We start from the raw sequence: 72,089 nt of genomic DNA, 5'->3' as shown, positions 1-72,089 counted from the left end.
ATAAAAATCTAACTTTCATTAAATCACACATGTAAGATGCCAAATTAAAGCTACACTCATTGTGCATCCCGCCAACATGTCAGATTTCAAAAAGGCTTTTCGACGAAAGCATAAGAAGCTATTATCTGATAATAGCACAACAGTAAACAAAGAGAGAATAGCATATTTCAACCCTGCAGGCACCACATAAAACGCAGAAATAAAATATAAATCATGCCTTACCTTTGACGAGCTTCTTTTGTTGGCACTCCAATATGTCCCAGAAACATCACAAATGGTCCTTTTGTTTCGATTAATTCCGTCGATATATATCCAAAATGTCCATTTATTTGGCGCATTTGATCCAGAAAAAAAAGCTTCCAATTTGCGCAACGTCACTACCAAATATCTCAAAAGTTACCCAGAAATTTTGCCAAAACATTTCAAAATACTTTTATAATACAACTTTAGGTATTTTTAAACGTTAATAATCGATCAAATTGAAGACGGGTCTATCTGTTTACAATACAGGAGGGTCACAAACTAAAGCTAGTTTTCTAGTCTTGCGCAACTCTCAAACAGTACACATAATGTTACCCTGATCCAAGATGGCCGTACTTCTTCATTACACAAAGGAATAACCTCAACCAATTTCCAAAGACTGGTGACATCCAGTGGAAGCGGTAGGAACTGCAAACAAGTGCAATAGACTCCTCATTTCCCAATGAAAACTCATTGAAACTCATTGACCTCAACAACAACAACAACTTTCTGAATGGTTAGTCCTCTGGGTTTTGCCTGGTACATAAGTTCTGTTATACTCACAGACAGTTTTAGAAACGTCAGAGTGTTTTCTATCCAAATCTACTAATACTATGCATATCTTATATTCTTGTTATGAGTAGCAGGAAGTTGAAATTGGGCATGCTATTTATCCAAAAGTGAAAATGCTGCCCCCTATCCCAAAGAGGTTTTAACACAGTGCCCAAGGAAGGGCCAGATGTATACAGAATGGTGTCATCTGCATAAAGGTGGATCAGCGAATCACCAGCAGTAAGAGCGACATCATTGATATATACAGAGAAAAGACTTGGCCCGAGAATTGAACCCTGTGGCACCCCCATAGAGACTGTCAGAGGTCTGGACAACAGGCCCTCCGATTTGACACACTGAACTCATTTGAGAAACCCATTTGAGAAACCAAGGTTATTGAGTCTTTCGATAAGAACGCGGTGATTGACAGAGTTGAAAGCCTTTGCCAGGTCGATGAAAATGGCTGCACAGTACTGTCTTTTATCTATGGCGGTTATGATATCGTTTAGGACCTTGATCGTGGCTGAGGTGCACCCATGACGAGCTCGGAACCCAGATTGCATAGTGGAGAAGGTACGGTAGGATTCAAAATGGTCGGTGATCTGTTTGTCAACTTGGCTTTTGAAGACTTTAGAAAGGCAGGACAGGATGGATATAGATCTGTAACAGTTAGGGTCTAGAGTGTCTCCCCCTTTTGAAGCGGGGGATGACCGCAGCAGCTTTCCAATCTTTAGGGATCTCAGACGATATGAAGGGGTAGCCAGGTGGAAAGCATGTCCGGCCGTAGAAAAATGTTTCTTGAAATTCTCGATTATCGTAGATTTGTCGGTGGTGACAGTATTTCCTAGCCTCAGTGCAGTGGGCAGGTGGGAGGAGGTGCTCCTATTCTCCATGGACTTTACAGTGTCCAAAAACTTTTTGGAATTAGTGCTACAGGATGGAAATTTCTGTTTGAAAAAACTATCCTTAGCTTTCCTAATTGACTGTGTATATTGGTTCCTGACTTCCCTGAAAAGTTGCGTATCGCGGGGGCTTTTCGATGCTAATGCAGTATGTCACAAGATGTTTTTGTGCTGGTCAAGGGCAGTCAAGTCTGGAGTGAATCAAGGGCTATATCTTTTCTCAGTTCTACATTTTTTGAATGGGGCATGCTTATTTAAGAACAACCAGGCATCCTTTACTGAGGGGATGAGGTCAATATCCTTCCAGGATACCCGGGCCAGGTCGATTAGAAAGGCGCTGCGTTCCAATGACTCCCTATTCAGCTATGAATGTACCATCAACAAGCTTACGCTTTCTACGTATTCCCCATGGTGTCTACAGCATTGTGACGTAGTTTTACGCATTTCTGTTGAAGAATAGCCGTAGGCGGCCACATTGCGTAAGTGGTCACATGGTGGCTCCGAGAGAGATTCTCGCGTAAAATACAGAGGTAGCCATTATTCCAATCGGTCCTAGTGAAAAACTAAAATTGTCCCGACGGATATATTATCGAATAGATATTAGAAAAACACATTGAGGATGGATTCTAAACTACGTTTGCCATGTTTCTGTCGATATTATGGAACTAATTTGGAATATTTTTCGGCGTTGTGGTGACCACAATTTCCGGACGATTTCTCAGCCAAACGTGAAGAACAAATGGAGCTATTTCGCCTAAAAAATAATCTTTTGGGAAAAAATGAACTTCGGCTGTCTACCTGGGAGTCTCGTGAGTGAAAACATCCGAAGTTCATCAACGGTAAACGATTTAATTTGATTACTTTTCTGATTTCCGTGACACGGTTGCATTATGCAAGGCATAATGCTATGCTAGGCTATGATAAACTTACACAAATGCTTGTCTAGCATTGGCTGTAAAACATATTTTGAAAATCTGAGATGACAGGGTGATTAACAAAAGGCTAAGCTGTGTTCCAATATATTTCACTTGTGATTTTCATGAATAGGAATATTTTCTAGGAAGATTTATGTCCGTTGCGTTATGCTAATTAGTGTCAGATGTTGAAAACGGTCCCGTTCACGGGATGGGGTGTCACTACAGGTTAAGAACTGGTCGTCTAGTGCGTTGGGAACACAGAATAAAATGGGCAGATCTCTGGGCGTGGTTGAATAGACTCAGGGCATAATGTACAGACAAGGGTATTGTAGGATGTGAGTACAGTGGGGGTAAACCTAGTCATTGAGTGACGATGAGAGAGCTTGCATCTCTGGAGACACCAGCTAAGCCAGGTGAGGTCTCTCCATGTGTGGGATGTGTGACAAAAGAGCTATCTAAAGCATTTTGAGCTAGGCTAGGGTCTCTATAGTGAAATAAAACAACAAATACTAACCGAAACATCAGGAGACAAGGCATGTTGACATTAGAGAGAGGCATGTGTAGCCAAGTGATCATAGGGTCCAATGAGCAGCAATAGGTGATACCGGGAGCCATTCGGATTTATGGATCTTAAACTTGTATGTACATATATCTTATATTGGCTGAAAGCTTAAATTCTTGTTAATCTAAATGCACTGTCCGATTTACAGTTGCTATTACACCAAAAAAGTCCATGCGATTGTTTGAGGACGGCACCCCACATCAAAATATTTTTCCACCCGCACAGGTTTCATACATTCACAAATAACGATTAAATATTCACTTACTTTTTGAAAATCTTCCTCTGATTTGTCATCCAAAGGATCACAGCTATAACATGCAGCGTTGTTTCGTTAGATAAAATCCTTCTTTATATCCCCAAAAATTATATTTATTTGGTGCCATCGATTTGAGTAATCCACTCGTTCAAGATGCAGAGAAAGGAATCTGAAAATCTACACCTAAACTTTGTTCCATCCTGTCAAAATACGTTTCTATTTAGTCCTTACATACCCTAAAATTGTATCAAACTATATATATTTCTTACAGAAAGAAGTATGTTCAATAGGAAACTGATTTTAGCAGGTGCGCTATGTCTTCATAGCGCGCGCAAACACGAATTTCCAAGAATGTGTCCTTATGCTAAAACTGATTTCTTATTTGTTTTTGAGGTTACAAGCCTGAAACCTTGAACATAGTGCTGACAGCCTTTGGAAGCCATAGGAATTGCATTCTGTGACTGAATTTACAAATTATATTAGTACTGTCCAAAGTTAGAGGTGCGCTATTTGACAGATTCCCCCACGCCCCCTACATCGGGTTTCCAGTCTGGAGACCTGAGGTCAACCTACCCCTGCCCCTCTCCCCATCTCGTACTTCTGAGTGGGAGACCTTCCCAGGCAGTTGCATGCCTAGCTCACATACTACAATCAGAGCGCCCACTCTGACAAGTTTAATTGACCCACAGTCCCACACGGTGACATGATATCATTGACGTGACTTGAAAATGAGCGATGGAAAACCGATCACGCAAATGTCACCATTCCAAATTTGTGTGTGCAGTTGCCCTGTGCCGCCCACGGAAAGATCCTGCCCTGGGCGGCTGCCTATGTTGCCTATACCTAAATCTGCTACTGCTTGTGGGTGTTCATTCCGAGCTTTTGTGACAGTGTAAGCCAGCGAGCTGTCGTGTTTGTGAGTCACAGAACCATTGAATTATATTTTCAAAGCCGTGGCAAGTTTTGCATAGTCGTTTGGCACATGTTGCTGTTGAGGACAGATGAACCTTGTCACGTGTGTATTCGACATTCCCTTCGACCGGTAAAGCCTGTCAGTACCCATAGCATTCCTTGCATTCAGGAAGCCATCCAAAGCGTCCTCTATGTCTGCTAAGAACATCTCAGTTTTGTTTGGCTTCACTGGAACGGGGTCAAAGGGTATTGTAAAGGCGTTCCGCGCTAAGAGTGCAGAGAGGGTTTGCTTCATCCTGTGTTGAATTGTGGGCCGAAAGGCAAGAAGGCCAAGAGGAGAAGCCAAGCTTTGTTGGTGAGGAGGCACCATATTACTCTGTGCCGAACGGCCAAGAGGAAAAGACTGAGGGACTTTAGTCTGAAACCTTCTGTTGTATTCACTCCTTTGTGTACCGAGCTCCGGTTGCGAGCTTGGTTGCTTTGTTGGGTAGTCACACTGTAGTGCTTGACTGTTCTGGAGTTCCTCCAGGTGGTACTTAAGGGTGGTATTCTGTTCCATAGCAGATTCCATTTGGGCGCTAAGAGACTTATTTTAGATACGTGAGTGTCGCACTTCCTACTTGTCGCACTACTGCAGCATAAATACTGGAGGCTGAGACAGGAGGGGTCAGGAGACACTGTGGCCCCATCTGAGGACACCCCCGGACAGGGCCAAACAGGAAGGATATAACCCCACCCACTTTGCCAAAGCACAGCCCCCACACCACTAGAGGGATATCTTCAACCACCAACTTACCATCCTGAGACAAGGCCGAGTATAGCCCACAAAGATCTCCGCCACGGTACAACCCAAGGGGGGGGGGGGGCGCCAACCCAGACAGGCCGACCACAACAGTGAATCAACCCACCCAGGTGACGCACCCCCCCAGGGACGGCACGAGAGAGCCCCAGCAAGCCAGTGACTCAGCCCCAGTAACAGGGTTAGAGGCAGAGAATCCCAGTGGAAAGAGGGGAACCGGCCAGGCAGAGACAGCAAGGGCGGTTCGTTGCTCCAGAGCCTTTCCGTTCACCTTCCCACTCCTGGGCCAGACTACACTCAATCATATGACCCACTGAAGAGATGAGTCTTCAGTAAAGACTTAAAGGTTGAGACCGAGTTTGCGTCTCTGACATGGGTAGGCAGACCGTTCCATAAAAATGGAGCTCTATAGGAGAAAGCCCTGCCTCCAGCTGTTTGCTTAGAAATTCTAGGGACAATTAGGAGGCCTGCGTCTTGTGACCGTAGCGTACGTGTAGGTATGTACGGCAGGACCAAATCAGAGAGGTAGGTAGGAGCAAGCCAATGTAATGCTTTGTAGGTTAGCAGTAAAACCTTGAAATCAGCCCTTGCTTTGACAGGAAGCCAGTGTAGAGAGGCTATCACTGGAGTAATATGATCAAATTTTTTGGTTCTAGTCAGGATTCTAGCAGCCGTATTTAGCACTAACTGAAGTTTATTTAGTGCTTTATCCGGGTAGCCGGAAAATAGAGCATTGCAGTAGTCTAACCTAGAAGTGACAAAAGCATGGATTAATTTTTCTGCATCATTTTTGGACAGAAAGTTTCTGATTTTTGCAATGTTACGTAGATGGAAAAAAGCTGTCCTCGAAATGGTCTTGATATGTTCTTCAAAAGAGAGATCAGGGTCCAGAGTAACGCCGAGGTCCTTCACAGTTTTATTTGAGACGACTGTACAACCATTAAGATTAATTGTCAGATTCAACAGAAGATCTCTTTGTTTCTTGGGACCTAGAACAAGCATCTCTGTTTTGTCCGAGTTTAATAGTAGAAAGTTTGCAGCCATCCACTTCCTTATGTCTGAAACACATGCTTCTAGCGAGGGCAATTTTGGGGCTTCACCATGTTTCATTGAAATGTACAGCTGTGTGTCATCCGCATAGCAGTGAAAGTTTACATTATGTTTTCGAATAACATCCCCAAGAGGTAAAATATATAGTGAAAACAATAGTGGTCCTAAAACAGAACCTTGAGGAACACCGAAATTTACAGTTGATTTGTCAGAGGGCAAACCATTCACAGAGACAAACTGATATCTTTCCGACAGATAAGACCTAAACCAGGCCAGAACATGTCCGTGTAGACCAATTTGGGTTTCCAATCTCTCCAAAAGAATGTGGTGATCGATGGTATCAAAAGCAGCACTAAGGTCTAGGAGCACGAGGACAGATGCAGAGCCTCGGTCCGATGCCATTAAAATGTCATTTACCACCTTCACAAGTGCCGTCTCAGTGCTATGATGGGGTCTAAAACCAGACTGAAGCATTTCGTATACATTGTTTGTCTTCAGGAAGGCAGTGAGTTGCTGCGCAACAGCCTTCTCTAAAATCTTTGAGAGGAATGGAAGATTCGATATAGGCCGAATAGTTTTTTATATTTTCTGGGTCAAGGTTTGGCTTTTTCAAGAGGGGCTTTATTACTGCCACTTTTAGTGAGTTTGGTACACATCCGGTGGATAGAGAGTCGTTTATTATGTTCAACATAGGAGGGCCAAGCACAGGAAGCAGCTCTTTCTATAGTTTAGTTGGAATAGGGTCCAGTATGCAGCTTAATGGTTTCTAATGATCATGATCTGCCCCCTGGTTAACAGTGTATGATCGCTGGATGATTCATTTTAAGTCTAATAATGTGGTTAATGGAGTCGCCAATGACTAGGGTTTTAAATTTGTCAGAGCTAATGGTGGGAAGCTTCGGCGTCTCAGACCACGTTACGCGAGGAGTAGAGGCAAGAGAAGGCTCAGCCACAGACTCCGACTCGCCGGGAAAACCGGTTGAAAGTTTCTGTCGGCTGAATGAGCGACACCGGTTGAGCATTCCTACAGCATTTCCCTCCAGAAGCCATTTCCCTCCAGAAGCCATGAGAAAGTTGTCCGCAGCCGGAATTAGTGGAATTTAGCATGTTTGGGATCCTCTGGATCGACCTGTACAACAGCATGTTCCACTTCCCGCCAATATCCAGCAACCTCGCACAGCCATTGTAGAGGAGCGGAACAACATTCCACAGCCCACAATCAACAGCCTGTTCAAGAAGGAGATGTGTCGCGTTGCATGAAGTAAATGGTGGTCACACCAGCTACTGACTGGTTTTCTGATCCACGCCACTACCTTTAAAAGAAAAGGTATCTGTGACCAACAGATGCATAACTGCATTCCCAGTCATTTGAAAACCATAGATTAGGGCCTAAAACATTTATTTCAATCTCTCATTCAACCTCCATTAATCAACCGCAACATGACATGCCTGACATTACATTGCAATTGCATGTAACAACACAACCTGGCTCAGTTCAACAACTGGCTTTGATCAATTCAGGCATTCATGCGACAGTTGTCATGCTGTGTCTATAATAGCTGTTGTGATACCATAGACATGTCATACGTCATAATTACTGTATGTCAAGTACAATGGCAAATGTTACATTGCATAGGCCTTGTGCTCATTTTCCAAATTCAACAATTATTTAACTCCGCAAGACGTGTGTGTTTGTGTGTGCGTGCATGCATGCGTTTGTGTGTGCGCTCATATGTTGGTGTGTCTTCTCCTTAAACTGAAGGACTCACTCTGTAGAGACGTCTCCTCTGTTCCTGAAGTAATCTAGGAGCCACAGATGGGCTGGTCAAAGATGTCAGAGTAGGCTGAGGACAACGAGAGAGCCAGAGAGAATCTTGGGACAAAACAACAAGATACCCTTCACTTCCGCCTTCATGACAATAAGTCACATATTTTCCTACCATGACACCTGTGACATGTATATATGGAGGCTGTCCCAGACGAACACCTAATGTAATGAATGCAAAGCTAACATGATAACGTTCCGTCACCACAAGAAGACAGCCGCCCCACCCTCCTCATCACGAGGACACCGTCCCACATCCCTCCCCCTTCCATTCACTAATGGTTTCACCGACCTCTGTCATGCCCATTTCCGCATGCTTCGCACAACATCACCCAACATCAGCCGTCAGACAAAATCACTCATCAACACGCATTTCGAGCAACATGGACGTCCCCTGCCTCCCGCCACCCCCACTGGTGTGACAAACTCCAGTTGCCATGATGATAAGGCTGATAACGTCTGCAGTTGGTGTGGTGACAACCCTGTTGATAGTCTAATGAAAGGGGGTGTTTGATAAACAGCCTTCAGAGAGATCAGAGAACACTTTGAAGGCCTAAGGGCTGTTTGAAATGACACCCTGAATTCCGTCACAGGTAGGGGTGGGGGGGCAAATAACAAACAAACCATAACTTCTGTAATAAGAACTCAGCACTAATAGACAACGATGGTTGCGGTGGTAGACCATGAGAATATGCTCAAGGCTTTTGGTTGAATCTCAGACTATACCTCGTACCTCTGCAACCACTCTTCTCTTTGAGTTTCCTTTCTTTTTAGCCCTATTCCTGTGCTCAATTAATTGTTTAAGAAGCTAAGCCGATGTCATTGGGACTGAATGTATTCTAGAATTTTGTGCCAGTATCATATTTTGTGTGAACTTAAAACCTGGTTTCCATTGATATTGATTTGATATTGCTTGATACTGGCAGTAAATGTTAGGGACGAAAGCCATGAAATGCAGTCTGATTGTATTTTTCATACGTAACTTTGATGTAACTTTCATCTCATTTGATGTTGGCAGTAGAGCCATCATTGATTTTATGTCCCAACTGGAGCCAGTGCCATGTTCCACTTAGCCTGTTTGGGTACACAGTATATTTCAAGCCACTTTCTCAGCCTTATCAACGACTATAGACAGATAGCCAGCATATTTTGAAAAATTATAGTTGATACATACTGTACTGTATACTAGAATATCAACTTAATTTGAGCCTTTCCTTCTTTTGCAGCTCCATGAATGTGGAGAGCAAACACCATTACCTCTTGTGCTCATTGGATTCTGCAATATATAAAAAAAGACAAAACACAGTATGCAGACATTTTGCTTCTCACTCCATACCAATGCATTCTATACAATCAGCAGCGGTGGCACAAGTAAAGATCACCTCCCTTGCATAGGCCTACTATTTCACCACTTCAACCTATTGTGGCCAATGGCTTGTTGGAGCTGAGCTTTCTTTCATTTTCTCCGCAGATCCCCTTCTTACCCGTTCAACCTCGAATGGCTCCTTTCACATATTTCCTTCCTCTCTCTCCCTCCATGTCATACCATGAATTCCAGGCCGCTCTCCTGTTTCCCCGAGACCTTTATCTGGGTTGCACAAAAGTACACGGCTCGTGGGTGCCTTTTGTTACCTCTCTCCGAGGCAGCTGAATGGCTCTCTGATTGTTCCTCGCCATTTTTCTTTCACACAAGATAGCTTTTCAGCTCAGAAAGAAAAAGGTGCAGTTGGAATTGGCCAGGCGAGCAGCACTTGGACACTTAGATGGGAATAGGCTACACCTTGTGCTCTGTCTTTATCAATGTCAATGGTGTTGATATCAAATAATAAGTCAGGACAGATATCCATCAAGACTGATTGCAACTGATACCACTATTTGTAGTGATATTGGAACTACTTCTACTACTACTACAACTACTAGTAGTATTAGAAGAAGTAGTAGTAGTAGTAGTAAAAACAGCAGTCACAGTGTTAAATTTAACACTGGTCCAGCGTCTATACGAGTCCACACTTTTTAGTGTTAAATTAATAACTTCTTATGGCTGGGGGCATTATTGAGTAGCTTGGATGACTAAGGTTCCCAGAGTAAACTGCCTGCTACTCAGGCCCAGTTGCTAATATATGCATATTATTAGATTTGGATAGAAAACACTTATTTTATTTTTTATTTATTTTACCTTTATTTAACCAGGTAAGCAAGTGTAAGAATGTGCAAAGTAGAAATAAAAATAATGGGGTGCAAAGGAGCAAAATAAATCAAATAAATACAGTAGGAAAAGAGGTAGTTGTTTGGGCTAAATTATAGGTGGGCTATGTACAGGTGCATTAATCTGTGAGCTGCTCTGACAGTTGGTGCTTAAAGCTAGTGAGGGAGATAAGTGTTTCCAGTTTCAGAGATTTTTGTAGTTCGTTCCAGTCATTGGCAGCAGAGAACTGGAAGGAGAGGCGGCCAAAGAAAGAATTGGTTTTGGGGGTGACCAGAGAGATATACCTGCTGGAGCGCATACTACAGGTGGGTGATGCTATGGTGACCAGCGAGCTGAGATAAGGGGGGACTTTACCTAGCAGATACCTAGATGACATGGAGCCAGTGGGTTTGGCGACGAGTATGAAGCGAGGGCTAGCTAACGAGAGCGTACAGGTCGCAATGGTGGGTAGTATATGGGGCTTTGGTGACAAAACGGATTGCACTGTGATAGACTGCATCCAATTTGTTGAGTAGGGTATTGGAGGCTATTTTGTAAATGACATCGCCGAAGTCGAGGATTGGTAGGATGGTCAGTTTTACAAGGGTATGTTTGGCAGCATGAGTGAAGGATGCTTTGTTGCGAAATAGGAAGCCAATTATAGTTTTAACTTTGGATTGGAGATGTTTGATGTGGGTCTGGAAGGAGAGTTTACGGTCTAACCAGACACCTAGGTATTTGTAGTTGTCCACGTATTCTAAGTCAGAGCCGTCCAGAGTAGTGATGTTGGACAGGCGGGCAGGTGCAGGCAGCGATTTGTTGAAGAGCATGCATTTAGTTTTACTTATATTTAAGAGCAATTGGAGGCCACGGAAGGAGAGTTGTATGGCATTGAAGCTTGCCTGGAGGGTTGTTAACACAGTGTCCAAAGAAGGGCCAGAAGTATACAGAATGGTGTCGTCTGCGTAGAGGTGGATCAGAGACTCACCAGCAGCAAGAGCGACATCATTGATGTGTACAGAGAAGAGAGTCAGTCCAAGAATTGAACCCTGTGGCACCCCCATAGAGACTGCCAGAGCTCCAGACAGCAGACCCTCCGATTTGACACACTGAACTCTATCAGAGAAGTAGTTGGTCAACCAGGCGAGGCAATCATTTGAGAAACCAAGGTTGTCGAGTCTGCCGATGAGGATGTGGTGATTGACAGAGTCGAAAGCCTTGGCCAGATCAATGAATACGGCTGCACATTTTCTTATCGATGGCGGTTAAGATATCGTTTAGGACCTTGAGCGTGGCTGAGGTGCACCCATGACCAGCTCTGAAACCTGATTGCATGGCAGAGAAGGTATGGTGAGATTCGAAATGGTCGGTAATTTGTTTGTTGACTTGGCTTTCGAAGACCTTAGAAAGGCAGGGTAGGATAGATATAGGTCTGTAGCAGTTTGGGTCAAGAATGTCCCCCTCTTTGAAAAGGGGGATGACCGCAGCTGCTTTCCAATCTTTGGGAATCTCAGACGACACGAAAGAGAGGTTGAACAGGCTAGTAATAGGGGTGGCAACAATTTTGGCAGATAATTGTTTAGAAAGAAAGGGTCCAGATTTTCTAGCCTGGCTGATTTGTAGGGGTCCAGATTTTGCAGCACTTTCAGGACATCAGCTGACTGGATTTGGGAGAAGGAGAAATGGGGAAGGCTTGGGCGAGTTGCTGTGGGGGGTTCAGTGCTGTTGACTGGGGTAGGAGTAGCCAGGTGGAAAGCATGGCCAGCCATAGAAAAATGTTTATTGAAATTCTCAATTATGGTGGATTTATCAGTGGTGACAGTGTTTCCTATCTCCAGTGCAGTGGGCAGCTGGGAGGAGGTGTTCTTATTCTCCATGGACTTTACAGTGTCCCAGAACTTTTTTGAGTTAGTGTTGCAGGAAGCAAATTTCTGCTTGAAAAAGCTAGCCTTGGCTTTTCTAACTGCCTGTGTATAATAGTTTCTAGCTTCCCTGAACAGCTACATATCACGGGGGCTGTTCGGTGCTAATGCAGGATGTGTTTGTGTTGGTTAAGGGCAGTCAGGTCTGGGGAGAACCAAGGGCTATATCTGTTTCTGGTTCTAAATTTCTTGAATGGGGCATGCTTATTTAAGATGGTTGGGAAGGCATTTTTTTTTAAATACCCAGGCATCCTCTACTGACGGGATGAGATCAATATCCTTCCAGGATACCCCGGCCAGGTCGATTAGAAAGGCCTGCTCGCTGAAGTGTTTTAGGGAGCGTTTGACAGTGATGAGTGGAGGTTGTTTGACCGCTGAACCATTACGGATGCAGGCAATGAGGCAGTGATCGCTGAGATCTTGGTTGAAGACAGCAGAGGTGTAATTAGAGGGCAAGTTGGTTAGGATGATATCTATGAGAGTGCCCGTGTTTAAGGCTTTGGGGAGGTACCTGGTAGGTTCATTGATAATTTGTGTGAGATTGAGGGCATCAAGCTTAGATTGTAGGATGGCTGGGGTGTTAAGCATGTTCCAGTTTAGGTCGCCTAGCAGCACGAGCTCTGAAGATATATGGGGGGCAATCAGTTCACATATGGTATGCAGAGCACAGCTGGGGGCAGAGGGTGGTCTATAGCAGGCGGCAACAGTGAGAGACTTGTTTTTAGAGAGTTGGATTTTTAAAAGTAGAAGTTCAAATTGTTTGGGTACAGACCTGGATAGAAGGACACATCTTTGCAGTAGATTACAACACAGCCCCCTTTGGCAGTTCTATCTTGTCTGAAAATGTTGTAGTTTGGGATGAAAATGTCAGAATTTTTGGTGTTCTTCCTAAGCCAGGATTCAGACACAGCTAGAAGTTTCTAAAGCTGTTTGAATGATGTCTGTGAGTATAACAGAACTAATATGGCAGGCAAAAACCTGAGAAAAAAATCCAGCCAGGAAGTGGGAAATCTGAGGTTTGTAGTTTTTCAACTATTTGCCTATCGAATATACAGTGTCCATGGGGTCAAGTTGCACTTCCTAAGGCTTCCACTCAATGTCAACAGTCTCTGGAACCTTGTTTGATGCTTCTACTGTGAAGGAGGGCGGAATGGGAGCTGAATGAGTCAGTGGTCTGGCAGAGTGGCATGAGCTGACCACGCGCGTTCACGTAAGAGTTAGCTTGAGTTCCATTGCATTTCTGAAGACAAAGGAATTCTCCGGTTGGAACACTGTTGAAGATTTATGATAACTTCCTAAACATTGATGCTATACTTCGTTTGACATGTTTCTATAGACTGTAATGGAACTTTTTGACGTTTCGTCTGCTCGCGCGTCATGAATTTGGATTACTGGGCTAAACGCGCAAACAAAAAGGAAGTATTTGGACATAAATTATGGACTTTATCGAACAAATCAAACATTTATTGTGGAACTGTGATTCCTGGGAGTGCATTCTGATGAATATCTTCAAAGGTAAGTGAATATTTCCACAACATGGCAGATATCTGTATGGCTTGATTTGTTGTCTGAGCGCTGTACTCAGATTATTGCATGGTGTGCTTTTTTGGTAAAGCTTTTTGAAATCTGACACAGCGGTTGCATTAACCTCTCTAGGGTATGTGGGACGCGAGCGTCCCATCTAGCCAACATCCAGTGAGGTTGCAGAGCGCCAAATTCAATTATAGAAATGCTCATTATAAAAATTCAGAAAACAAAACATATTTTACATAGGTTTAAAGATTGACTTCTTGTTAAACCAACCACAGTGTCATATTTATAAAATGCTTTTCGGTGAAAGCATACCTAGTCCAGAACATACCTAGCCCAGTACATAGCCCAGTTGACAAATTATTACAAACAGTAACCAGCCAAGCAGAAGCGTTACAAAACTCAGAAATAGAGATAAAATTAATCCCTTACATTTATTTGATGATCTTCATATGGTGGCAATCAGAAGACATTAATTTACTCGATAAATGTTCCTTTTGTTCGATGAAGTCTCTTTATATCCAAAAACCTCTGTTTTGTTAGCAGATTTTCTTCAGTAATCCACAGGCTCAAACTCAGTCAAAACAATCAGACAAAGAAATCCAAATTGTATCCGTAAAGTTCATAGAAACATGTCAAACGATGTTTATATTCAATCCTCAGGTTGTTTTTTGCCTAAATGATCTATAATATTTAAACCGGACAATAACATTGTCAATATAAAAGGTAAACAAGAAATGCACATGCGCCTGAAAACACTCTGCGTCACGTTAGGGTCCACTCGTTCAGACTGGTCTTACTCCCTCATTTATAAGAATACAAGCCTGAAACGATTTCTAAAGACTGTTGACATCTAGTGGAAGGCATAGGAACTGCAAATGGAGTCCTAAGTCAATGGATACTGTAATGGCATTGAATAGAAAACTACATAACCAACCAAAAAAAACTTCCTGAATGGATATTTCTCATGTTTTCGCCTGCTAAATCAGTTCTGTTATACGCAGACACCATTTTAACAGTTTTGGAAACTTTAGAGTGTTTACTATTCAAATCTACCAGTTACAGTGGGGCAAAAAAGGATTTCGCCAGCCATCAATTGTGCAAGTTCTCCCACTTAAAAAGATGAGAGAGGCCTGTAATTTTCATCACAGGTACACTTCAACTATGACAGACAAAATGAGGGAAAACAATCCAGAAAATCACATTGTAGGATTTTTTATGAATGTATTTGCAAATTATGGTGGAAAATAAGTATTTAGTCACCTACAAACAAGCAAGATTTCTGGCTCTCACAGACTTGTAACTTCTTCTTTAAGAGGCTCCTCTGTCCTCCACTCGTTACCTGTATTAATGGCACCTGTTTGAACTTGTTAGCAGTATAAAAGACACCTGTCCACAACCTCAAACAGTCACACTCCAAACTCCACTATGGCCAAGACCAAAGAGATGTCAAAGGACACCAGAAACAAAATTGTAGACCTGCACCAGGCTGGGAAGCTTGGTTTGAAGAAATCAACTGTGGGAGCAATTATTAGGAAATGGAAGACCACTGATAATCTCCCTCGATCTGGGGCTCCACGCAAGATCTCACCCCGTGGGGTCAAAATGATCACAAGAACAGTGAGCAAAAATCCCAGAACCACACAGGGGGACTAGTGAATGACCTGCAGAGAGCTAGGACCAAACTAACAAAGCCTACCGTCAGTAACACACTACGCCACCAGGGACTCAGATCCTGCAGTGCTAGACGTGTCCCCTTGCTTAAGCCAGTACATGTCCAGGCCCGTCTGAAGTTTGTTAGAGAGCATTTGGATGATCCAGAAGAAGATTGGGAGAATGTCATATGGTCAGATGAAACCAAAATATAACTTTTTGGTAAAAACTCAACTCGTCGTGTTTGGAGGACAAAGAATGCTGAGTTGCATCCAAAGAACACCATACCTACTGTGAAGTATGGGGGTGGAAACATCATGCTTTGGGGCTGTTTTTCTGCAAAGGGACCAGGACGACTGATCCGTGTAAAGGAAAGGATGAATGGGGCCATGTATCGTGAGATTTTGAGTGAAAACCTCCTTACATCAGCAAGGGCATTGAAGATGAAATGTGGCTGGGTCTTTCAGCATGACAATGATCCCAAACACATCGCTCGGGCAACGAAGGAGTGGCTTCGTAAGAAGCATTTCAAGGTCCTGGAGTGGCCTAGCCAGTCTCCAGATCTCAACCCCATAGAAAATCTTTGGAGGGAGTTGAAAGTCCGTGTTGCCCAACAAAAGCCTCAAAACATCACTGCTCTAGAGGAGATCTGCATGGAGGAATGGGCCAAAATACCAGCAACAGTGTGTGAAAACCTTGTGAAGATTTACAGAAAACGTTTGACCTCTGTCATTGCCAACAAAGGGTATATAACAAAGTATTGAGAAACTTTTGTTATTGAGCAAATACTTATTTTCCACCATAATTTGCAAATAAATTAATTAAAAATCCTACAATGTGATTTTCTGGATTTTTTTGTCTATCACAGTTGAAGTGTACCTATTATGAAAATTACAGGCCTCTCTCATCCTTTTAAGTGGGAGAACTTGCACAATTGGTGGCTGACTAAATACTTTTTTGCCCCACTGTATATGCATATCATATCTTCTGGGCCCGAGTAGCAGGCCGTTTAATTTGGGCATGCTTTTCATCCAAAATTCTGAATGCTGCCCACTACCCTAGAGAGGTTAAGGAGAAGTGTATCTATAATTCCATGCATAATAGTTGTATCTTTTATCTATGTTTATTATGAGTATTTCTGTAAATTGGTGTGGCTCTCTGCAAAATCACTGGATGTTTTGGAACTACTAAACATAACGTGCCAATGTAAACTCAGATTTTTGTATATAAATATGAAATTTATCGAACAAAACAGACATGTATTTTGTAACATGAAGTCCTATGAGTATTTCTGCTTGTTGTGACTCCTCTCTTTGGCTGGAAAAATGTCTGTGTTTTTCTGTGACTAAGTGCAGACCTAACAATCGTTAAAGCCGTTTTTGAAATCGGACACTGTGGTGGGATTAACAACAAGTTTATCTTTAAAATGGTATAAAATATTTGTATGTTTGAGGAATTTTTATTATGAGATTTCTGTTGTTTTGAATTTGGCACCCTGCACTTTCACTGGCTGTTGTCATATCGATCCCGTTAGCGGGATTCAAGCCATAAGTTTTAACACACTGCTTAGTGTAAAGAAATATTTGCATATTCCAGAGTTACCACCCATAACGGTATTTGTTAGTGACAGAGACATGGTTGCTGCATTCATCCATTTGCTGTCCTGTGCCCTTCACCAAGTAAAAGCCTAAGTGAATATGTTATCATTAAAATGTTTTTATTTGATATTATTTTGAGGGCCTAGTTTAACCTTAATACGGTGGCCTGAAACTCATGGTTTATAGGAAACATCAGGCCTGTACGTCACATTATGCCAGCTTGCAAAGTGATGTGTAATTCCTATTGGAATTCAGCCAGAGTGGGGATATTCAACATTTGGAATTTTTATTCACCAACAACCTGCATTCAGAATGACTGTCAGGGTTGGGAAGACTAGGATATGAGACTACCTAAACCATCTAAACTGGAGCAACCATTTCAGCAACGGTGTAGTAAGTCCATGTAACAGATTTGATTAGTTTAGAAAAATGTATGTTATTTCTATTTAATGAATCAATCAATGTACATACAAAAACATATATATTGAACCAAACAATTCTAAAAATCTACCTGCAATAGAGCATGCTGGGAAACATGATAATGATGGGTGTGGTTTTGGTTTAACACTGGTTATTATTAACGCCAACACTCGGGTTATCTTACACCAATGAGCGTTAATTTAACACTTACAGAGTTCGATTAACACCTAAAACAACACTATAAATGTTACAGTGAAAAATCAACACTAGGTAACACTGGCCAATGTGCTGTGTAGTGATGGTAGTAGTTGCAGCAGCAACAAGAGTAGCACTTCACAATGGCAGTGACATTGGCACTTCTGCACTCTTCATCCCCCCAAAAAAGGTTTTCCTTTTTCTTATTTTTTTTCTAAAGGTACCAGACAACAATCTTCTCCCTCCCAAGTGAGTGGTGGTGGACAGGATCAGACTTTATATAGCTTGTAATTGTTTCTCCCTGCCCATGTGTCTCTCTTCATCCATCTCTTTTCTCTTTTTGGGCAGGTTTCAGCAGCACAAGGTCATTTCTCTTAGGCAGCTACAAAGCTGCTTTATTGTTCAAGCAGGTCAGCAGGGCTGACACATATCACAGCTATTATTCTGCTGGAACAAATGGCTGCCCACTGCTTTGATCTATAGGCTTCCTTTTGAGACGCTTCTATAATAGCCTTGACAGATTTGTTTTTGTTTTCTTGTGATGATCCATCTTTTTTTCCTTCCCCTTAAAATGGTATATGATTTGATAGCATGATTTATAATTGCAGGGTTTGATAAAGAGTGGGTGTTCAGAAAGAGATGATGTGAATGTTCTCTGGTTTGTCTTCTGCGTGGTTTGTTTTTGTGCCTTTGTAGGAAACTTTTTTTATTCCTAGTAAAGGTTGTTTCTTTTATTTTCTTGAAATGTCTTCTTGGACATATCCTGGCTGTTTTCTAGTCATTTGCAGTTGATTGCTGATAGTGAGTGTTTGGGTGTGCGTGTGTGTGCGCCTGTGTGCGTACATATGCAAGCATGTGTATATACGTGCATGTGTACGTGCTTTGGAAATTTTAAGGAATTGCAAACATCCTCTCTTGTTAACAAGAGTAAATCTTACATTCATGGGGAGAAACATTTCAATCATTAAAGGCATATCTTACCCTTTTGCTGATTTGAGATGCATTCCAGTAGTCACCAAAGGGAACATTAGCTGCTTACTGATTAACAAGTTTCATGCAGTGTTTTGGAATCATTCTAGTTAAAAAATCCAACTAGGACCATTTGTGTTTCCCCTCTCAAACTATATTTTACGCATGAGTTTATCATCCGTAAAGTCGTGTGGAATGGCAGAGTGTGGCGGGCTGTGCATGGCATGCACACTCGGCAGAGCAAAAATGTTTTGAATCCTCTGACCCCCGTGCCAAGGTTGATGCCCACTTAGGAGGCAAGCCGGACAGTTTGTTTAGCTCCCTGCAGCTAGCTTTGAGCTCATTACGAAAAGACCCAAAACATACCTACTCTCATGCATTATTCATGACGGTGGGTGGTCTCGTGCCATACTGTGAGTGTGTTCTGTTTAATTACCAGGAACGAGTCACTCTAAGACATGGCCACAAAGACAGGTGGGCTTAGTGGCTAGAGCTGCTCTAAATGCAGACCTGTTTTTAAATACTCTTGGACAGACAGCTGATGGAAATGAGATATGGAGCCAACTATGGTGCAACACCTAACTATGCATGGTCTTTGATAAATGAGTGAGCTATGTAGCCCTTTCCTGCAGTCAAATTACATGTACCTAGTGGCCTCATGGATGGAATGTTATTTATATTTTTCATCATTTAATAATTAATCAACTTATTGTTATGTTTCTAAAAGCTGCTGAAAATCCAGTGTTTCTATGTCAAATGGTTTTGTTATATTTCAGTGTTCTTTTTTACTCTATATCTGACATGGTACAGGTGTCTTCTTTTTTGAAAAATCATAACCATCTATGTGAGGTGTATACTTTTGTTTCAAAGTAGATTTGTTTAAGACTACCAAGAAACACTATGTGTAACCCTGGTTTAGCCCCCTGCAGTAAAAGTTTCAAAGAAAGGGAATGATACATTTGCATTTCAGGGGTACTATCACTAGATAATTGCCCAACTCCAATACCCAGTGTACTCAATTGTTAATGAGTATTCAAATACTTTCAAATACACTGTCTGTTAACCTGTTGAACCCACCTACTCTATGCATGCCTGTGTAATGTATGATGTATATAATATAAATCAGGGCTGTTCAAATCTGGTCCTGGAGGGCCGAAACACTTCTTGTTACTGTTTCTACCTGGTAGTTAATTGCACTCCCCTGGTGTCCCTGTTGAAAATTAGATTTTGAAAACCAGAAGTGTTTCAGCCCACCAGGACTGACATTGAACAGCATTGATATATACAGTGCCTTTGGAAAGTATTCAGACCCCTTGACTTTTTCCACATTTTGTTACATTACAGCCGTACTCTAAAATGTATTAAATAAAGAACAATTCTCATCAATCTACACACAATACCCCATAACAAAACAGAAATACCTTATTTAAATAAGTGTTCAGACCCTTCGCTATGAGACTCGAAAATTGAGCTCAGGTGCATCCTGTTTCCATTAATCATCCTTGCGATGTTTCTACAACTTGATTGGAGTCCACCTGTGGTAAATTTAATTGATTGGACATGATTTGGAAAGGCACACACCTGTCTATGTAAGGTCCCACATTTGAGAGTGCATGTCAGAGTAAAAACAAAGCAATGAGGTCTGGGGAATTGTCCGTAGAGCTCCGAGACAGGATTGTGTCGATACACAGATCTGGGGAAGGGTACCAAAACATTTCTGAAGCATTTAAGTCCCCAAGAACACAGTGGACTCCATAATTCTTAATTGGATGAAGTTTCGAACCACCAAGACTCTTCCTAGAGCTGGCCGCCCGGCCAAACTGAGCAATCGGGGGAGATGGGCCTTGGTCAGAGAGGTGGCCAAGAACCTGATGGTCACTCTGACAGAGCTCTAGAGTTCCTCTGTGGAGATGGGGGAAAGTTCCAGAAGGACAACCATCTCTGCAGCCCTCCACACGTAAGGCTGTTTCTGGTAGATTGGCCAAACCGAAGAAAAAGGTACATGACACTCCTCAGTAAAAGATACATGACAGTCCGCTTGGAGTTTGCCAAAAGGCACCTTAAGACTCACAGAACATGAGAGACAAGATTCTCTGGTATGATAAAACTAAGATTTAACTTTTTGGCCTGAATGCCAAGCGTCACATCTGGAGGAAACCTGGCACCATGCCTACGGTGAAGTATGGTGGTGGAAGCATCATGCTGTGGGGATGTTTTTCAGCCGCAGGGAAGGAGAGACTAGTCACGATCGAGGCAAAGAATAAGTACAGAGAGATCCTTGATGAAAACCTGCTACAGAGCACTCAGGTCCTCAGACTGTGGCGAAGATTCACCTTCCAACAGGGCAATGACCTTAAGCACACAGCCAAGACGACACAGGAGTGGCTTCGGGGCAAGTCTCTAAATGTCTCTAAGTAGCTCAGCAAGAGTCCGGACTTAATTCTGATCTAACATCTCTGGAGAGACCTGAAAATGTAGCATCGCTCCCCATCCAACCTGACAGAGCTTGAGAGGATCTGAAGAGAAGAATGGGAAAAACTCCCAAAATACAGGTGTGCCAAGCTTGTAGCGTCATACCCTAGAAGACTCAATGCTGTAATCGCTGCCAAAGGTGCTTCAATAAAGTACTGAGTAGAGGGTCTGAATACTTATGTAAATGTGATATTAAAGGTTTTTGTAAATACATTTACAAAATAAATAAAAACCTGATTTTGCTTTGTCATTATGGGGTATTGTGTGTAGATTGATGAGGACAAAAATCTATTTAATCAATTTTAGAATAAGGCTGTAACGTAACAAAATGTCAATAAAGTGTTCTGAATACTTTCCAATGGCACTGTACATTCCTTTGTTTTACTTTTATGAAAACTGAATAACACACTGAATAACACTCCAGACAGCCATCTGAGCATTCATGTTTTTATTAGACACACAAATATAATTCACAAGTAGGGCATCGTAGAGTATAATCCTATCATGTAGAGACACCTGCCTTCCCTGATGCACATCCACATGCATAATGGACATAGGAAATGTCAGCAGACAGGCCTTTGGGACCGCTATGCCATTTGTTTAGCTCTTACTAGCAATACGTCCCTGTGCCATTGATGTTTGAATAGCAGTAAATGAAAAGAGGAAGTGTAGCGCTTGCGTGTCAATCAGGGCTTCTTCAACACCTCAACACTACACTGTACTGTAGGTCTTACAGTGGTTGATAACATGGTACTGTAGGTTCAACAACAATGCACCATAATATGTTACACCTCTCTGTAATTACAATGTACTGCAACATTTAACCCGTAACATAATTCCTTATCATCACATATTTCCTATGTCCAGTCTTGTTGGGCTTTAGGCTGCTTTAGAATTAGCTCTGACTGTGACTTTGTCCCAAATGACACACTATTACTGATAGTTGAAGTCAGACATTTACATACACCTTAGCCAAATACATTTAAACTCAGTTTTTCACAATTCCTGACATTTAATCCTAGTAAAAAATCCCTATCTAAGGTCAGTTAGGATCACCACTTTATTTTAAGAATGTGAAATGTCAGAATAATAGTAGAGAGAATATTTCAGCTTTTTTTCACATTCCCAGTGAGTCAGAAGTTTACATACACTCAATTAGTATTTGGTAGCATTGCCTTTAAATTGTTTAACTTGGGTCCAACGTTTCGGGTAGCCTTCCACAAGCTTTCCACAATAAGTTGGGTGAATGTTGTCCATTCCTCCTGACAGAGCTGGCGTAACCGAGTCAGTTTTGTAGGACTCCTTTCTCGCACACACTTTTTCAGTTCAGCCCACCAATATTCTATATGATTAAGGTCAGGGCTTTGTGATGGCCACTACAAAATACCTTGACTTTGTTGTCCTTAAGCAATTTTGGAAGTATGCTTGGGGTCATTGTCCATTTGGAAGACCCATTTGTGAGCAAGCTTTAACTTTGTGACTGATATCTTGAGATGTTGCGTCAATATATCCACATAATTTTCCTGCCTCATGATGCCATCTATTTTGTGAAGTGCACCAGTCCCTCCTGCAGCAAAGCACGCCCACAACATTATGCTGCCACCTCCATGCTTCATGGTTGGGATGGTGTTCTTCGGCTTGCAAGCATCCCCCTTTGTCCTCCAAACATAACGATGGTCATTATGACCATTTGTTCTATTTTTGTTTAATCAAACATTTCTCAAAAAAAGTACGATCTTTGTCCCCATGTGCAGTTGCAAACCATAGTCTGGCTTTTTCATGGCGGTTTTGGAGCAGTGGCTTCTTCCTTGCTGAGCGGCCTTTCAGGTTATGTCGATATAGTACTCATTTTACTGTGGATATAAATACTTTTGAACCTGTTTCCTCCAGCATCTTCACAAGGTCCTTTGCTGTTGTTCTGGGATTGATTTGCACTTTCGCACCAAAGAACGTTCATCTCTAGGAGACAGAACATGTCTCCTTCCTGAGCGGTATGAGGCTGCTTGGTGTTTATATGTGCATACTATTGTTTGTACAGATGAACGTGGTACCTTCAAGCATTGGGAAATTGCTCCCAAGGATGAACCAGTCTTGTGGAGGTCTCAAAGTTATTTTTCTGGGGTCTTGGCTGATTTTCCCATGATGTCAAGCAAAGAGGCACTGAGTTTGAAGGAAGGCCTTGAAATTAGCCCTTCTTAAGCCATGACATAATTTTCTGGAATTTTCCAAGCTGTTTAAAGGCACAGTCAACTTAGTGTATGTAAACTTCTGACCCACTGGAATTGTGATACTTTTTTATTTTATTTCACCTTTATTTAACCAGGTAGGCTAGTTGAGAACAAGTTCTCATTTGCAACTGCGACCTGGCCAAGATAAAGCATAGCAGTGTGAACAGACAACAGAGTTACACATGGAGTAAACAATTAGCAAGTCAATAACACAGTAGAAAAAAATGGGCAATCTATATACAATGTGTGCAAAAGGCATGAGGAGGTAGGCGAATAATACAATTTTGCAGATTAACACTGGAGTGATAAATGATCAGATGGGCATGTACAGGTAGAGATATTGGTGATATTGGTGTGCAAAAGAGCAGAAAAGTAAATAAATAAAAACAGTATAAAAACAGTATGGGAATGAGGCAGGTGAAAAAGGGTGAGCTATTTACCTATAGACTATGTACAGCTGCAGCGATCGGTTAGCTGCTCGGATAGCTGATGTTTGAAGTTGGTGAGGGAGATAAAAGTCTCCAACTTCAGCGATTTTTGCAATTCGTTCCAGTCACAGGCAGCAGAGTACTGGAACGAAAGGCGGCCAAATGAGGTGTTGGCTTTAGGGATGATCAGTGAGATACACCTGCTGGAGCGCGTGCTACGGATGGGTGTTGCCATCGTGACCAGTGAACTGAGATAAGGCGGAGCTTTACCTAGCATGGACTTGTAAATGACCTGGAGCCAGTGGGTCTGGCGACGAATATGTAGTGAGGGCCAGCCGACTAGAGCATACAAGTCGCAGTGGTGGGTGGTATAAGGTGCTTTAGTGACAAAACGGATGGCACTGTGATAGACTGCATCCAGTTTGCTGAGTAGAGTGTTGGAAGCCATTTTGTAGATGACATCGCCGAAGTCGAGGATCGGTAGGATAGTCAGTTTTACTAGGGTAAGCTTGGCAGCGTGAGTGAAGGAGGCTTTGTTGCGGAATAGAAAGCCGACTCTGGATTTGATTTTTGATTGGAGATGTTTGATGTGAGTCTGGAAGGAGAGTTTGCAGTCTAGCCAGACACCTAGGTACTTATAGATGTCCACATATTCAAGGTTGGAACCATCCAGGGTGGTGATGCTAGTCGGGCATGCGGGTGCAGGCAGCGATCGGTTGAAAAGCATGCATTTGGTTTTACTCGCGTTTAAGAGCAGTTGGAGGCCACGGAAGGAGTGCTGTATGGCATTGAAGCTCGTTTGGAGGTTTGATAGCACAGTGTCCAATGACGGGCCGAAAGTATATAGAATGGTGTCGTCTGCGTAGAGGTGGATCAGGGAATCGCCCGCAGCAAGAGCAACATCATTGATATATACAGAGAAAAGAGTCGGCCCGAGAATTGAACCCTGTGGCACCCCATAGAGACTGCCAGAGGACCGGACAGCATGCCCTCTGATTTGACACACTGAACTCTGTCTGCAAAGTAATTGGTGAACCAGGCAAGGCAGTCATCCGAAAAACCGAGGCTGTTGAGTCTGCCGATAAGAATTTGGTGATTGACAGAGTCGAAAGCCTTGGCGAGGTCGATGAAGACGGCTGCACAGTACTGTCTTTTATCGATGGCGGTTATGATATCATTTAGTACCTTGAGTGTGGCTGAGGTGCACCCGTGACCGGCTCGGAAACCAGATTGCACAGCGGAGAAGGTACGGTGGGATTCGAGATGGTCAGTGACCTGTTTGTTGACTTGGCTTTCGAAGACCTTAGATAGGCAGGGCAGGATGGATATAGGTCTATAGCAGTTTGGGTCCAGGGTGTCTCCTCCTTTGAAGAGGGGGATGACTGCGGCAGCTTTCCAATCCTTGGGGATCTCAGACGATATGAAAGAGAGGTTGAACAGGCTGGTGATAGGGGTTGCGACAATGGCGGCAGATAGTTTCAGAAATAGCGGGTCCAGATTGTCAAGCCCAGCTGATTTGTACGGGTCCAGGTTTTGCAGCTCTTTCAGAACATCTGCTATCTGGATTTGGGTAAAGGAGAACCTGGAGAGGCTTGGGTGAGGAACTACGGGGGGGCGGAGCTGTTGGCCGAGGTTGGAGTAGCCAGGCGGAAGGCATGGCCAGCCGTTGAGAAGTGCTTATTGAAGTTTTCGATAATCATGGATTTATCGGTGGAGACCGTGTTTCCTAGCCTCAGTGCAGTGGGCAGCTGGGAGGAGGTGCTCTTGTTCTCCATGGACTTCACAGTGTCCCAGAACTTTTTGGAGTTGGAGCTACAGGATGCAAACTTTTGCCTGAAGAAGCTGGCCTTAGCTTTCCTGACTGACTGCGTGTATTGGTTCCTGACTTCCCTGAACAGTTGCATATCACGGGGCTATTCGATGCTATTGCAGTCCGCCACAGGATGTTTTTGTGCTGGTCGAGGGCAGTCAGGTCTGGGGTGAACCAAGGGCTGTATCTGTTCTTGGTTCTGCATTTTTGAACGGAGCATGCTTATCCAAAATGGTGAGGAAGTTACTTTTAAAGAATGACCAGGCATCCTCAACTGACGGGATGAGGTCAATGTCCTTCCAGGATACACGGGCCAGGTCGATTAGAAAGGCCTGCTCACAGAAGTGTTTTAGGGAGCGTTTGACAGTGATGAGGGGTGGTCGTTTGACTGCGGCTCCGTGGCGGATACAGGCGATGAGGCAGTGATCGCTGAGATCCTGGTTGAAGACAGCGGAGGTATATTTGGAGGGCCAGTTGGTCAGGATGACGTCTATGAGGGTGCCCTTGTTTACAGAGTTAGGGTTGTACCTGGTGGGTTCCTTGATGATTTGCGTGAGATTGAGGGCATCTAGCTTAGATTGTAGGACTGCCGGGGTGTTAAGCATATCCCAGTTTAGGTCACCTAACAGGACAAACTCTGAAGCTAGATGGGGGCGATCAATTCACAAATGGTGTCCAGGGCACAGCTGGGAGCTGACGGGGGTCGGTAGCAGGCGGCAACAGTGAGAGACTTGTTTCTGGAGAGAGTAATTTTCAAAATTAGTAGTTCAAACTGTTTGGGTATGGACCTGGAAAGTATGACATTACTTTGCAGGCTATCTCTGCAGTAGACTGCGACTCCGCCCCCTTTGGCAGTTCTATCTTGACGGAAGATGTTATAGTTGGGTATGGAAATCTCTGAATTTTTGGTGGCCTTCCTGAGCCAGGATTCAGACACGGCAAGGACATCAGGGTTAGCAGAGTGTGCTAAAGCAGTGAGTAAAACAAACTTAGGGAGGAGGCTTCTGATGTTGACATGCATAAAACCAAGACTTTTTCGATCACAGAAGTCAACAAATGAGGGTACCTGGGGACATGCAGGGCCTGGGTTTACCTCCACATCACCCGCGGAACAGAGAAGGAGTAGTATGAGGGTGCGGCTAAAGGCTATCAAAACTGGTCGCCTAGAGCGTTGGGGGCAGAGGATAAGAGGAGCAGGTTTCTGGGCATGGTAGAATATATTCAGGGCATAATGCGCAGACAGGGGTATGGTGGGGTGCGGGTACAGCGGAGGTAAGCCCAGGCACTGGGTGATGATGAGAGAGGTTGTATCTCTGGACATGCTGGTTGTAATGGGTGAGGTCACCGCATGTGTGGGGGGTGGGACAAAGGAGGTAACAGGGGTATGCAGAGTGGATCTAGGGGCTCCATTGTGAACTAAAACAATGATAACTAACCTGAACAACAGTATACAAGGCATATTGACATTTGGGAGAGACATACAGCGAGGCATACAGTAATCACAGGTGTTGAATTGGGAAAGCTAGCTAAAAACAGTAGGCGAGGCTAATCAGCTAGCACAACAAACAGCAGGTAAAATGGCGTTGACTAGGCAACTGGGTCGACAGATAAAACAAACAAGCAGAATGGAGTACCGTGATTAATGGACAGTCCAGCGTGCGTCAGCTATGTAGCCAAGAGATCAGTGAATCAGTGAATTATAAGTGAAATAATCTGTCTGTAAAAATTTGTTAGAAAAATGTCATGCACGAAGTAGATGTCGTAACCGACTTGCCAAAACTTAGTTTGTAAGCAAGAAATTCACGGAGTGGTTGAAAAATGAGTTTTAATGACTCCAACCTACGTGTATGTAAACTTCCGACTTCAACTGTATATAGTGCACTTTAAAGTAGCGCAGTATATTGGGAATTGGGTGCCATTTTGGATACTCCCCATTACTTTGTCTGAACAGTAGATTCCTCAAGTGATATCTCACTTTCATTTCCGAGAGAAACTTAGAACTCTCTAAGAACAGACTAACTCAGACAGTGAAGACTTTTTGCATCAAAAGGTTTGTGAGGTAGTTGTTGCTTTTCCACCACTGACTGGATGTGTTTTCTCAGGGTGACTCCTAGAGCTTTGTAAGTTTCCAGTCACTTGTTTTCCATTCCTGCAATCCCCTTTCCTGCTAGCCAAATCACTGAGCTATGACTGCAGGGGTAGTTGGGAGTCCTTATCTGCTATCATTAAAGATGCATTTATTCCAGTGTCTTAGGTGTTCGTGTGTGTGTGTTTGTTTGTGAAAGAGAGAGCGAGAAAGAGAGAGAGAGTGGTGGGGGAATAAGTGTTTATGTGTATGTGTGGGTGGTTTAGGAGGGTTGGGGGGGGTAAGGCTTTGTTTGTTTCTCTGTATCTGTCTGTGATGTGTGTTTGTTCTCCAAGGTTAAAACACCCCTCCCACATATCCAAGATCTAAATAGAGACAGAGAGCGGGTAAATTGAGATCAGAAGTCAAGTGCTCGCAACTATGCTAAATTATCTGTGGAAATCAACACTGTCCTAATTAATTACACAAAAGGCTGTTAGTCATTTACACACATCTTTCCTCCTCAACGCCCACCCAACCAGCCAGCACTCCTCAAGACGCTCCCACATACACAGACACACACACACACTTGGGTGCTGTGATGAAGAAGGCCGGAGATTAAAGGATGATCTGTCTTTGGCGCTGACGTTTGGTGCCGAACCACTGCAGATAATGTAGTCTGTGACTCACCTCACCTTGAGTCCTCCTCACCTGTCATTATGTGTGTTCTCCTCCACTAAGAGGAGTCCTGCTGTTGTTGTTATCATCCTGACAATCACTTCAATCATTTCTGGCAATGAAACAGAGAGGTGTGCCATGCTTTTTATGTTTTATAGCCCATTACAGTCTAAGCCCTGTCTAAGCCAGGGGGGAGGGGGGGTGTCTACTAAGCTTTGTGGAATTATTTTAAGAAGGTCATACCAAGGATCATTTAGCTATTTGATTTTGAATTTTAAGACCCATTGAAGTATTTAAAAATATATATATATATGTATTTGATTAAACATTTTATTTGGCCTTACTGCTATTTGCCCATACAAACACATTGAATAACATATTCACTACGTAGAATAATATATAGTCCCCCCTAAAAAATCCAAAGGAATTGTGTTCTGAAGTGTATGTCCTATATCTTATAGATTTAATAAAAATAATATATTTAACCCCTTATTTTTGGCACTAAACAGTCTCCATATATAATTCCAGAAATGTTTTCAACTGGTACAGGGGGACCTTCAGATGAGTCTTGTGAGGCCTGTGGGCATCCTAGAGCAAAACAACAGAGGGGTCATAGTGTGTAGCCCAAACTGGTCAGACGCTACAGACAGAAGTTGGCAGATCCTCTGTACTGACTTCAGACGAGTCCCAAGACGCTTGTGAGTAAAACGGAGAACACCATCTCGTTAGTGAAAGTCTCATTTTAGCATAGAGGGGTCAACAATTCAGGTGCTACAGATGATTTTGTGAGAAGAGGTGCGACATCGGCGGATGTGGTGAATGTTGAAGCAATCCAATGCAAATAAAATAACATGTCTCTAGCTTACACTGACAGATTTGAATGGGAATTGTTTTAATAAGCATGAACATCAACTCTAGAGGGTTAAGAGCTGGTCTAGTATTTGAGGGTTTGGATGCTGTTCTACAAGTAAGGATTTCTTATAAGCATCCGGGTTAGAGTCCCACTCCTTGAAAGAGCTTGCTCTACCCTTTAGCTCAGTGCGGATGTTGCCTCTAATCCATGGCTTCTGGTTGGGGTATGTACGGACGTTCACTGTGGAACTACGTCATCAACGCACTTATTGATGAAGCCAGGGACTGTGGTGTACTCCTCAATGTCATCGGAAGAATCACAGAACATATTCCAGTCTGTGCTTGCAAAACAGTCCTGTCGCTCAGCATCTGCGTCATCTGACCACTTCTGTATTCAGCGAGTCACTGGTACTTCCTGCTTTAGTTTTTGCTTGTAAGCAGGAATCATGAGGATAGAGTTATGATCAGATTTGCTAATTGGAGGGCGAAGGAGAGCTTTGGACACGTCTCTGTGTGTGGAGTAAAGGTGGTCAAGAGTTTTTTTCCCTCTGATTACACATGTAACATGCTGGTAAAAATGAGGTAAAACAGATTTAAGTTTCCCTGCATTAATGTCCCTGGCCACTTGAGGCACCACCTCTGGATGAGCATTTTCTTGTTTGCTTATGGCGGTATACAGCTCATTGAGTGCGGTCTTTGTGCCAGCATCGGTTTGTGGTGTTAAATATACAGCTACAAAAAATAAAGCTGAAAATTCTCTTGGTATATAGTGTGGTCTACAGCTTATAAGGAGATACTCTACCCCAGGTGAGAAAAACCTAGAGACTTCTTCAATATTACATTTTATGCACCAGCTGTTATTGACAAATAGACACAGACCGCCAACCCTTGTCTTACCAGAGGCAGCTGTTCTATCTTGCCAATGCACAGAAAATCTAGCCAGTTGTATGTTATCCATGTCATAGTTCAGCCACGACCCAGTGAAACAAAAGATATTACAGTTTTTAATGTCCCATTGGTAGGATAGTCTTGATCGGAGCTCATCAAGATTATTATCCAAAGATTGCACGTTGGCTAATAGGACTGATGGTAGAGGCGCATTACCCACTCACCGTCGGATTCTAACTAGGAACCCCAACCTACGACCTACACTAAGTTGACTGTGCCTTTAAACACCTTGGAAAATTCCTGGAAATTATGTAATGGCTTTAGAAGCTTCTGATAGGCTAATTGACATCATTTGAGTCAATTGGAGGTGTACCTGTGGATGTATTTCAAGGACTTCCTTCAAACTCAGTACCTCTTTTCTTGACATTGTGGGAAAATCAAAAGAAATCAGCCAAGACCTCAGAAAAAAATGGTTGACCTCCACAAGTCTGGTTCATCCTTGGGAGCAATTTCCAAATGACCCGAAGGTACCACGTTTATCTGTACAAACAATAGTACGCAAGTATAAACACCATGGGACCATGCAGCCGTCATACCGCTCAGGAAGGAGACACGTTCGGTCTCCTAGATATGAATGTACTTTGGTGCGAAAAGTGCAAATCAATCCCAGAACAACAGCAAAGGACCTTGTGAAGATGCTGGAGGAAACAGGTACCAAAGTATCTATATCCACAGTAAAGCAAGTCCTATATCGACATAACCTGAAAGGCCGTTCAGCAAGGAAGAAGCCACTGCGCCAAAAACACCTTGAAAAAGCCAGACTATGGTTTGCAACTGCACATGGGGGCAAAGATCATACTTTCTTCTGGTCTGATGAAACAAAAATAGAACTGTTTGGCCATAATGACCATTGTTATGTTTGGGGGAAAAAAGGTGAGGCTTGCAAGCTGAAGAACACCATCCCAACCGTGAAGCACGGGGGTGGCAGCATCATGTTGTGGATGTGCTTTGCCGCAGGAGGGACTGGTGCACTTCACAAAATAGATGGCATCATGAGGAAGGAAAATTATGTGGATATATTGAAGCAACATCTCAAGACATCAGTCAGGAAGTTAAAGCTTGGTCGCAAATGGATCTTCCAAATGGACAATGACCCCAAGCACACATCCAAAGTTGTGGCAAAATGGCTAAGGACAACAAAGTCAAGGTATTGGAGTGGCCATCATACAGCTCTGACCTCAATAATATAGGAATGGACAAAATTCACCCAACTTATTGTGGGAAGCTTGTGGGCAAAGCTTAAAGGCAATGCTTTAAGGCAATGCTACCAAATACCAATTGAGTGTATGTAAACTTCTGACCCACTGGGAATGTGATGAAAGAAATAAAAGCTGAAATAAATCATTCTCTCTAATATTATTCTGACATTTCACATTCTTAAAATAAAGTGGTAATCATAACTGATCTAAGAGGAAATTCTTACTAGGATTAAATGTCAGGAATTGTGAAATACTGAGTTTAAATGTATTTGGTTAAAGTGTATGTAAACTTGCAACTTCAACTGTATCTGTCTCCTCTTCATGCAAATGAAGGGGATTTGGGACTTGTCCGGTGTACTGGATAAATATGAAATGTTCAGTGATGATTTATTCAAATGAGATAGGGCTGCATATAAAGTGTATGTTGGACACCCATGCACTGCATTTCATTGCTGTTGGTAGTCCGTTTTCTCTCGAAAGATGGAGTTCGTCGGGTTCTTAAGGAAAGACATCCATTATTTCCCAGCAGAGGCGGATTACTCCTCGACTGCCTGTGTTTGACATTTACCGTATGCATTTCATTATTGGAATTGACCTGAAAATTAACGGTTGCCGGCGTCCCCGGTGAGCCCTGCACAATGTGAGCATCGACCCCTCCCTGCGTCTCCCCGTGACCTTTCGGCTTTGCATTATTTAACACACACAAATCCCGCTCGCACACACACCCCGAGATCTCTGAGAAATGGCATTGACAGAGACGTATGACTGGCGGTGGATAACGTGCATAATTGAGGGGCTAGGAAACTGGTTATTTCATTAGCAGGACTGTGGTGGTAACCTCTATCTCTCTCTCTCTCACCTCTATTGTTGAGGGATAAGAGACCTCTGTTGGAACCCGACCATTAATTATTACCCGAGCGTTCAAGATATCATCATCGCTATTCAAGCTGAAACAATCCTTGGTGGATTCACCTTGATTACTTACAAAAAGTGATGAAAGGAATATCACTTCAATCACCATCCTCCATATCCTCCCATGTTAGGATTATATTTGATAAAAGTGAGGGAATGAATATATAAATTAAGCTACGTGCGTGTGGGGTAAAGGGTATTATAGGTCAAGGTTGCCCACTTTGACAGAGAGAGGAACTCAAAAAGGCCCCTTCTCTCTGGTCTTCAGTGTGCATACAGGCTGACTATGGTAGACTATAAAACACTGCCTTGATTAAACCCTTTGCACACTCACTGCCTTGATGAAGTCCACTGTGTCATAAAAAGTATGTTATTTGATATGGCCGATTATGAATGTTAATGGAACCTTAGGAGAGGGATTACGTCCTCTGCCACTACCATTCCCAGGTTATAAAGACACTCAAATAAAGTGTTGTACTCACAACCTGTCCCTCAGAAGCTGAAGGACATTATTCATGGACAAATAGAGGAATGCTGGCCTTATGGCCCTTACACATTTAGACACAAATACATTTTAATAAGGGATACTGAAATTCCATTACAGTTCATTTCATAATTAAAATGAAAGTGTAGATGTTATGGAACGCTCACACAGGCTTAAAAGTTAAAAGTTAAAAGACAGTCCTGCAAAAACCCTGATACCCCTAAAACCCTCCTAAGTCTATGCTTACTAAATGTTCCATTTGAACCTCTGATGATGATCATGAACCTCTGATTCTTCAGGCTTTGAAATAATAAAAATAATTGTGCCGGTATCTCCAAGACATATTGTGATGATCGAACACATGAACATGAAAGAACAAAATCAGAACGAATATCACTGGTTGAGAAGTCGTTATCGATATTTGGTTTCGTATTCATCGCCCCGACAAAAGAACACAGCATCCACAGCTTCCTCTCATCGGCAGCCACTTTTATGGTTATCTGAAAAGTGTCACTGGGGACGAAAAAGGCCTTTTAATAATTAACAAGAGTTTACAAGAACACCAAAGAAAATAAATGACGGCGTAGTGAAATAGGACAATAAGTCGACATTAACAATCAGGTCTGCCAGTGACTAACGATCTAGCCCCACAACGTTTTAATTAGCAGCCCACTGGACAGCAGAGTGATTAATGAAACTCAATTTTATTTTAGCTTTGCTCTGAATGAATAACTAATTGACATTTAATGAAAATTACTTAGCACCATTGGAATTAAAGCTGTACCCCCCTTATGCAGATACAAATACAAATCTGCATGGCCAGCCACAATTGTTAACTGAAACATCAACAGATATCAAATGTAATCAAATTCTGGCTTACGAAATAATTTTCATCTCCTTGTCATGAAATCTATCATTCATTTTTATCATATTAAGTGGCGGATTCAATCAAAGCTGCCTTCCAATATTTAAAAAGTAAATATCCATGAATACACTTCTCTTATTCGGAGAAATGAAAGCATCTAATCCACGACCACTTAATAACTTAATAGTTCTCATAACCACTTAGTCATTTTCTATGACAGAAAGCAGAAAAACTGTGTGTTTGCATGCTCCTTCGTAAATATAGCAATGCAGGTTTAAATTGAATTGAGCCCTTCTACAGTCAATGGCAGCTAGTTTCATGATCACTCAGGATGCTTTTTGGCTAGTAAGGACAGGATAGTGGGTTTGCATTTCAACGTTCTGAGGGTGAACTTGGATGGGACTATTTTGTGTTTGATCTGAGCCGCAGAACTCTCCCCAGCCACTCTGTGGAGATCAAACACTTGATTTGTCTTGGCGAGGTTTGTGAGCCTGTGCCCACCGGCTGAGTCTTTTACCCTGAAGCGTGTTGGCCACCTGTTGCCCCCGTAGCCATGGTGCCACACGTCTCAAAAAGATGATAGCCTGAGGTCCTGTCAGCCTGGTTTGCACACCCCTCATCTACACGCTTCAGTTCTCGGGCCCGTTCGGAACGGATGCCAGATACTTGTGAAAATAGCACCAAAGAGATTGAAAAAGCTGTCATGACTTATTTGGACTCCAAATCATATTCTACAGGCAACAGAGACCAGCTCCAAAAGACATGTTAAAGGTTGATGAAACCTATCTTGACTTTCTCACATCCCTGATGGTGGAGCTGCCGTCGGAGGCAGGGGGACTGTGGTAGTAAGAGACAGGGGTATGTGTCAGTGGCCCCTTCCAGTTTGGAGGGAGATTGAATCAGGGGGGCAAGGGTTGTAATACCATGGCCAAGTTATAATGAACCACCTCAGGCTTGCCTGAATGAGCACTGAAGCGTGGATACTACGGCCAAGCCAAATATTCCCCATTGCTGTCCCCTGCCTCTGACCCAGGGAGATGTAGCCGCTGGAAAGAATAGTAGAGGAAAAAAGAGAGAGAAGGGGAGAGAGGGAATTGAAAATGGGCACAACTGGGGGATTGGGTTGTCAGGGAAAAGAGAGGAGGAGAAGTTAATGAGAGGGGAAGTGGGAAGTGGGGGATATAGTGGAAGAGTTGGCTCCTGATCTGTGCCATTTAACGGCACATCTCCGCACTGGTGTCAGTTCAGCTAAATCTAGGGTATGGCAAAGTGGGGGGGGTGTGGAATAGGGGGCTATTCCCTCCCTACATCCAAGGAATTTTTGGGATATTGAAGCTCATTTATTGCATTTCTACACAACTTACAAACTCTAAAATGCTATGTGGAGAACAGCAAAAAACAAACAAAAATGACCCCAGCCATTAATTATCAACACAATATTAGGTTTAAACGTCTGTGGATTGGCACAAACAATCTGAAACACTACTCAACCTCATCATAAATTGACAAATTGTGGAACGGTGCATACAGTGCAACATGAAGTAGATTCATAATACACGCTATCAAGTCACAACAAGGCCGACTTCAAATGCCGATATCCATAGGCGGGGCGTCAGTTTCAAGTGTATTTATTCACCATCAAATTGAACCTTTATAATAAAGGATTGCATGCATCTATCATCGCACTTGCAGACTAATGTAAGATAAGCTACTATTCCTAATGTGATGAGTATATTGTATAGTCATCATTTAGGCTAAAAATATAACTCAAACACTGTTAGGAAAACAGACAAGTACAGAACAATGCATACCTGAGCATATAGTGACATTTAGTAGGTCGAATCAAATATTTCTTCACCTATCTTTGCATGGGAACATTTTTCCCTTTTATTAACACATTTAATTCAATTCTACTACACTCTAAATGACTGGAGATGTAAGCAACCTCTTTTTTAAATAAACAAAAAGTAGTAGCCTCCTCTGGTGACCCAGAGCTTGCAGGGCTTGCAAACCATTACAGACTACAAAGGGAAGCACAGCCGAGAACTGCCCAGTGACACAAGCCTGCGCTGACCAGCTGGCAAGTGTCTTCACTGACATTTTCAACCTCTCCCTGTCAGAGTCTGCTTTGAAAGGCTGGTCATGGCTAACATCAACACCATTATCCCAGAAACTCTAGACCCACTCCAATTTGCATACCTCCCAAATAGATCCACAGATGATGCAATCTATATTGCACTCCACACTGACCTTGCCCACCTGGACAAAAGGAACACCTATGTGAGAATGCTATTCTTTGTCTATAGCTCAGCGTTCAACCCCATAGTGCCCTCAAAGCTCATCAATGAGCTAAGGACCCTGGGACTAAACACCTCCCTCTGCAACTGAATCCTGTACTTCCTGACAGGCTGCCCCTAGGTGGTAAGGGTAGGTAACAACACGTCCGCCACACTGATCGTCAACACAGAGGCCCCTCAGAGGTGCGTGTTCAGTCCCCTCCTGTACCCCCTGTTCACTCATGACTGCACGGTCAGGAACGACTCCAACACCATCATTACGTTTGCAGATGACACAACAGTGGTAGGCCTGATCACCGACAACAATGGGACAGCCCATAGAGAGGAGGTAAGAGACCTGGTCGTGTGGTGCCAGGACAACAACCTCTCCCTCAACATGATCAAGACAAAGGAGATGATTGTGGACTACAGGAAAAAGAGGACAGAGCACGCCCCCATTCTTATCAACGGAGCTGCAGTGGAACAGGTTGAGAGCTTCAAGTTCCTTGGTGTCCACATCACTAACAACCTAACATGGTCCAAGCACACCAAGACAGTCGTGAAGATGGCACAACAAAACCTATTTCCCCTTAGGAGACTGAAAATATTTGGCATGGGGCCTCTGAACCTCAAAAGTTTCCACAGCTGCACAATCAAGAGCATCCTGACTGGTTGCATCACTTTCTGGCATGGCAACTTCTCGGCCTCCGACCACAAGGCACTACAGAATGTTGTGTGAACGGCCCAGTACATCATTGGGGCCAAGCTTCCTGCCATCTAGGACCTCTATACCAGGCGGTGTCAGAGGAAGGTCCTAAAAATAGTCAAAAACTCCCGCCACCCTAGTCATAGACTGTTCTCTCTGCTACCGTACGGCAAGCGGTACCGGAGAGCCAAGTCTAGGTCCAAGAGGCTTCTAAACAGCTTCTACCCCCAAGCCGTAAGACTCCTGAACATCTAATCAAATGGCTACACAGACTATTGCATTGCACCCCCCCTATTTTACACCGCTGCTAATCTCTGTTGTTATCATCTATGCATTGTCACTTTAATAACACTACCTACATGTACATATTACCTCAACTAACCCCCACACATTGATTCTGTACCGGTACCCCCTGTATATAGTCTCGCTATTGCTATTTTACTGCTGCTCTTTAATTACTTGTTACTTTTATTTCTTATACATATTTTTTTAAACTGCATAGGGGCTCGTTAGTTAGCATTTCACTGTAAGGTCTATCTATACCTGTTGTATTCGGCGCATGTGACTAAGACAATGTGAGTTCATTTGATTTGATTTGATTTGACAACATCTGTTAAAACCCAACCATCTAATGCAGCCATCTAATCTAGGCCTACGAAAAGGGGAGACAGACATTGTTCAATATGATGTTATTGTCCCCAAAAAACATTGCAGTGGTCTGATCCCAATGATAAAAACAGTGAATAATGTATACACTCACATATGCTTGGCTTGTGCCAATAAGCTACTGTTCGCTCAATTGGGAGTTGAGAATTTTGATGACAAGAGAGATTAGAGTATTTTCTTTGTCTACTCTTTTCAGCAATAACCATTTGCTTTCAAATTATTTTTCTCTCCAACTATTTTATTTTAAAATATTGCAATAGGCCTAGGCCTACTTAACTGCTTTTCGCTGACCAGTGCAATGCAACAATCAGCTATTTGGTAGGCTATTTGTCACGTGAGCTGCCCAAATTGCGCACTAAAACAATCCACAGGTCATTTTTAAAAGAAGATAATAATCGTCTGTGGCCAAATCATGCTCTCTGGTGTACTATTTAGGATTATTTAATTTATATTTATATACCTTAATATTTAATTATTTAGCTAATTTTGGTAAATGTAATTCAATTTACTTTAGAGAAGCTTATCTTCCCCTAACCTGTTAGATGCACCGTCTATGCCATCATCAATGTGAAAGTAACCAGTGCATTAAACAGCTAGCCATGAGGCTTACAAGGCCGAATTCAAATTACAACATCAAATTCAAAGCAATCAGTGGACTGCCTAAATGGATGACTGGCAAAGCAAACTGTCTGGTGCTGGCTGGGCACTCTCTACCTTCTTAAAGTGAGAGGAAGGCCGGCAATGGTCCTAAAACCAGCTATCCATTACCCTAAACAGCTGTTGCTTTTTAATCAGGATTGGAATGATTTTAGTGTACTTTTTTGAAGCATACTTTTTAATTTTTGGTCTTGAGCTAGGGTAAGAAGACTGCCACACCCTGCCATACCCAACGACGCCCCAGCGTCTCCGTAATCCCGCATGCTGGGGGAAAACTGCCTCTTCTCTCTGCTGAGCACATCACACTGCTGCCGGCTCTCACCTCGACACAGCAACACGACAACAGGAAGAGAAGCTCTGTGTTGAACCAGAGGCATAGACATCTCTTACACACAGAAACTTACCATCACCATCTCACAGGAAAGTGACCGGAATCTCTCTATAATAAAATCCAATGAACATGTCTAACGCAAAACCAATGAATGATCTTGACAGAAGACTAGGGTAATGTTGATTAGCGTGACCTATTGGAATAGGATCTATCACTGGTGTTGTTTTAAAGGTTTTATCTGACAGCATCCACATGAAAACCATGTACAGTAACAGCCCGCTGCTAATAGTCAGAATGCAAGTTCACACCTGTTGCTGGCTGGGTACAATGCTGTGTAGCCATACATTATAGACAGAGAGATTAACATTTTCCCAGTTAATTGGTGGCTGGTTAAATGGATGGAGACACATAGGTACTGTAAATGAGACAGAGAGAGAGGATGAGGAGGAGATAAGGGGCACATGGGGAGAGGAGAGTATTTCTGTCAAATTCAGATGTTGCTCTACTCTCTACTATATATTCCCTTCACACCAGTCTAGCACAATTCCTCTTTTCGCTCCCTTTCTCTCCTTTGTTACTGTAGACTCAAGCTATTGACAAGGTGTAGACTTTGTACGTTTAGCATTCACTGCAATTATGTGGATTGTTAAAACATTTATAAAATGTATAATTATTCACATTAGCTACTGTCAAAATGTGTGGAGCGGAACAAAAAAACACACTCACATTGTCCAAAACAACTCCTCCCTGTCCATTGGTATCTAACCAAGTTGAGATTTCTGCTTCAGTGGAGTGCACAGGCTTGGCAACTCACCTGCAGTGTAATTAAAGATAAACCAACTCCATCAATCAGCTGACATTACTGAGGGAGGGGGGAAGGGAGGGGAGGGAGGGGGGTGAACAATCTGGACAAATCCGGACCAGGGTGGCAAGCAACGTAATTACACAGTCACAGGGTGGCCCCAAGGGATCTAGGTGGTGCGGTTGGTCCAGAAGACTGACAACACACACACACATGTACGCCATCGCTCACACAGTGTATGGGCAACCGCACGCACACACACACACATGTACTCACACAGACGCAACCGCATACACAACGCATGGGCAACCGTACGCACGCACACACACGCACATGTACTCACACAGACGCAACCGCACACACAGCGTATGGGCAACCACACGCAGAGACACACACACACACACACACACACACACACACACACACACACACACACACACACACACACACACATACACATATGTACTCACACAGACGCAACCGCTCACACAGCGCTTGGGCAACCGCACGCACACACACACACACGTGCAACCGCACACACAGCACATGGGCAACCGCACGCACACACACGCACACACACATGTACTCACACAGACGCAACCGCACACACAGCGCATTGGCAACCACACACACACACACACACACACACACACACACACACACACACACACACACACACACACACACACACACACACACACACACACACACACACACACACACACACACACACACATTAAGGCAAAGAGAAATACTTTGAGAGAAGACTGACCACACACACACACATGTACTCACACAGACGCAACCGCTCACACAGCGCATGGGCAATCGCACGCACACACACACACACACACACACACACACACACACACACACACACACACACACACACACACACACACACACACACACACTAAGGCAAAGAGAAATACATGGACACCCAGACTCACCCAGACACACACTACCCCCCCACACACACACACACGACTTGTCACAGCCCATTTGCATGCATTATTTCCGTTTGTTTGATTTAGTGGGTGTGGCTGTCTCCAGGTTGACAGGGGAAGCTCCTACAGTACGACTGGGGCCCGGGCCCTCTTCCTCTGATGTGTCAGCCCTGATCTGAGCTAAGCTGTTACAGCAACGCTCGTCTCCCTTCCTCAAACATACTCCCCACGGTTCCCCGCTGCTAGGTCTGTGCCCTCTTGTTCTAAAACAACAAATCCCCCTTCCTGTTTTGGAGTGACATTAGAAGAGACATTAACTCCCTGCAGTGTTTTCCTCCCACCAGCAGAGGATGAGGATGACTTCCTGCGGATCAGACCTCCATGAGAGCTGGACATCTTCATTTGGAAAGGAATGGAGAGTTTGGTGAAGATAGACTCACTCCTCTGTTATATTAAAAGTAACAATGAGTTTTGGTAACACTTCAGATAGTGTTCTTAGTTTATCACATCTTTAATTTATAACCTATCACTCTATGGGTTTACAGGTTATGATTAACACATTTTACTTGTGCTGCGAGTTTACATTCTTCTAAAACTTGTTTGCTGTGTCAACCAATACGAGATTCAAAATTAATATGAATGAAAATGTTCTCTTTTTCACAGAACAACATCAATCTGCCTTGATAAACCTGATAACTGTGTTTAATTGAATACATTTCTGTGACTTTTACTGGCCACTCTCTAGGTCCCATGTAGTTTCCCCTTCCACTGAGCTGTTGCCTACGGAAGTCAGAGAGGACATATGAATAAAACATGATTTTCCCACGTTATGTCGAGATCACAACTTATTTATCTCGCGATCATGAGAATACAACATTTGTTTTGTCGAGATCACAACTTATTTATCTCGCGATCATGAGAATACAACATTTGTTTTGTCGAGATCACAACTTATTTATCTCGTGATCATGAGAATACAACATTTGTTTTGTCGAGATCACAACTTATTTATCTCGTGATCATGAGAATACAACATTTGTTTTGTCGAGATCACAACTTATTTATCTCGCGATCATGAGAATACAACATTTGTTTTGTCGAGATCACAACTTATTTATCTCGCGATCATGAGAATACAACATTTGTTTTGTCGAGATCACAACTTATTTATCTCGTGATCATGAGAATACAACATTTGTTTTGTCGAGATCACAACTTATTTATCTCGTGATCATGAGAATACAACATTTGTTTTGTCGAGATCACAACTTATTTATCTCGTGATCATGAGAATACAACATTTGTTTTGTCGAGATCACAACTTATTTATCTCGTGATCATGAGAATACAACATTTGTTTTGTCGAGATCACAACTTATTTATCTCGCGATCATGAGAATACAACATTTGTTTTGTCGAGATCACAAGATAAACTCTATAAATAAGAGTGGAAGTATTGATGATAGATTGACAGCAGTGTCATAGTGCACCAGAGGCAGTAAGACTCTACAAAGATCTAAAACCTTTGATTACTGCACATCTGTTGTACTGTAAGTAGCCACACTCTAAAAATAAATACAAATAATATAATAATACACATAACAATAACAACAATAACACAATATTTTATTAGTCAGTGCTTATTACGATTCTCACGGCAAAGCAGCATAAAAATATCTAAATATGAGGTAAACTCCCAGCAGAGCCCCAAGTATAATGGATATATCTTCTGGCGTGTTGATGTTCTCCGTATCCATAGCCAGAATGATTTTGTCCATAATGTAGAGGCCTATGGGATATTCATTGAAGAGGTAAGGGAGGAGGATGGTAAATGTGATCTGCATAACATACCAAAACCAATAGACATACCTTTGTATGCCTCCTCATCTGTATACCTGCAGACACAGACACAAAGGTGAGCAGTTCAGTCATCTGCACCCAGCTAGCCTTCAACATGTTCTCATAGCCTACTGTACATAGTGGTTTCATTGTGAAACAATACACTTTTAGATCATACAAGGGACAAACCTTACCTTAAATTGAGGAGATCTTGACATGTTTCAGTTAAGTGCCTGCACCTGCTATGCCCACCAACTAAGGAGGTTCCTCAATGAACCTCACATCTTAGAATAACCTTTTGGGGGTAATGTTCAGTTTCAAGTACTTTGAGGATCTTAGAAGAACCCTTGTTGAACCCTTAATTGTTTGAGTGCATGTGCTAGTGTATAGACCTGGGCCTTTTTATCAAAGCTCCAGCAATAAAAGGCAAACAATGGAAAACGGAGGAATTACACATTCAAACAAACTGCACATGTTACATTATGTGTCTTTTCAGTGAGGTCATGTTTATAACTGGATGAATGGTGGAGCTGTCCTTCAGCACCAACATTTTGCCCACCATTTGTGGCTAAAATTACACAGACTGTAGGTTCATGAGTATTTAGAAACCTCAACATGTTTCACTTCACCTGTTTTACTAGTTTTATTTTTGTGTACTACTTGTTACAATATTTTTTTCTTGTGAATTCGAAAAAATTGGGGAATATTCTTGTTTATTCACATGTCCTCTTTGGAATTCTATAGTTGCCACATCAAACATAGTGAGTGGGGTGCTATGTTTGGACCAAGAACATAGTGTTCCTCATCGAGGTGTGTGAATGAAGTGGCGTTGGCAGGCTAGCCGTGTGACAGTAGCTATGACAGCTGGCCTTAATAACCCATGAGCACCAGGCTATGTGGCTCTGTGAGGTGACACTTTTTTGGGAGGGGGGAAGAGGAGTCCGCGAGGCAGATGTGTAAGAATGTCTCTCGCTCTCTACCCCTCTGGCAGCTAGCACTCCAAATAAATTAGTGTCAGATATATAGGTCCCTTCTGGGACCCTGTCATCCACTCTGACTCTATTGAAGTCTATTCTGAGAGAGGGGAGCAGTTGTTTGTCCATCTCTATTGGAGGAAGACACCCCAAAAAAATGCAAAAAATTTCAAGGCGAGAAAAACATTATTATTTTGATTATAGTCAAATGTAAAGATTGTGGTCCGAATAAGGTTATTATGATTGGACAACAGAAAAGGACAAAATATTTACTAGAGAGGTGTCCTTATGTCATTCAAAATACTGTATATATCCTTTATGTTGAATTAATTTGTTGGTGGGAAATTAAATCTTTGAAATTACCATTGGGTCATTCCATTTGAATTCAATCACTTTTTGACCTCACCCCTTTTGATTTTAAAGAAACTTTCCAAACTTGCCCATGGTAAAAGTTGTCAGAAAACTACTTTTTGGACCTGAACGCAAAAACATTCAGGAGATAGAGGTACTCAAAGTTGACCAATTTTGCATATCTGACCATACCATGAGACATCCAAGTCTTCATCACTGGAAAATATTAACGGTTGAGTTTTAAATAATTTAAAAGCTTACAAACTATTCTAATAGTAAAAAATACAAAACATAACTGTCATTTATTTTTACATTTAAAGTAAATAATCTAAAATCGCGTCAACATGTTTTGGGGGGTACATATGTTATAGCTTGGAACCTATTTGACATCATCTCAGGTTTTTGTGTTGTGCCTGCCATCAGTTGAGAGAGCGCATGCTCTTGAATAGAGGATGGGTGTCATGTTTTGGCTGATAAATATTCTAAAATGGGAATCACATTTAAATGTAAAACTCAAATGGTACCACAAAGTTGGATGGAGATCCACACATCAGAGAATGTTGACTTGAATGGGAATGTCAGTTGTTTAAAATTAATCATATAAATATAGATAATAGAATAGATAGTCCCATTTCAGTTGACATTCGATGGTGGGTGAACCGGCGGCCATATTTGTGGTAGTAATGGGAAGTAAAAATGTTAATTCAATTTCAATGTCATACCAGCTAAATTGCAGTGGTCTGAAGGTATATAGTAGGTCCATTCTATAAATTATGTTTCTATGATTGAAATTACATTCAACCTGTAGCATTCTGTAGCATTCTGTAGCATTCTGCGTCTCATCCGAAACACCTCAGATTATGGAAATGAGGGTCTAAACTACAAAATCAGAGTTTTAAACTAATAGTGGAGGTTCATAAAGATGGCAGCCCACATGCACTTACCACAAATTCCTCGTTTTGCTAAGTTCGCTGTATTGTACATTGCTCTCCGTTGCTGTTTTTTTTGTATGGTCATTAGCACAGTATACATGATCCCAATTTAAGCTTCAAATTCCAGCCATTTGAAAACTGAAAAGGTAGACTGTGTTGAGTTATTAGCACATTGAACGTTGCATGCTGTAGTTTAGGAACTCAGTGGATGGTGCTAAAACAATTTTATTTTTCCTTTATTTAACTAGGCAAGTCAGTTAAGAACAAATTCTTATTTTCAATGAAGGCCTAGGAACAGTGGGTTAACTGCCTGTTCAGGGGCAGAAAGACAGCGTTTTTCTTCTTTTTTTCTTACCTTGTCAGCTCAGGGATTCAATCTTGCAACCTTCCGGTTTACAAGTCCAACACTCTACCACTAGGCTACCTGCCGCCCAAACAATGACATCATATCTGAATTCTGCAATCTATTTCCCAAGTAAAAATAGCCTTTGAATGACCAAAACATCACCCATAATATTTGTACGCATTAAAATTATACTTTTTCTCTCATCTCTCACTATCAGCAAGCCTTTGTGGTTGTTGCCAGGTAACAAGGTAAACAATGGGCCACATGTCATTGATGAGAAGGTAAACAATGGGCCACATGTCATTGATGAGAAGGTAAACAATGGGCCACATGTCATTCCGTATGCCTCAACCCATTTTCTCTGCAAAATACTCTCATGGTCAACAGAGCTGATCATGAACTGTTGGATATCAGACAGCAGCAATCACAATTGCATTTCTATTGTTTTGTAACTAATTAAAGAATACAGTTCACTGAAACACTTCTTCACAAGAATTAGTGAAGCCTGAGTCACCTTAGAAGCGTAGACATAAGGGAATGGACATGAAAACAGCATACAATAAGGGTACAATTTATTGGTGTTTCCGCACTAGCATTATAAATACAATATGTTCAGAATTGTAATTATTAATCAGACATGTATTTCTAGAGTTTATAATAGGCCAGCATAGACATCATTTGACAAAAACAAATATATTAGAGACATAAGCCTAATATAGGCACCGGACCACCCAACAATGTCAGGCCCCATTGATTCGTATAATTTGTAACACTCATCTCCCATTCCAATGCTTGAACAAAACAATACAAAGTAAAAAAATATGTGATATCATATCACATAAAAGTGAATTACTTAGGCTTTAGGAAATTCAACCAACTACAGAGATTGATGAGGAGGGGGGGGGGGGTGAGGAGGGGGACCCATGTATCTCGCTTCAATCAAGCAGGCTTCAGTCACCCACTTGGCTTCAGTCACCCCCAAGATTGAAGCGGGAGACAAATGCAGCTATGACCTCCTCCTTGTCAGGCCTCTCACACTGGGCAGAGGGGTCCTGGGATGGACAGCTCACACAGCTTCCACATAATACAGCACTGGATCAAGGGTGACCTCATTGAAGAGGAGCTTCAGGAACTAATGTTTTTCAAAAGGGAAATGTTTGTTAAATAGTGAATTTAATTTCCTTCAATTTACTGTTCTGAATTATGATGCTGTAAATTCATTGATGTAGTGATCTACTCATTCTACAATGTGTTTTCTGGTGTTTTTGAAGTACTCAATTTGAAATATGCAATATTTGGTCATGCACATTTTAGTGAAACTTTTCAATGTTTGTATTTGGAATTTTTGTTTGCCCTGAAATGCACAATTGACGCAGATTTGAAATGAATAACTACAGTATGTAGGGTCTGTATTTCCAGGCTTCACAACATATCCCCCCTTCTTTGCCTTTGGGAAAGCTGATTTTGTATCACAGCATTCACAGGTGGTTTCCTTGGATGGAGATAATGCTTTGGACATATTATTACTGGCAATTATAATGGTGATTCTGATCCAACCATAAATTCATACATTGTGCCTCTGGCCTGAGAACATGGAAGTTTAATATGTAGCTAGATGTTAAAGGCTAATGTTAACTAGTTGACTAATCATTGAGCTATGAGCCAGCTTGCAAGCATTTTAACCAGGTAGCCTAGGACAACAAAAAAGAAAAGCGTGTACTGTATGACAAAGTCAGAGACCGTTTCGGCAACATGAAAGAGAGGAGGATGGAATTGGTGTTTCTCTACAAGTAGGGTGACTCAACATGTTTTTTATACTTATACCTTTATTTAACTAGGCAAGTCAGTTAAGAACAAATTCTTATTTTCAATGATGGCCTAGGAACAGTGGGTTAACTGTCTGTTCAGGGGCAGAACGACAACAAACTGTAACTAGTCCAACGCTCTAACCACTAGGCTACCCTGCCGCCTTTCTCTCATACACATATACCTCTCTCTCACACACACACACACACACACACACACACACACACACACACACACACACACACACACACACACACACACACACACACACACACACACACACACACACACACACACACACACACACACACACACACACACACACACACACACAGAGAGAGAGAGAGAAATCAGTGCCATAGACAGACACGCAATATTTAGCTTACATTGACTTCAATCAAAATGTGCACTGCACACGTGTGACATGATCATACTTTTTGGTGCAGCCTGTCCACCTGAAATGAAAAGTAGCCACTGCTGTCAGATTTTTCATTCTTCTAAAAATAGAGTAAGATTAATTTTACACTATGGCATCTAGTCACAACACAGTGTGCTTTTGCCTGCATGCTGGTAAGTAGCTTGCTTACTAAGAGTCACGCCACCAGTTACCAGTATCTTTGGCCGTTCGTTTTGCTTGAGCTAGCTACAAGTAGCTCAAGCAAAACGAACGACCAAAGCTACAAGTAGCTAGCTTATGGTTTGTAAACAAAGACAAAGCAAAGTTGAGGCACACTTGATGAAGGTTTTATGGCAGAACATATTTAAATTAGTTAAGATGATAAGATGCTACCATTGGTGTGTTACATTTCTGATTTTATATGATGTTGCATAAAGCCGGAAGTAAGTCCTTGGTAATGCCTGCCCCCTGAATCCAAGTGTTCGGCACAGGGGAGGGGTACAAGTAACTTTATGATTAAACTTTATCAATGTACAAGCTACAGTATTTTTTCATTCTTGGGCCAACCTACTTTGAACTGGTTTCATCCAAATATCATCCAATTATATGAAAAACATGATTTTCTCAGTGTTGCCATACAGAATGTGACTCTTACAGATCTTCAGCAGCCATTTTAGTAACAAACAAATAAAATGGCTGCAATATGATATTCACTTGTAATAGTTTGGCATTCCATTTTCCCCATGTACCAGTCTCTCTGACAGGTCCTCGTTCTCTCCCACGTCAAGGCCGCTTGGCTTTTCAACGTGACACACATCAAATATCTCCTCCTGAGTGCGGTTCTGTGTGTAATAGTTTAAGACAAAGGGAAGATGGAAGAACGAATGAGTGAAATGCCTGAGCACTGTTTCCAAGGGATGCATTTCTGCCTAAGACTCCCCAGCAGCACGATATTGAGATAGAGAGAGACAGGGGGATACGGAGGGAGAAGGAGAGAGAGGGATATGGAGGGAATAGGGTAGAGAGAAAGGGAGACAGAAAAACATATATATATAGAGAGAGAGGGAGGGAGAAATAGATGGAGAGATGATGACAGAGAGAGAAAGACAGACAGAGAGAGAGATAGAGAGAGAGATTTAATGTCAGGGAGTTGATAGATGCTGCCTACAGGGGTAATTATTGGTCATTGTGTGTCTTTGGCATTGGATAGCAGAAAATGTGACAGATAATTAGGAGCTGGTGATTTAAAAGGAAAAAAGAAAGCCTGGGCTACAGGCAACACAGTCGATGGACAGAATAAATAAGTCAATGAAACAAACAAAGAGACCGTGCTCGGAGTACATATGCACCATTACCACAATGTGCCATGCACAGTGTTGACTCACTAAAGTCTCACCATACATAAATAAGTATGGTGATCAACCCGGTGTGGGCCGATGGTTAGAAAGAGACATGACCTGTTCATATACATTCTAATAATGCACTATGCCACAGATCTGAATATAGACACATTGCATTCTCTTTTATGACCATCTTTATTCTCATGTGTTTTTTCGTGTAAATGTTTGATGATCTCCACACATTACAATCCTCATAAATGCTTCATACAAGCAGTAAACTGCACAATAAAGCATAGACTGTCACCTAAAGAGAAGTTAAACTAAGCTACAAACATGAATGCCTATTTTCATGCATCAAACAACCTTGCTTACAGAAGCAGATCACTACTGGGTGATTCCAGCGTAACGGACTCGCACGCAAAATCACAACTTTAATGTCTCACAGACAAATCAGATAGAAATGAAACTTTTGATGTGTGTGTCTATAGTACCCCTTGGGGCAAGTGTACACCCCAAAAAGCGGACTTTTAAATATTGGCATGTTGGAGAAATAAACCAAATAAGAAGCGTTATGGATGTTACATGAAATGGACAAGCTTTTTGGAGAGACTGAACATATTAGCAAAAGTCTGTAAGTTGTATGTCTTCGGTCAAAACATGGATAGCCAAACATGGATAGCCAAACATGGATAGCCAAACATGGATAGCCAAACATGGATAGCCAAACATGGATAGCCAAACATGGATAGCCAAACATGGATAGCCAAACATGGATAGCCAAACATGGATAGCCATTTTGAAAGGAAAGGCTTGGCTGAACACAAAAATTATACTTTTGTTGTAATTTTCATTATTACTTTAGAGAACAAAAACAACCATTATGTGAGTCTGAAATAGTCAACATTTATATCTTAAAGATGTCTTCATCAAAATCTACCATAACACATTTGTTGTCATTTGGATGTTTTTTTAAATGACAGCAGAAAGCATAGTACCTTAGGAATGCATAATTACAGTTAGCCTCAAATTGTATGCACGGCCAGGCACCACACCCTAATACATTATTTTATTCCTCTTTATATATATCAAAATGAACCATTACCAGGAATATTGTAACATATGTCAATGAGACAATAGACATATGCCTATACTGCCAATCCACTTTTCTGGATGCTGTAAAGTCCCTCAGTCAAACAGTGAATTTCAAGCACAGATTCAATCACAAAGACCAGGGAGGTTTTCCAATGCCTCACAAAGAAGGGCACCTAGGTAGATGGGTAAAAAAGAAAGAAGCATACATCCATTTTAGTTACACTTTGGATGATGTATCAATACACCTAGTCACTGCTAAGATACAGGCATTCTTCCTAACTCGATTGCAAGAGAGAAATGCATGTTTTCAGGGATTTCACCATGAGGCAATTGGTGATTTTAAAACAGTTACAGAATTGAATGGCTGTGATATGAGAAAACTGAGGATGGATCAACAACATTCTAGTTACTCCACAATAATAACTTAAATGACAGGAAGAAAGCCTGTACAGAATAAAACATATTCCAAAACATGCATCCTGTTTGCAAAAAGGCACTAAAGTCAGACTGCAAAAAAAATGTGGCAAAGACATAAACTTTTTGTCCTGAATACAAAGTGTTATGTTTGGGGCAAATCCAACACAACACACTACTGAGTACCACTCTTCAAATTTTCATGCATAGTGGTGTCTGCATCTTGTTATCCGTATGCTTGTTATCAGCAAGGACTTGGGAGCTTTTTTAGGATACAAATAAACAGAATAGACCTAAGCATAGGCAAAATCCTACAGGAGAACCTGGTTCAATCTTCTATCCAACAGACACTGGGAGACAAATAAACCTTTCCGCAAGACAATAACCTAAAACACAAGGCCAAATATGCACTGGAGTTACTTACCAAGATGGCATTAAATGTTCCTAAGTGTATTAATTACAGTGTTGACTTAAGTCAGCTTGAAAATCTGCGGCAAGACTTGAAAATGACTGTCTGGCAATGATCAACATCTAAATTGACAGAGCTTGAATAATACATTTAAAAAAGAATAATGGACAAATATTGTACAATCCAGGTGTGCAAAACTCTTAAGAGGCTTACCCAGAAAGACTCACAGCTGTAATCACTGCCAAAGTTGATTGTAACATGTATTGACCCAGGGGGATGAATACTTATCTAATCAAGATATGTTAGTATTTTATTTTCCATAAATACATTTTGTGTTGATCATTGACAAAAAAAATCCATCTCTAGGATGATTTTTTCGATGGCTGGTGTGATGAACATGTAGAATGTTAAGGCTATGTCCTATGCATGGGCAACTGCATGTCTTGTGGGCCCCAGGGTGGACCCCAGGGTAGGCCCCAGGGTGGACCCCAGGGTGGACCCCAGGGTGGGCCCCAGGGTGGGCCCCAGGGTGGGCCCCAGGGTGGACCCCAGGGTGGGCCCCAGGGTGGACCCCAGGGTGGGCCCCAGGGTGGGCCCCAGGGTCGTCCTTATGACATGTTGTGCTGCCATCCTTCCCTGGTTGTCAAATGGTGACGAGGACCATGTTATTTTGCTGTTCTTTGTCTCTCTTTCAGCTTGGGGGATTTCTTCTTCATCTGAAGATAATGCATCGTGCTCTGGGTTGTATTATTCCTCATCTTCTACTTCAGATACGTCCTCCTCTTCTAAATCATTGTTCTCTTGTTCCTACTGGACATCTGAAAAAATCATATCTATGACCTGTTGGGCACTGAAACGTGCACTCATGGCTTCAGCAAAGAGAGAACTGGGGGGACTGTCATCTGCAGCACCTTTATAGCTTCTGACTGCATTCCCCATTAGTAAACAATGCTTTCAATACATTTATATTGTCTGAAATTGTTTTTATTTTGAGTCGTGTGTGGGGTCATGGGGGGGAGATGCTGCACATGAACAAGAATGTTTTAGTTTTGTCTGAGTTCAATCAGTAGCACACAATCTCAATTTCTAATTTGTGCGTGTGTGTGTGTGTGTGTGTGTGTGTGTGTGTGTGTGTGTGTGTGTGTGTGTGTGTGTGTGTGTGTGTGTGTGTGTGTGTGTGTGTGTGTGTGTGTCTTTGTGGTTCATGTGGTGTATGAATTATTTTATAACTGCCGGGTCAAAAAGGACCCTAAAACCATCTTTGTACTCTGGTGGTGTACAGCTTTCATGGAAATATGAACAGAGGCGATGTTTCACTTTTTCTAATGTTGGGGTCACTCTAGGAAAAGTCATACAATTTCACAATGAAAAAATATAATTTAGGGGGTTTTCTCTGCTGTTAAACATAGTGGCGGGTCATTTTTTACCCTTAAGACAACACAAGGGTTAAAAAAGGCTGTAATGTATTTAATTTAACTATAATGTATTATTATATCTTGCAGGTAACCACAGGCATTACATGAAGTGGTCCCCAGTTTTATCAACACTTTTAACAACAGTAATCGACAACAACAAAAAATATATATATTATTGTCCTATAGGAAAGCATGCTTGAACTACTTCAGGCATCTTTTTGTTTACACCGCAAATAGCATTTTGTTATTTATGAATCTCAACTTTAATTTATTGAGTATACAGCCAGTATCCAGTTAAATGGAATAGGATCCTTATAGCATCATCGTTTCAGATGGACCCAGGCTGCTGTATCTGCTCTAGTGCAGCATTTCCCTGTGTCTGTATGATTGGCTCTCTCTCCATTAAGGTCCACAGGCTTGGCACACTGCCCGCCCTATGCCACATGATTAGCTGAGGAGCGGCCGAGGTGAAATTGATTTCAAGTGGCCTCAAAGCATATCAAAGATTGATGCCACACATTTCCCACTGCCCTTTCAATACATCCTTGCTCCTATAGCCCCATACTCTCTGCACACTCCCAACATCCCACCTCTCCAGTCCTCTAATCTAACCAACCCCCCCACCCTATATGAAAAACGAAAACTCTCAAAAGAGATATTACTGAAAGAAAGGTAGCGTCTGTATTGAGTGGGAGAGGTTACAGGCAGGCAGCGATGGTGGTGGGGATGGGGGGTGTAGCAGTCAATGAGAGACAGGCGCCTGAATGGGTTTAAATAAAGATTTGTGTTAGATCTGAAAGCCACATGTAGAGGCCCAGTCAAGGCTTTTGTGGGAAAAAAGCTATTACATGTTAGCCTGCTTTGCTTGACCTCAGGAGAGATCTGCACTGTGTTCACAGGTCATTAGAGGCAAATAGACAAATAAAAAAAAACACCCAAAAGCAAGCTAATGTCATTCATTATGATATTGAGGAAATATTTAAATAAAGAGATGGACAGTTTAAGAGAGAGTAAGTAAGCCTGTGTGTGTGTGTGTGTGTGTGTGTGTGTGTGTGTGTGTGTGTGTGTGTGTGTGTGTGTGTGTGTGTGTGTGTGTGTGAGAGAGAGAGAGAGAGAGAGAGAGAGAGAGGTGTATGTGTATAAGAGAGAGGCGGCAGGGTACCCTAGTGGTTAGAGCGTTGGACTAGTTACAGTTTGTTGCAAGTTCAAATCCCCGAGCTGACAAGGTACAAATCTGTCGTTCTGCCCCTGAACAGGCAGTTAACCCACTGTTCCTAGGCCATCATTGAAAATAATAATTTGTTCATAACTGACTTAACTGACTTGCCTAGTTAAATAAAGGTAACATAAATAAAAATAAATAAATAAACAGATAAAGAGAGAGAAACAGAGAGAGAGAAATAGAAGAGTGAAAATCAGAACATTTGCAGGGCCATGGGGCAGTATCTTTGATGGCATCTCTGTGGCTTCTCGGCAGATGCTGCCTCAAAAAATATATATACAGTAATAGCAACGTCTCAGTCACTCAGTGATAGAATTGAAACTGAATAATGCGGAAGAGTGTAATTTATCACGCTCAAGCTTAAAAATGATAAGTACTTGTTAGTTGAAGAGTGTAATTTATCACGCTCAAGCTTAAAAATGATAAGTACTTGTTAGTTGGAGAACAGTTCAGAATTATGAAGCATCAGCTAAAGAGTTTGTTTTTGCTTGCCTTCAGGTCCCCCTTCCTAACACCACTTTTTCCAAACCATAAACCTGTAGATTTACAAGAGACATCAAAGACAGTGTTGGCCTAGAGTCAGAGCTTGGCCTAGAGTCTTTTTTAGAAAAACCCTGTATAAAAGTTAAGTCAAATATGCCTATGTATGAGAAGGTCAACTCTTGATCTGGGCTCAATTATACCATTAACAAAATCACAGAACCACCACTTAACGTAATGCGATCAAGCCTACTCTGGATTGACATTTGAGACCAAGTCGATCCATCACTCAACCCTTTTTATCCTGAATACTCCAATCATTTAGGCTTGTTTCAACGCTGCCTAAAAGGCAAAATGGTAATTAGCACTGCCCCAATTTGACTTGGAAATGAAAAAGCCAATAAATAAATAACAACAATGTTGGATATTTTCTGATGATGAGAACTCTGATTGCGCCAATTTAAGGTGTTTAAGTGTTCACTTGCCTGTCAAACACTGAGCCGAACCAATACTACTAGTCACTCAGCTTTGTTCAGACGTGTTTGAAAGTGCTTTGCCGTCGTCGTCGCACTTAGCTCGGTCTTCCCATTAGCAGAAGAAATGCCCTTCACTCGAACTTTGAAGATAATTAAACACATAATGGATATCACTGTCACTCTGTGACTTGTTTGCTCATTTGTCGGGCCAGGAACATTCTGTATGGAGACTCTATTAAATGGAAATAAACCGGCTAGTTACGAATTAATTTCACCATTTAGAGAATGGTGTGTGTGTGTGTGTGTGTGTGTGTGTGCGTGCGTGCGTGCATGTGCGTTTTTGTGTGTGTTTTAATGTCACATGCACAAGTACAGTGAAATGCCTTTCTTGCAAACTCAAAACCCATCCAAGCAATAATAAAAAACAATGTATTACTAGAAAAAATAAGAAATAAGAATAAGAAATATGAACTACACAATATATGTAAGTAAGTAAACATACTATATACAGGAAATATTGAAAAAGTCAGTTACAATACCATATTTACATGGAGTGATGGAGTTATAGGGTAAGGTGACTAGGCAACAGGATATAAGATAAACAGAGTAGAAGCAGCTTTTATGTGAGTGGGTGTGCATGTGTGTAGAGTCAGTATAAATGTATCTGTATATTATCTGTGAGTGAGAACATGATGTATGTTGGAGTGACAGTGTGTGAGTCTGTCTGGCCCTGTGAGTGTGCATAAAGACAGTGCAAATACTGAAATTAAAGGTCAATAAAGATACAAGCTTAACTCAGATAGTTTGTGTAGCTATTTTATTAGCTATTTATCAGTCGTATTGCTTGGGGATAGAAGCTGTTCAATAGCCTGTTGGTGTCAGACTTGATGCAGCGGTAACTTATGCTGTGCGGTAGCAGAGAAAATAGTCTACAGCTTGGGTGGTTGGGGTCTTTGGCAATTTTCCGGGCCTTCTTTTTTCACACCGCCTGATATAGAGGTCCTGGATGGCAGGGAGCTCGGCCCCAGTGATGTAATGGGCTGTCCGCACAACCCTCTCTAGCGCCATGCAATCAAGGGCGGTGCTATTCTCAGTATGTCAATATGCTCCCAATGGCTCAGCTGTAGAACCTTTTCAGGATTTGAGGGACCATGCCAAACTTTTTCAACCTCCTGAGGGGGAAAAGGAACTGTCACGCCTTTTTCAAGACTGTGCGTGTGTGTTTGGACCATTTGAAGTCTTTAGTGATTTGGACACAGCGGAACTTGAATCTGTCTACCTGCTCCACTGCCGCTGAGTTGATGTGGATGGGGGTGTGCTCGTCCCCTTGTTTCCTGTAGTCCAAGATCAGCTTCTTGGTCTTGCTGACGTTGAGGGAGAGGTAGTAGGCTGACTAATTGACGCTGGGGATCAGGCATACTACCGTCGTGTCGTCAGCGAACTTGATAATGGTGCTGGAGTCGTACAAAGCCACACAGTCGTGGGTGAACAGGCAGTGCAGGAACGGACTATGTACACCCCTGTGGGACCCTGGAGTTAAGGTTCAGCATGGTGGAGGGGATGTAGCCTACCTTCACCACCTGGGGTCGGCCCGTCATGAAGTCTAGGATCCAGTTGCAGAGGGAGGTCCTAAGCTTGGTGACGAGCTTGGAATGGAGAATGGTGATGAATGGTTTTAATGCTAACCTACAAAGCATTACATGGGCTTGCTCCTTCCTATCTCTCTGATTTGTTCCTGCCATACATACCTACACGTACGCTACTGTCACAAGACGCAGGCCTCCTAAGAAGAATTTCTAAGCAAACAGCTGGAGAAAGGGCTTTCTCCTATAGAGCTCAATTTTTATGGAATGTTCTGCCTACCCATTTGAGAGACTCAAACTCGGTCTCAACATTTAAGTCTTCACTGAAGACTCATCTCCTCAGTGGGTCATATGATTGAGTGTAGTCTGGCCCAGGAGTGTGAAGGTGAACGGAAAGGCTCTGGAGCAACGAACCGCCCTTGCTGTCTCTGCCTGGCCGGTTCCCCTCTTTCCACTGGGATTCTCTGCCTCTAACCCTATTACAGTGGCTGAGTCATTGGCTTACTAGTGCTCTTTCATGCCGTCCCTAGGAGGGGTGCGTCACTTGAGTGGGTTGAGTCACTGATGTGATCTTCCTGTCTGGTTTGGCGCCCCCCCTTGGGTTGTGCTGTGGCAGAGATCTTTGTGGTCTATACTCGGCCTTGTCTCAGGATGGTAAGTTGGTGGTTGAAGATATGCCTCTAGTGGTGTGGGGGCTGTGCTTTGGCAAAGTGGGTGGGGTTATATCCTTCCTGTTTGGCCCTGTCCAGGGGTATCATCGGATGGGGCCACAGTGTCTCCTGACCCCTCCTGTCTCAGCCTCCAGTATTTATGCTGCAGTAGTTTATGTGTCGGGGGGCTAGGGTCAGTTTGTTATATCTGGAGTACTTCTCCTGTCTTATCCTGTGTCCTGTGTGAATATAAGTATGCTCTCTTTAATTATCTCTTTCTTTCTCTCTCTCGGAGGACCTGAGCCCTAGAACCATGCCTCAGGACTACCTGGCATGATGACTCCTTGCTGTCCCCAGTCCACCTGGCCGTGCTGCTGCTCCAGTTTCAACTGTTCTGCCTGTGATGATTATTTTTTGACCATGCTGGTCACTTATGAACATTTGAACATCTTGGCCATGTTCTGTTATAATCTCAACCCGGCACAGCCAGAAGAGGACTGGCCACCCCTCATAGCCTGGTTCCTCTCTAGGTTTCTTCCTAGGTTTTGGCCTTTCTCGGGAGTTTCTCCTAGCCACCGTGCTTCTACACCTGCATTGCTTGCTGTTTGGGGTTTTAGGCTGGGTTTCTGTACAGCACTTTGAGATATCAGCCGATGTACAATTGGCTATATAAATACATTTGATTTGATTTGATGAACGCTGAGCTGTAGTCAATGAACAGCATTTTCACATAGGTATACCTCTTATCTAGTTGGTTGAGGGCAGTGTGGAGAGTAATTGAGATTGGGGTCATCTATGGATTTGTTGGGCGGTATGCAATTTGTAGTGGGTCTAGGTTGGCTGTGATTGTGGAGTTAATGTGTGCCATAACCAGCCTCTCAAACACTTCATCATTTCAGAAGTGAGTGCTGCAGGATATTAATCAACGTGGCATGAAGCCTTAGAGTTCTTAAGAACAGGGATGATTGTTTAAAACATGTGGGCATTACAGACTGGTACAAGGAGAGGTTGAAATTTACCGTGAATATAACTGCCAGCTGTTTTGCTCATGCTCTGAGAACCCTGGGACTTTACCGCTGGGGCCCGCGGCCTTGTGGGTGACCTGATTAAAGCCCCTTCTCACGTTGGCCTTGGAGAGCGAGATCACCCAGTCCTCTTAGTCGGTGACGGCCCTCACACCTGGCCCAATGTTCTTGTTCTCAAAGCATGCATAAAATGCATTGAGTTCGTCTGGTAGAGAGTTCGGCGTACAGCAGGTCAGCCACCAGAGGGAGACTCGTCAAGGCCTGGTGACAGACGTAGTCTACATCACAAGGCGATGGCTCTCTCTGCTGGACGTACAAGGTCTCGACGGGCTCTCCTGCCAGGACTAATTGGTGCTGATTGTGCTTGGTGCGTAATCAGGGGGCTGATTTCTCACCAGCTGGACGAGTCCCATAAAGCTGCCAGAAGGGCAGCACACGGGAGAGGGGACTTGGGAGAGAAGAGAGGTTACTCTCGTATAGTCGTGCTCAATCCCAGGGATAATGGAGGGAACTTAGTATGGTTCCTCCAGGATACAGCAAGACCCCGAGGCCCAGAAGACAGTATCCCTGAGGATACCTTTGTTTGTTATTTAAATAAACACCCTTGAAACCAAGCTAATCCAACTCTGTCCGTGTCTGATCTGTGTTAATGTCTTGACCAAAACCGCCTGGTCTGCCACAAGAAGCATCGTTAGGCAGATCACGGCTGGGTCTTCATTTGTAATCCATAATGGACTGTTGCCCCTGCCACAAGCATCAGGCGTCGGAGCCTGTGAAATATGATTCCACCTTATTCCTATACTGTCCCTTTGCTCACTTGATGACTCTGCGGAGGTCATTCTTGTACTTATTTCTGTCTTCGGCCGTAGTATCAGGGTTGTCTACAATAGCTCTGTGTGCGGTAGCCCTGTTCTTTAGTTTAGCGCCAACCTCCGTGTTAATCAAATCAAATCACATCAAATGTTATCGGTCACATACACATGGTTAGCAGATGTTATTGCGAGCGTAGTAAAAGGCTTGTGCTTCTAGTTCCGACAGTGCAGCAATATCTAACAAGTAATCTAACAATTCCACCTAATACACACAAATCTAAGTAAAGGAATGGAAAATGAATATATAAATATGAATATATGGATGAGCAATGACAGAGCGGCATAGGCAAGATGCAATAGGGCTTTTGATTGGGGAAGCAGCGAATCCTCACCGTGGGTACAAAGTCCCAGATGCTTTTTCTAATGAAGCTGGTGACTGAGGTGGTTAGCTCGTCAGTGTTATCGGCGAGGTCTCGATACATATTCCTATCAGCGCTAACAAAGCAGTCCTGTATCGTACCCTCTAACTTTGGTGATTCTGGTGACCATTTCTCAATGAAGCTTCTGCTTGTCTTGGTGCTTGTGTGCGTGCGCATGCTTGTGAGACGTGTATGAGTGTGTGTCTGAGAGAGAAAAAGGGAGAAAGAGAGAGAGAGAGAGAGAGAGAGAGAGAGAGAGAGAGAGAGAGAGAGAGAGAGAGAGAGAGAGAGAGAGAGAAAAAATGGAGGAGTGGAAATCAGAAAATATGCAGGGCCATGGGGCAGTCTTTTTGATGGCAACCCAGTTTCTCTGTGGCTTCTCGGCAGATGCTGCCATTCAATGCTCTCAGCCCTAGCTTAATCGTTGACTGCAAATAAATAACAACATTTAGCAACATCTCAGTCACTCAGGGCCTTAAATGTAACTTATTGCAAACCTACAGATGGGCTTTGGAGTGATAAAATGGAGAGATGAGTGTAAAGAAGGGGGGAGAGTGTCATTTTTCATGCTTTTCAGCTTAAAAATGATAAATACTTGTTGGTTAGAGAGCCATTCCGAATTGTGAAGCATCAGCTACAGCTTTTGTAATCGCTTGCCTTCAGGTCCCCCTTCCTAACACCACTTTTTCCAAACCATAAACTTTCAGATTTAAATGGGACACCAAAGACAGTGTTTGTTTTATTAACCTTGGCATAGAGGTTTTAGCAAAACCCCGTATAAAAGTTAAGTCAAATATGCCTATGTATGAGAAAGTCAACTCTTGATCGGGCTAAATTATTCCATTACCAAAATCACAGAATCACCACTTAACGCAATGCAATCAAGCCTACTCTGGATTGACATTTGAGACCAAGTCGATCCATCACTCAACCCTTTTCATCCTGAATACTCCAATCATTTAGGCTTGTTTCAACGCTGCCTAAAAGGCAAAATGAATTAGTATCGCCAAATTTGACATGGAAATGAAAAAAAACAAGAATTAAATAACAACAATGTTGGATATTTTCTGATGATGAGGACTCTGATTGCACCAATTTAGGGTAATTTAAGTGTTCACTTGCCTGTCAAACCCTGAGCCGAACCAACGCTACTAGTCACTCAGCTTTGTTCAGAAGTGTTTTAAAAGTGCCGTCGTCGTCGCACTTAGCTCGGTCTTCCCATTAGCAGAAGAAATGCCCTTCACTCGAACTTTGAAGATAATTAAACACATAATGGATATCACTGTCACTCTGTGACTTGTTTGCTCGTTTTGTCGGGCTAGGAACATTCTGTATGGAGACTCTATTAAACCGGAATAAATCGTCGAGTTACTAATTCATTAATTTCACCATTTAGTGTGTGTGTGTGTGTGTGTGTGTGTGTGTGTGTGTGTGTGTGTGTGTGTGTGTGTGTGTGTGTGTGTGATGGAGAGACATGTGGATGTTTTTTGTCCGTAATAAGTGGCATTCTGTCGTTAATTATTCTTTCTTTCTTTCCTCTCCTCTGGCTGTTTGGACGAACATGCTAAAGAGGCTATCTAATTTGACAAAGTGGGTCCTACAGTAGAGGCAGTGTGTCTTTCTGTCTTTCTTTTTCTAAATATACAGTGTATACTCTATACTGTACATGTCAGAGAATGACAGATCTCTTTTTTTCTGTCTATTTTACTCTTTCTTTCCCTAAAGTGTCCCTCTAACTTTTCATACTCCCTCAAACGGTGTCATCACAGTCCGCGTCTCTCTCTCCTTCCTTCCTTCCTTTCTTCTGCTCCCTGTGCTGTTGTTATTGTAGGGTAGTGGTTGCCAAGAGGCCTTGATTTATTCCCTCTATTTTCTGTTTGCCTCCTCATAATGCCTTCTAAATGTAGCAGAGAGAGAGAGAGACAGAGAGAGAGAGAACATCCTGAATGAAAGCACTCTGGGAGAGAATCACTACAGAAATGACAGCAAGTGATACCCATCAGCATATGATATGGCCTTGTCCTGCATGTTATACTGTATGTCCAACATCTCCACAAGACTTTAAAGCACCACTCCTAAATCTCTGCCTCCACCCAGTGAGGCCATAATATGTGTGTTTGTAAACTGAAGGGTGGGACTTCTTGACATGTAATATAACTGCAACAGAGTTATTTACATTCAATGTCAACTGCCCCCTGGTTTTGGGGAACCGTTACCACAGAGTTATAGTATCTCATTTTTAATTTATTATTTTTATTTTACTAGGCAAGTCAGTTAAGAACAAATTCTTATTTTCAATGACGGCCTAGGTTAACTGCCTGTTCAGGGGCAGTATGACAGATTTGTACCTTGTCAGCTCGGGGATTCGAACTTGCAACCTTTTGGTTACTAGTCCAACGCTCTAACCACTAGGCTACCCTGCCGCTCTCAGAAATTGCCAAGACCCACCTCTCACTTTACGCTTTACAGCTTATTGGTCTTTGTGGATGGGAGCAGATTGAGGAGTGTGTCTTTACAGCAGGGTAAACAACTCCACTGGTAATGATGTAGTTGATAATGAACATAACCTTGTCCCCAGGCTCGAATTGTTGCGCATAGAGCCTGGTAACAATGTGGGACTGTTTGGGACTCAGAGGGTGTGGATTTGCTGAGTGACATGATAATCAATTACAATTCTGATCTAATCACACAACTATGAGGCAGGAAAAGTGTTTGTTATGGTGCCACGGAACCCGAGGTAGTACAACATATTGCCATAATGCTAATAACTAGCCAGCGTAACTCTGCTTGCCGTCCTGTAACATGATGTACACTGTACACCAGAGCCGGCCCCAGGTTCTTTAAAAGTGCCAGCTAGCCACTGCTAGTGGTCATCAGCTACCTCTAGCACAGACAACTCTCGCCAGTCTGCACAGAGTGACTCAAACCAAATCGGACTTGTTTTTCATTGGGAATCTCAGGATTCCTACAGCAAGCTCTGAACCTTTTATTTCACCTGGATCATCACAGCTCGCTAGCTGCTATTCGAGTGGCCGCTCCTGGCTAACGTCTCTGTCCCGACGCAAGAACCAATTAGCCTGGAGCTAGCCTTGCTAGGCCCATCTGCTCGGCCCATCTTCTGGCTAGCCAAAGAGATCCATCAGCCACTCCTTGGGCTACAATACCTATTTTGCAAACTGGCCTGGACCCCCGCCGACCCATCATGACTGGACCACCGTGATTCGCCCAAATGGGGTTTTCTCAACTGGCATCGTCATCACGTCGTCCCCTGAATGCCCATCCACCTTAATTAACACTTTAGTTCCACCTACCACACATGCAGTGACATCACCTGGCTTAAAAATAATTTCTAGAGACAATATCTCTTTCATTGTCACTCCATGCACAGGTTTACCCTCACTCTATTCACATCCTACCATACCTTTGTCTGTGCATTATGCCTTGAATCTATTCTACCATGCCCAGAAATCTGCTCCTTTTATTCTCTGTTCTGAATGTACTAGACGACCAGTTATTATAGCCTTTAGTCGTAACCTTATCGTACTCCTCCTCTGCTTCTCTGGTGATGTGGAGGTTAATCCAGGCCATGCAGTGCCTAGCTCCACTCCCATTCCCTAGGCGCCATAATTAGTTGACTTCTGTGACCGTAAAAGCCTAGGTTTCATGCATGTTAACATTAGAAGTCTCCTCCCTAAGTTTGTTTTATTCACTGCCCTAGCACACTCTGCCAACCCGGATGTCCTAGCCATATCTGAATCCTGGCTCAGGAAGACCACCAAAAACCTTGAAATTTCCATCCCCAACTATAACATTTTCCGACAAGATAGAACTGCCAAAGGGGGCTGTGTTACAATCTACTGCAGAGATAGCCTGCAGAGTTCTGTCTTACTATCAAGGTCTGTACCCAAACAATTCGAGCTTCTACTTTTAAAAATCCACCTTTCCAGAAACAAGTCTCTCACCGTTGCCGCCTGCTATAGACCACCCTCTGCCCCCAGCTGTGCCATAGACACCATATGTGAACTGATTGCCCCCCATTTATCTTCAGAGTTCGTACTGCTAGGTGACCTAAACTGGGACATGCATAACAAACTGGCCATCCTACAATCTCAGGTTGGTGCCCTCGATCTCACACAAATTATCAATGAACCCACCGGATACAACACCAAATCAGTAAACACGGGAACGCTCATAGATATCATCCTAACCAACTTGACCTCCAAATACACCTCTGCTGTTATCAACCAAGATCTCAGTGATCACTGCCGCTTTGCCTGCATCCGTAATGGGTCTGCGGTCAAACGACCACCCCTCATCACTGTCAAACGCTATTCACCTCATCCCATCAGTAGAGGATGCCAGGGCATTCTTTAAAAGTGCCTTCCTCACCATCTTAAATAAGCATGCCTCTTTCAAAAAATGTTGAACAAGGAACAGATAAAGCCCTTGGTTCTCTCCAGACCTGACTGCCCTTGACCAGCACAAAACATCCTGTGGCGTTCCGCATTAGCATCGAATAGCTCCCGTGATATGCAACTTTTCAGGGAAGTTAGGAACCAATATACATAGGCAGTTAAAAGATAAGGCTAGATTTTTCAAGCTAAAATTTGCAACCTGTAGCACAAACTCAGAAAAGTTTTGGGACACTGTAAAGTCCATGGAGAATAAGAGCACCTCCTCCCAGATGCCCACTGCACTGAGGCTAGGAAACACTGTCACCACCAATAAGTCCACTAAAAATGTGAATTTCAAAAAGCAATTTTTCTACGGCTGGCCATTGGCTACCGCTACCCTGGTCAACAGCCCTGCACTCCCCACAGGAACTCGCCCAAAGAACTCGCCTTCCCCATTTCTCCTTCACCCAAATCCGGACAGCTGATGTTCTGAAAGAGCTGCAAAATCGGCACCCCTACAAATCAGCTGAGCTAGACAATCTGGACCCTCTCTTTTTCAAATTATCTACTGGAATTGTTGCAACCCCTATTTACTAGCCTGTTCAACCTCTCTTTCGTATCGTCTGAGATTCCCAAAGATTGGAAAGCTGCCGCGGTCATCCCCCTCTTCAAAGGGGGAGACACTCTAGACCCTAACTGCTACAGACCTATATCTATCTTCCCCAGCCTTTCTAAGGTCTTGGAAAGCCAAGTTAACAAACAGATCACCAATCATTTCGAATCCTACCTTACCGTCCCCGCTATGTAATCTGGTTTCCAAGCTGGTCATGGGTGCACCTCAGCCACGCTCAAGGTCCGAAACGATATCATAACCGCCATCGATAAGAGACATTACTGTGCAGCCGTATTCATCGACTTGGCCAAGGCTTTCGACTATGTCAATCTCCAAATTCTTAATGGCAGACTCAACAGCCTTGGTTTCTCAAATGACTGCCTCGCCTGGTTCACCAACTACTTCTCTCATATAGTTCAGTGTGTCAAATCGGAGGGCCTGTTGTCCGGACCTCTGGCAGTCTCCAAGGGGGTGCGACAGAGTTAAATTCTCGGGCAGACTCTCTTCTCTGTATACATCAATGATGTCGCTCTTGCTGCTGGTGATTCTCTGATCCACCTCTACGCAGACAACACCATTCTGTATACTTCTGGCCCTTATTTGGACACGGAGTTAACTTCTTATGGCTGCAGGGGCAGTATTGAGTAGCTTGGATGAAAGGTGCCCATATCAAACGGCCTGCTCCTCAGTCATAGTTGCTAATATTTGCATATTATTATTAGTATTGGATAGAAAACACTCTGAAGTTTCTAAAACTGTTTGAATTATGTCTGTGAGTATAACAGAACTCATATATCAGGCAAAAACCTGAGAAATTCCACTTCCTGTTTTTTTTCTGGAGGTGGCAGATTTTCAACCAAGGTTTCATTGAAATTACAGCGAGATATGGATGAGTTTTCACTTCCTACGCCTTCCACTAGATGTCAGCAGTCAAGATAACTTTGTCTGATGACTAATGTGAAGGTGGGGTCGATTGACACAGGAAATAGTCACCACAGCCATGAGTGGACCATGCTTTCACCAGGCACGTTCACAGGGGAAGGACATGCGTTCCACCGCTCATCTGAAGTCATTCTAATTCTCCGGTTGGAACGTTATCCAAGATATATGTAAACAACATTCTAAAGATTGATTCAGTACCTCGTTTGACATGTTTCTACTGACTGTTACGGAACTTTTGAACATTTCGTCACGTTATAGTGGATGCGCGTTGTGACTTTGGAATTGTTTACAAAAACGTGCTAACCAAAATAGCTAATTTGACATAAATAACATTTTCGAACAAATCAAGCATTTATTGTGGACCTGGGATTTCTAGGACTGCATTCTGATGAAGTTCATCAAAGGTAAGGAAACATTTATCATGTATTTTCTGGTTTCTGTTGACTCCAACATGGAGGCTAATTTGGCTACTGTTCTGAGCGCTGTCTCAGATTATTGCATGGGTTGCTTTTTCTGTAAACCTTTTTTGAAATCTGACACAGTGGTTGCATTAACCTCTTCGAGATAGGGGGCGCTCTTTTAATTTTTGGATAAAAAAACGTTCCCGTTTTAAACAAGATATTTTGTCAAGAAAAGATGCTCGACTATGCATGGAATTGACAGCCTTGGAAAGACAAAACTCGGACATTTCCAAAACTACAAAGATATGATCTGTGAGTGCCCCAGAACTAATGCTACAGGCAAAACCAAGATGAAGTTTCATACAGGAAATGCCCCAGATTCTGAAGGCGCTGTGTTCCAATGCCTTATATGGCTGTGAATGCGCCAGGAATGAGCCTGCGGTTTCTGTCTATTCCCCGAGGTGTCTGCAGCATTGTGACGTGTTTGTAGGCATATCATTGGAAGATTGACCATAAGAGACTACATTTACCTGGTGTCCTGCCCGGTGTCCTGTTTCGAAATTAATGCGTAATCTGTAGGTCCATGCACGTTCCATTTCTTCAGAAGAGAAAGTCAACTGCCAAGATGGATTTTATCGTCGATAGATGGGTGAAAAACACCTTGAGGATTGATTCTAAACATCGGTTTGCCATGTTTCTGTCGATATTATGGAGTTAATTTGGAAAAAAGTTTGCGTTTTAATGACTTAATCTATATATCTTTTTTTTCTTACCCAAACGTGATGAACAAAACGGAGCGATTAGTCGACACAAATAATATTTTTTGTAAAAACGGAACATTTGCTATCTAACAGAGTCTCCTCATTGAAAACATCTGAAGTTCTTCAAAGGTAAATTATTTTATTTGAATTCTTTTCTGGTTTTTGTGGAAAATGTTGCATGCTGAAATAGAGGCATAATCCTATGCTAGGCTACCAATACTGTTACACAAATGCTTGTTTAGCTATGGTTCAAAAGCATATTTTGAAAATCTGAGATGACAGTGTTGTTAACAAAAGGCTAAGCTTGAGAGCAAATAGATTAATTTAATTTCATTTGCGATTTTCATGAATAGTTAACGTTGTGTTATGCTAATGAGCTTGCGGATAGATTTACACAACCCTGGATACAGTTTTTTTTTCGTAGCTAAACGTGACGCAGAAAACGGAGCGATTTGTCCTAAACAAATAATCTTTCAGGAAAAACTGAACATTTGCTATCTGAGAGTCTCCTCATTGAAAACATCTGAAGTTCTTCAAAGGTAAATGATTTTATTTGAATGCTTTTCTGTTTTTTGTGAAAATGTTGCCTGCTGAATGCTAACGCTAAATGCTACGTTAGCTATCAATACTGTTACACAAATGCTTGTTTTGCAATGGTTGAGAAGCATATTTTGAAAATCTGAGATGACAGAGTTGTTAACAAAAGGCTAAGCTTGAGAGCAAATAGATTAATTTCATTTCATTTGCGATTTTCATGAATAGTTAACGTTGCGTTATGGTAATGAGCTTGAGGCTGTATTCACGATCCCGGATCCGGGATGGCTCGACGCAAGAAGAGAGGTATATCTAAAATTCCATGTGTATAACTTGTATTATCATCTACATTTATGATGAGTATTTCTGTTCAAACGATGTGGCTATGCAAAAATCACTTGATGTTTTTGGAACTAGTAAATCTAAAGCGTCAATGTAAACTCCGATTTTTTTAAATATAAATATGAACTTTATCAAACAAAACATGCATGTATTGTGTAACATGAAGTCCTATGAGTGTCATCTGATGAAGATAATTCAATGTTGGTGATTCATTTTATCTTTATTTATGCTTTTTGTGAATGCTATATTTTGCTTGAAAATGGCTGTGTTTATTGTGGTTTGGTGGAGACCTAACATAATCGTTTGTAGTGCTTTTCTGAAAAGCCTATTTGAAATCGGACACTATGGTGGGATTAACAACGAGAATAGCTTTAAAATGATATAAGACACATGTATGTTTTAGGAATCGTAATTATGAGATTTCTGTGGTTTGAATTTGACGCCCTCTATTTTCACTGGTCGTTCTCATATCGATCCCGTTACCGGGATTGCAGCCATAACAATAACCTCCAGACGAGCTTCATTGCCATAAAACTCTCCTTCCATGGCCTCCAACTGCTCTAAAATGCAAGTAAAACTAAATGCATGCTATTCAATCAATCACTGCCGCACCTGCCCGCCCGTCCAGCATCACTACTCTGGACGGTTCTGACTTAGAATATGTGGACAACTACAAATATCTAGGTGTATGGCTAGACTGTAAACTCTCCTTCCAGACTCACATTAAGCATCTCCAATTCAAAATTAAATCTAGAATCGGCTTCCTATTTCACAACAAAGCCTCCTTCACTCATGCTGCCTAACATACCCTCGTAAAACTGACTATCCTACCAATCCTCGACTTCAGCAATGTCATTTATAAAATAGCCTCCAACACTCTACTCAACAAATCGTATGCAGTCTAGCACAGTGCCATTTATTTTGTCACCAAAACCCCATATACTACCCATCACTGCAACCTGTACGCTCTCGTTGGCTGGCCCTTGCTTCATTCTCCTCGCCAGACCCACTGGCTCCAGGTCATCTGCTAGGTAATGCCCGCCTTATCTCAGCTCACTGGTCACTATAGCAGCACCCACCTGTAGCATGCGCTACAGCAAGTATATCTCACAGTTCACCCCCAAAGCCAATTCCTCTTTTAGTTGCCTTTCCTTCCAGTTCTCTGCCGCCAATGACTGGAACGAAAATCACTGAAGCTGGAGACTCATATCTCCCTCACTAGCTTTAAGAACCAGCCCGCAGATCACTGCACCTGTACATAGCCCACCTGTAAACAGCCCATCCAACTACCTCATCCCGATACTGTATTTATTTATTTATCTTGCCTTTGCACACCAGTATCTCTACTTGCACATTCATCTTCTGCACATCTACCATTCCAGTGTTTAATTGCTATATTGTAATTTCTTTGCCACCGTGGCCTATTTATTGCCTTACCTCGCTTATCTTACCTCATTTGCACTCACTGTATATAGACTATTCTTTTTTCGACTGTATTATTGACTGTATGTTTCTTTATTCCATATGTAATTCTGTGTTGTTGTATGTGTCGAACTGCTGTGCTTTATCTTGGCCAGGTCGCAGTTGTAAATGAGAACTTGTTCTCAACTAGCCTACCTGGTTAAATAAAGGTGAAATAAAAAGGTGGCCCCAACCAAAAGGTAATCAGAATAGTAAAAAAACAGTTTAGAAATGTGGTTATGCATCAGCAGTTTTCATCTTGTTATGACAGTCACTGACAGTCACTCAATTAGCCCATGCCAGTAAAAAAGTATGTAAATTAGTCTCGCGAGTTAGGGCCAAATTCCCACCTAAGGATGAAGGGCACGTGTCCAGGGGCCCTGACCTCCAGTGGTCCCGACCGATTTTGTTAGTCACTCTCACTCAGATATCATATTAACATCGCATAAGTTATGGCAACATTTTTAGAATTGCAAGACATTTGCTGTAAAAAGAACAAAAAATGTACCCCATGTCAAAATTAGTATAATTGCATGAAATTATTATAAAATCGCTAAATGTTCTCTCTACGCCATGGCAAAATTGGTAGAATTGCAAGAGAATAACAAAAACCTCTCTCTCCTCCGTCAAGAGGGGGGGTCACTAAAATGTTTTTACCTTGAGGTGGGGGGGCCCCCAACAAAATATCAATTATGGACTCCAAAAGGCTAAGGCTGGCCCTACTGTACACTACTGTCTTCAAATAAAAAAAGTAAAGACACGCCCTGAAAGGCAGTAGATGATGTGGTTGTGCAGAAGACTATCCCAGTAAAAAGTTTATCCATGTTGCGCAAGTTAACCGAGTTCTCTTTGTTGCACACAAACACAAAAACAATGCTGGCCCTCAGATCTAGCACACTTAGGGGGAGGTTCTAAGGGTTGCGCAAGATGGTGATGAACGGAGAAATCAGCCAATTAATACTAGCGGTTGTTTCGCCCGCTCTTGCCATCGGCTTCCAGTCAAGTCCTGTTCTGAGGTGCTCGGAATCCAGACAGCTCGACAGAGAGAGAGACAGCAGGTGGACGAGATTATACTGAACATAACTTTCTCTTCACGTTCTCTCTTCATTATAAATCAAGGCTTAACAAAGGTTAGGATACTTTACAGTACAGATACTGAAGCAAATGGTCATGTAAAATGTGTTTATTGCTACGAGGGTGTATTTTCTTACAGGTTTCTCCCTGCTCATTTGTTTTAACATGGCTTTCTGATGGACAGGACACAGGGGAATCTTCTCCGTCCTGGTCCTGTTAAAGTTTACTACCCTCTATTACGTGCACATTAACCAAAGGAAGGTTATGCTTAGCTTTGCACAAAGCGTCCATTGTCCCGCATCATTGGAGAGTTATGTTGACGTTAAATTCCTGGCCAGCACTTTGTCTTTATCACAACTTCTTTATTGGTGCGAAAATACCCCCCCCCCCTTGCCAACAAAGCTTATTTCACCCAGAGTAACTAACTAACTAACAAAACTTACTAGAGTGGCCTATGTCTTCCATTACATGGCATCTTACGATCTATGGTGAAAGGACACCTATTCGGCAACCACCTACAGTGCCAGAGCTTTTTTAAAATATTAACTATTATGCAACAATTCCTACGCACCTGCAAGTCGATCTTCAGATTACAAGTGTGTTTCATATTTAAGTCAACCCCCTATCAATACAATCCATTTAGTGCACTAAAATGCATGCATATTGCACATACGTGACCCGTTTCAGGAACCTAGGCATATGCACATACCTACTGTGAAGCATTGGGGTGGAAACATCATGCTTTGGGGCAGTTTTTCTGCAAAGGGACCAGGACGACTGATCCGTGTAAAGGAAAGAATGAATGGGGCCATGTATCGTGAGATTTTGAGTGAAAACCTCCTTACATCAGCAAGGGCATTGAATATGAAACGTGGCTGGGACTTTCAGCATGACAATCCCAAACACACCGCCCGTGCAACGAAGGAGTGGCTTCGTAAGAAGAATTTCAAGGTCCTGGAGTGGCCTAGCCAGTCTCCAGATCTCAACCCCATAGAAAATCTTTGGAGGGAGTTGAAAGTCCGTGTTGCTCAGCAACAGCCCCAAAACATCACTGCTCTAGAGGAGATCTGCCCGGAGGAATGGGCCAAAATACCAGCAACAGTGTGTGAAAACCTTGTGAAGATTTACAGAAAACGTTTGACCTCTGTCATTGCCAACAAAGGGTATTTAACAAAGTATGGAGATAAACTTTTGCTATTGACCAAATACTTATTTTCCACCATAATTTGCAAATAAATTCATTAAAAATCCTACAATGTGATTTTCTGGATATTTTTTTGTCTGTCATAGTTGAAGTGTACCTATGATGAAAATTACAGGCCTCTCCCATCTTTTTAAGTGGGCGAACTTGCACAATCTGTGGCTGACTAAATAGTTTTTTGCCCCACTGTATCTTGTGGGGTATGATTGGGTGTCCGAGCTTTGTGCCATTAGTTGAGACAGACAGCTCAGTGCATTCAACATGTCAATACCTCTCATAATAAAAGTAGTGATGAAGTCAATCTCTCCTCCACTTTCAGCCAGGAGAGATGGACATGCATGTTGTTAATATTAACTCTCTTTGTACATCCAAAGGCCAGCCGTCCTGCCCTGTTCTGAGCCAATTGCAATTTTCCTAAGTCCTTTTTTGTTGCACCTGACCACACGGCTGAACAGTAGTCTAGGTATGACAAAACTAGGGCCTGTAGGACCTGCCTTGTTTAAGAAGGCAGAGCATTACTTTATTATTGACAGACTTCTCTCCATCTTTGCTACTACTGCATCAATATGTTTTGACCATGACAGTTTACAATCTAGTGTTGCTCCAAGCAGTTTAGTCATCACAACTTGCTCAATTTCCAAATTATTTATTACAGGATTTAGTTGAGGTTTAGGGTTTAGTGATTGTTTTGTTCCAAATACAATGCTTTTAGGTCTAGTTAGGGCTAACTTCTTCCTTGCCACCCACTCTGAAACTAACTGCAGCTCTTTGTTGAGTGATGCTGTCACTTCAGTCGCTGTAGTTGTCAGGACCCGGTTACAAACCCGGGTCTCCGGAGTGAGAAACAGTCACTAAACCAACTGAGCCACGAATAGTCAGCAGAACCCAGAAGATGAGGCAGACACAGCAGTACTTGAGACGGTGTATTTAATGAAGTAAAAAGTGAAGTTCTTCAGGAAAACATGTAACTCCACAACCTCAAAAGGAATTCCACAAGAACAAAGGCAATCCTCCAAGACAAAAAGGCAAATCCACAAGGTGGAAGGCACAGCACAAAAAGCCTCAAAAGATACTCAAGAACAAACAAGAACAAAAAACAGAACTCCACAAGAGAGTCCACCGGGATCAACAAGAGCTCACAGAGTACTAGGGCTGGGTGCTAACATACAAACACAGAGCAAAGAACTGAGTAAAACAAAGGGTTTAAATACAATCAGGGGAAACGAGGCACAGGTGCAAATAATAATGGGGATCAAGGGAAAACAAAAGGTCAAAAGGCACAATGGGGGCATCTAGTGACCAAAAACCGGAACAACCCTGGCCAAATCCTGACAGAATCCCCCCCCTAGGAACGGCTCCTGACGTTCCTACCAGCTCTCTCAGGGTGGAGGGCCCTGAACTGACGAATGAGGTCAGGGTCCAGTATGTCTTTGGCAGGAACCCAGGAGCGCTCCTCGGGACCGTAGCCTTCCCAGTCCACCAGATACTGCCAGGACCGCTGCACCCGGCGGGAATCCAGTATCCGATGGACGGTATAAGCCGGCTGGCCTCCAATGACACGAGGCGGAGGGGGAGGTCTGCCAGGACAAGGGGAGAAAAAAACAACAGGTTTTAATAAGGAAATGTGAAACGTGGGATTAATCTTAAGGGATCTGGGTAAGTGTAGGCGATAAGAAACAGGGTTAACTCTCCTGGCAACCTTAAAGGGACCGATGTATTTTTGGGACAGCTTGCGAGACTCCACCCGTAGTGGTAAGTCTCTTGTGGAGAGCCAGACTCTCTGGCCGGGGCGCAGGGTAGGCCCGGGACGGCGACGTCTGTTGGCTTGTTGTTGGTACCTCTGTGAGGAACGCATAAGATTAAGACGGGTCTTCCTCCACATAAGCCGCAGCGTCTGACGAACTTCAAGGCTGAAGGCACTCTGACTTCTGCCTCCTGGTCCGGGAACAATGGAGGGGCATAGCCAAACTGACACTCGTGCGGGGACATACCAGTGAAGGAGGAGCGCAAGGTGTTGTGCGCGTATTCGGCCCAAACAATGAAGGACGACCATGTGGACGGGTTGTTATGAGTCATACATCGGAGGGTGGTTTCCAGCTCTTGATTCATCCTCTCTGTTTGGCCGTTGGACTCCGGATGGTACCCTGAAGATAGACTGGCAGAAGCCCCCATGAGTTGGCAGAAGGCCTTCCAAAACCTAGAGGCGAACTGGGGACCTCTGTCAGAAACCATATCTTGAGGAATGCCGAAGACTCGGAACACATGATTAATTACCAACTCAGCCGTTTCCTTGGCAGAAGGTAACTTAGTCAGAGGGACGAACCTGGCCGCCTTTGAAAACCTGTCGATTATGACTAGGATAGTAGTATTGCCATGGGATGGAGGAAGGCCAGTAATAAAGTCCAACGAGATATGGGACCAGGGTCTGTGGGGAACAGGTAAAGGGTGAAGGAGTCCTTGCGGGAGGAGGTGAGAAGATTTGGCCTGGCAGCACACTGGGCAAGCATTGACAAAAAGGGCAACGTCTTCTCTTATGGTAGGCCACCAGAACTTACGCTGGATGAACTCCAA

The sequence above is a fragment of the Oncorhynchus keta genome, chromosome 21 (genome assembly GCF_023373465.1).
Source record: "Oncorhynchus keta strain PuntledgeMale-10-30-2019 chromosome 21, Oket_V2, whole genome shotgun sequence".
In the NCBI taxonomy this organism is placed as follows: Eukaryota; Metazoa; Chordata; class Actinopteri; order Salmoniformes; family Salmonidae; genus Oncorhynchus; species Oncorhynchus keta.
The sequence above is the reverse complement of the archived record's forward strand: the minus strand, read 5'-3'. Positions refer to the sequence as shown.